The sequence below is a fragment of the Protopterus annectens genome, chromosome 3.part0 (assembly GCF_019279795.1).
Source record: "Protopterus annectens isolate FY-2018-M chromosome 3.part0, PAN1.0, whole genome shotgun sequence".
Classification (NCBI taxonomy): Eukaryota; Metazoa; Chordata; order Ceratodontiformes; family Protopteridae; genus Protopterus; species Protopterus annectens.
In genome coordinates this window covers 1,263,230,442-1,263,302,530 of record NC_056731.1, presented here as the reverse complement: position 1 = coordinate 1,263,302,530, position 72,089 = coordinate 1,263,230,442, and positions in this window count along the sequence as shown.

The following is a 72,089-nucleotide window of genomic DNA, read 5'->3' as shown; positions in this document are numbered from 1 at the left end:
GCCTGTGCCGCCATTACAGTGTGGAACATGTGTCTGGTGATACCAGCTGCTGCGCTCTGTCCTGCAGGTGCATGTCTGCCAAAGGTCCTCCTATGAGCAGCACCGGCCACATGCCTGTGTGGCACATCTGCAGTCATTACAATGACACTATGGTGTGTAGACACACATTCTGTAGCCACCACACATTCCTGTTCCACGCCAACAGACGCTGACTGTCCTTCCTCTATGGCCACCGGTGATGCGGTATGTGTTGGCAGCAGAACTGTGTGCGGGGAAGAGGGGGACATAGCTGGGATGGTAACCATTGGCACAGATTCAGCCCCTGACAACCTTGCCTGTACCTCATGCATATGTTCATCACCGCTAGTATCTGTGGGGACACTAACATCAGATGGACCGCAGGAGGGTAACGCACCTACATCACCTGTGAATGCAAAGAAATACTGTAAAGTACAATAGACACAGACACACACACACACACACACACACACACACACACACACACACACACACACACAGACACACACACACAGACACACACAGACACACAGACACACCATGCATGTGATTTGTCAGATGGCATGCAGCATGCCTGCGATAGAGCAGAGGGCATGCAGCTCAGACATTAATAGTGTTAGTAAGCATACCTCCCTGGGGTGCACACTACAGCAAGCAGGTGTCATATCAGTAGCCATGCAGTTCACACAATCATGGTAGTATGCATGCATCCCCGTGATACACCATGTGGCCCAGAACAGGATAACAGTACACATGGCTAACGTGACCTTGACATGTAATTTGCTGACATGTGCATTAACATGCATACATGTTTGACACAATGGTGTCCTGACACATGTACAGCATCATAATGGGCTTCACATTGCAGTGTTGTGTGTATGCCCTACAGATAGAATGCATGTTTAGCAAATGTGCATGAGCACGGGAGGGTAGTGTGAGCCATCTACATTGCTATACAGTGTGATGTACAGACACTGTGCCATTGCATGGCAACATGAGGCATGTATGTTGCTGTAGAATGCATAATATGTACACATTGCATAGCCATAACTGCAACACAGTCGTGATGTTCAACAGATCGTATATGGTAGACTTCAGTGACACCTCCAGTAGCTGTGCACAGGCTTTTAGGTTGTCCACTGTACCACATCAACTGTATAATCGGTCAACTAAGGCTATAATTGGACCATGTGTGGACAATGTGCAACAGGGTGTATACACATCCCATGTACTGTGTGGCTACATGTCTCTGGCCATCCCCATGGCCATGTGTGCACATGTGGTGGCCAATTGTGTGTGATGGGCATCTTCTCCACATGTCTGTGTGGTCCCATATGACTTACACCCATACATGTCAGATATGTCACATTCCACAGGTCTATGCAGACAACGGGTTGTATGTTTGGTATGTGGGGTATAGGTCATGTGATAGTGTGACAATATTGCAGACAGAGCACTACATGTCTGGGACATGTCAGGTGGCACATCACAATGTGTGCACCCGATGCAGGAGCATATGACACAATGGTGACACTTGTGGGCTGCCCATATCACAGCTCACTGTGTGGTACTGTGTGCATACTACACATGTTGTTCCAATGCATACTACATATGCCTCCATTGTAGAACACCTCCACCGTTGTATGCACAGCTGACCACACATGTCGCAATGATAAGTACTGTGGTTTCAAGTCTGTGTATCATTACATGTGAATATATTGCACATGGGTGGCGTGTGTGAATGCATGGTGGTGCAACCTGCATATCGTGACTGGAACAAACATCAGGTGTGGAAGTGTTAACTGGCCACATGGCAAATAGATCTACACTGTAACATGCCTGATACTGATGACAGTCTCACCTGCAACGGACCCATGTCTGTGCGGCACGCCAGAGGTATCTGTATAGGGGTGACACACCAGTATGAACATTATCCATGACTGTATGACAGCCACAGGTTGCACTGTGCATGTGCACACATTCACCTGTGTAATAGCATATAGTATGCACATGTGTGCATACACAACGTAGCATACTGTAGTATGCAGCATGTGTGTCCACATACCTGGCATATGTTGTTACTTTACATTATGTACAGTGACACATGCAACTACATGGGATATAATAGCCATATGTGCATTACTGACTTACCAGGCAACTCCAGGCCCATTGGTTGGGAGACACCCACCTCCACGATGGCAGCTAGTGTTTCTGGATGCTGTTCCCTGGGTGTCCCCAGACTGGCCAGTAGCTCCTCGGTGTGTGTGAGTGGGGGCTGGGTTGGTGGCCCACCACCTGTTCCACCTTGTTCCCTGGCAATTGCAGTGGCACACAGTTTTACATGTCGTATCAGGTCCATGCAGTGTCTGCGCACCTGCTGGTAGGTGCAGTTATGGCCACCCACATCGTTCACCCTCCTGCGTAGATCCTGCCACAGGTCATCCCGCTGCTGGGCATGCTGTGGCACATGGCTGAACAACAAGTCATAGTTGTCATGGAGCTGTGGGATGAGGACATCATCCTCCTGGCGGGTGTATGCTGGGAGGCGTGTACGGGGCATTATCTGTAAAACATAATGATGGTGACAGGTCACAGTTTCAGAGATGTACAGAGATACTGCTGCACATACATTTCTATGACATCTACTGCATCTGCACAGTTATCTTTGCAAAGCACCATGACACTGACATGACTGATGTGTTTGTGTCACACATGTCACACCCATTATGCATTGGATATCATCACCATATATGTGTGTCACCTCATTACAGTGTACATACTCCATGTAAATGCTGTCTTGCTGTGGGCATGTCTATTTGCCTGCACTTGTGTTCTTACCTATCTGCACATGCCTTGATGTGTCCACGGTACTACTGTTGACCTGGATGCTGTGTATATGTCACATATCAACACAGACACAGCCGGAATGGACTTAAGCAGTGACAATGCACACATACGCATGGACACCTGTACATGCATGTGTTTTGCCATATACATCTACACAGCACTGTACAACTGTTCAACATCCTGACACGGATCGCCTGTATTACACATGTGATAGACATGGGACAATGGATAGTCAGATGACATTTGCAGGGATGGTCATCAACCATAGCATGTACGGGCATGGTTTCCACACTGTTACAGATGGCCATTGTGCCACCGCAAGCTGCATCAGTGCCACATTACTGATCCAGTCAGTTGATAGTACATCTACCATACGGCCATCACACCATGTATGACTGGGATGACATCTGCAGCTTTGATGGACAGGGTTGCATGGTATGGTGGGAGTATGTCACATATATGGCACAGGGATCTGTCCAGCCTGTGGTGATCCTAGTATTAGGATGGTGGCTGTCCATGACATATGTCATATAGATCAGGATATGGACATGTAGCATGTCCATCATCATGGTGTAGCAAATGTCCTTCTGCAAGGTAGACGGCATGCTGCATAGTGGAGGTGTGGATTTTGAAGGCTGTTATCGCACATCCATGCATAGCCATTACCCCTTACAGGTGGCATGTGATCCAATATTGGTCACCACAGTGCTGTATATGCCTGGCCACTGATCTCCGTGCTCATGGATGGCACCCTGACATGACATGGGTATCTCAGATGACTACTTAAGGGGCCTGGAGACGTCACCATGTCGGGGGTGCACTGCACAGCACCATCCCTTACACAGTGTCCATAATGTTGACCACAGCCTAGGTAGCAGTTTATGGGTACAGGGATGTTCACCTAGCGGTGACACTGCTGGTATCATCCATCAGACTGTGCACATATGTCACACACCTCACACACACAGCCCATTCTGTATGTTGTTCACAACACTGACACAGCTAAACTGATAGGTCATGGCCATTCACAGCCTGACATACACAGATGCCTAACATTTGTGTGTGTGGAATGGGCTACAATGAGGGTGGGGTACAACACATTAACCCTGTTCTACTGTATCTGGCATAGATGTGCTGTACACATGTCACTCTTGCACCTTTTTTAGTTGTGGGTCTGTCAACAGGCCACTGGTGGAACACACCTGTGACATGCAAAGGTATTTGTAATCAAATATCCATGCTATCTTGTACATCTGTACTGCTAACATCTACAGTGCTAATGGTTCATGGACATGCACACCATACTCAGCAGGGTTATAGTGCAGTGCCACCCTAAATGACTGTCATCACCACTTGTGGGTTGATATTATCCAACACCCTATCTGTATTGTATGGTCATGCTAGGCACTTGTTCAGAACATGTGAGCATGTCATGAGCTAATGATTACTATAGCGCCCATTCCACACCATTTCCCACAGGTACACTGGCTGTCCTACACTTCCCAGCTTGCTTAAGGTACGACAGCGGTTGTACACATGTAACGCACATATCCTGTGAGACATGGTTGTATATGCAGGCATGTCCAACTGTCACGTACCAGTGCTTCTGCCTGTCTATATGAGGGATATGTCGTACATGTGGCAATAGAGCAATTGTCTCGTGTACACATTCAATGCTCACTTCCCAACATACGGCACTACAGCCTGTGGGGGATGCATGTCTGCAGCCGTGCTGGGCCCATAGCTCTCAGGTGTACCTCATTACGGGGAACGTACCTCATTTGGGGTTCTAAAAGGTGCATGTTCCTCAAGGTTCCACATTGGAAGGGTCTGTCACACATTCATTGTTGTACATAGTTTACCTGCTAGCCATGGCTAGATAGATGAGAATCATAGTAATTCATTGGAATATCTGTTTTATACGTAAGACCAGCCTATTTTAGCCATCATATGCCCTTCCTAGTTGACACTGTTAGTAAGCCAGTTGTAAGTGTTCCACGTTTCGCCCATTTGTCACACTGTATGAGGGCTAATGTTCCTCATTTTCGGGACAGGAGGCTGACACAGCTATGGCTGGGGGTAATGCTGTCGTCAACCCTGACTGCACCTGACAGTCATTTGGGGATGCGTAACATTCGCAACACACCCCACCCATCACATAGTCTCACATAATCTACACCACTGGCCACACCTACGAGGACAACCTGTGCAGTATGTCTCCATACTCACTGTAGGCACCAGAGGTAGCCCCATCATGGAAGACAACATCACCAGCTTATAGCCCACAGACTCATGTGTGCCCACCACATACAGCCAATAGTGTGTTATAACATTCACAACACACCAGTCATAGCTGACTCTGTAGGGTGCCACACTACAGTTCCACACAGCAGGCTACACAAGGCATTAGTCGCTTACATCTTGCTGTCGGGTAACTGCTTCTGCAACATAACCTATGCACCCATGCCACACCTCACCAGGTACGATATGTCTGTCATTCGCCATGTTAGTGTGACTGCCCTGTGATGCCACTTCACAGACTACGTGTGCAGGGACATGCAATAGCTCACCAGTCTTATAGCCCTGAGGGTGTGGGCCTAGCCCTGGGGAGCATTTTGCATTCATCCAGACACGATACCACTGTACAATGACCGACTGTGTCACTTCAACAGTTGCCTATGCTCCTATTGTCATTCCACAGGCATGTGGTATCTGTCCGCTATGACTGTCCTGGTCAAGCACAATGCTGTGGCACAGATGACTTGCACCTGTCGGCCCTGGGAGTACAGCTCACATGCTAGGCTCTTGCTGCTGCTATACTGCCTGTCCTGCACAGTTTCCAATAACTGTCACCGGCAGGGCGGTAACTGGCATGCGCGACATGGGGTCATGTGACACATTGCTTGCATCTTCCCCTGTGACGCACGCAGGCAAGGCACACCTTATAATGCACCACTACAACATCTCTGCAGTGACTGGGACCTGCCTGTAGGCTCTGCAGAGCACACCTGCAATGACAGGTTATAGACGGACCATACCTTCCAGGCACATAACTGGACCGGCACACCCACAGCTGAGGGGTTCCCATATCCCACTATGTTTTGCACACATCCTGGCAAGTTGCTTAGCACAATGCATCAGAGGTTCTCCACGTGCAACTAACTGTGTCCGGGACCACTATACACATTGTAACAAGCGACAGAGTCAACATCATACCCCACGGGTAACATACCTTCTATGGTGGTATAGTGGACAGTGGGCCTCAGCTACTACTGATGTGTGACTGACACTACTCCACACTTCACTGGGATAGCCACTCATGTACCGACACATCCATGAGTCATGCCCTCCACTCTGCTGGATCAACACATACACACCACCTCCAAGACCTACATTACCCTTGGCATGAACACTACCACCATGTGACTGGTGTTACACACCTGGGGTTATTCCCTCATTGGTGGATTCTGAACATATGCTAATCTACCTTGTTAGCCACATCCCGGAAACACACCCATCACAGCATACACAGTACATGTGTACTACTACACCTACTACAGATGTCTGCTGACAGCGGTTGTTAACATCATGACACCCGTGCAGATGGACAATGCACATACAAATGCTGACACATACCCCAGTGCACTTAATTAGCATGTACACAACTGCATGGATCATGCTATTCCACACAGAGCCATGATGGTACACACCAGATAACAGACGCCACTCTGGTGGTCATGTTCCATGGACATATGATGTACAACAACAGGTGTAGGCTGTTGCACAGTGGTGTACATTCCCATGTGTGGGTGGCTCACTGGTCAGCCGTGGTGGGGCCACAGGGTCCCTCATCACATACTCCAAGACTAGCTACGTAAACATGACTGCCACACATTCCGGGGTATACCACCAGGCATTATGGTGGTATGTCAGTATTCGATGGCAACACCCACATCTGCTGTCACATACAACAGTCACTCAGGAACATTGCAGACCCAGGTATTGTTGGCAACATGCTGGAGGATGGATTCAATGCTGACAGTACACCCTCTCACTCACTACAGGGCCGCAATCCATACATGAACATTGTGGTGTCCCTGTGGTCACACCTACACAGAACTGATCTACACTCTATGTGTCCTGGGACACTGGCCCCATGTCACCTTCCAACATCCCAGGCTGTAATGTCCATCAACCTCTGAATTACTTGTCTCCCCACTAGGCCACCATATTCAGTAATAGCCTTGTTTCAGACATTGTAGACCCTGAATGGCACACAGCAGCATTTATCACACTACACACAGGTGGCACCGCATTGCACGAGTGGGACTATAGTCCTACACACCTGACTGGACTGTTCTGCGTGGCTATGGGGCACATCGTCAAGAACGTCATTCTCAGAGACATTGTTGGTCTCCCGTCCTCTGCTGCCACCCGGGTTGGGCTTGTTAAGGCCAGAGCATGGCCCCTACACATGGTGGACTCCTTTCATACAGTTACCAGGGCAGTTGCTGATGGTACGGGAGTCCACACATCCTACATTGTCCTCTCTTTGCCTTTCAGCACCATTCCCCATTCTGGTATTGACAACATACACATCCACCTGCACATCGTACCCTGTGTCTCAGGATGTTATGCTATGTGGCTCACGGACAGGACACACAGTGAGGCCAGCATACCATAGTACCTACTACATGTCAGGTACTTTGGCATACCACAGTCCTCAGTCATAGGGCCCCTCATGTTAAGTATATGCTTCCCTGTGGAACAGGCTGGCACAGGGGACTTTCCCTGCCTAGCTTTAGAACCCCTACATACCGAGCGCCATGATTGCTCCACCAGCTGATACTGACTCCAACCATACGGGTGTCGCTGTGACAGATACATAATATGACTATCATGGAATCAAGCTGCATGACACAAGGTGCATGCACATCACCTTTGCATTACACCATTCACCCACTGATTATCACATGGATGGTAGTCCCCTACATACATATCACATTGTACATGTTTGCAGTACACACATATGTCGCACCCACTCCTGTGGTTACCGTATTGCCACTGTGGCATGGATATCCTCCTACGTGGCCACACCTATCTGTACTGGGTGTGTAACTGGTACATAGGCACCCATTGTACCTCTGAACTCAAGACATCTACACACATTCAAGGGTACACCACCCCATTTAGGGTGTACCTTACACAACAGCTACAGCTTTACATGCCACAACATTAACACGCCATGACGTTTACTGAGCTCCGACAGTTTAAATATGCGGCTGCACTACGGACACCACATCTGTACACATTTGCATACTACATACTCAGGGGTGACCTCTGCTGATCAGACAGGGCCCATGTCCACAACATTATTGATGGATATACTCCTCATACGCAACATAAGCAGAGGCCACTGTGAGCAACATGCTCATGGTTATGTGCACACACGCCACAATGAGTGGGATGTGCTTCTGGGTTACATTCCCAAACAGGACACTCACCATGCTGTGGAACATAAGTCCTCTGTACATCACGCAGGGACACTCAGTAGCACTGTTCATGTGATACCTCCCTTGGTGGTTGGGAGACACATGTAGGCCTGGGATCACTGCAGTGGCTGTACTGTGCAGTGGTGCAGGTGACACCTGGCTCTGCTCTTCACAGGACAGTACCCTGGAGAGGTGCCACTAGTGTGAACACTGTAGTTGTGCTTACACATGGACTTGACAGACTGCATAGTACCCCACTATGCACCTGTACAGCTATTACATGTCCTTTGTGCATGGTTACTTGGTAGCCCTTCCATTTAGATTAGCTATCATGCTATTACTATGTCCCATACCTACAGGCCATATGTATCCTGTTATTGTACATACCAATGGATGATACCTGTGGTATGCATGATATGCCTGTTATGCTGTGTAGAATATCTGTCATATCTACCTATAATACTATACATTACACATATTTCACATAGTATCCCATAATGTAAAGCATACTTGCTCAGCGGGACCACCTTACATATGTCATTAACGTTATTTACCCATACACATGCGTGCTGTGACAGTATATCAACATATACTATCCCCTGCTATGGCACGTCCTTGTTGGACATACCCTACCACTGACGGCAGGTTGTATGGCATTGTTCTGTTTAATGGCCTCATGTAGCATCTCTTCTGGTGTCTGTGCTGTGTACCTTGTGTCCCACTGCTGAACGCACAGATTCTACAAGCGTTAGTATGCTCAGAAAGACATCACTACATCAATACCTTTCCCCACTTTATGCATTGCGGACATGTTTAATTAATGCAAACCAGGCTATACATACAGTAAAACTAATTAATACAGATCATGCTATACATAACCTTACATATCGGGCGTTCTACATACCTTGTTGTCGTTACGGCGTTTCGTTTCTATTTCTCTCACAGTGTTTCAACTGTTTTTCGGTATGAGCATATGGTTTGAATGTCTGGCAAGTCATCCTTCTATACGTCGATACCTGAAACATGTGGATTCTTCCCGCCAATTCGTGTTCCTGAGTGACTAATTACTTGCATATCAGCTGTGCAGCTACTCCATTCGCCATTTACATGGCAACAGTGGGGTATAATTGGATTCTTCACTTGGGCGTTGCCTATTTGCCCTACCTTCGTGGAGACGGTCTGTATTGTGTTTTGTTATGAGTAACTGCAACTGCTATGCATGGAGACAAGTATAGTTTGGATTCCTGTCCCCCGTGGATTGTGTGTGACAGGTAGAGTATTTGGTTCAACATGTGGGTGTACCTGTCATCCCGACGTCTGTTAACGGAGTATTGCAATCAATACCTGTAACATGGCTGTTTGTTCCATTATACAACGCCTGCAATTTTGCATGTCGCCTTTAATTGTGTCTCTCACATGGTATGTTGAGGGTTCTGCAGATGTAATTGACTGACTGGATGTTTGTGCTGCTATTACAGTTTGTATTGCTTTAGTTTCTAGTGTGGGGGATGTCGGTGGTTGTACGTAACATATACGGTTTGTGGGCCTTGCATTTCTACATAATCCGTATATATGTGTGTGGGCTCCATCCCTGATTAGAGAGCTAACAGTTAGTAGACTTATGTTACGGGATTGTACGTTGGGCCATTGTTAATTGGTTTCTATATCGTCTGCAGGTGAGCTTGCTACTTGTATACCTCCATAATTGCAGTGATATATCAGGGGATATGTGTAGGTGACAGCTATCCCTTGTATTTCTGTCCCAGATATTTGCAGTCATTGTGGTTGTGTTGTTAAAAGAGCCTGTTTGCCATGGGTTGCCACCTTATCATATGGTCATTGTTGGACACTTGCGGGACACAAAGCAGTGTTTACAGGACAACACGTAGCCACGGTCAGTACACAGGTAGCACATACTTTTATCCTCACTACATACCTATTGTGACTTTGGATACTTATCATATTGCATGTAACATTTAAGTTTCTTACATACAGGCATAACTATTAAATACGACTGTTACATTATATATTGTACATATTTATGTCCTACCATCTCGGACATTTGCCCTTTGTACTGTTTTATGTCAGAACACACCTGCCCAGGGTGGGGATGTCCCTCCTACTGTGGTACAGGTAGTAACCGTATGCCTACGGCTAGCTATACCCACACCTACCATACTGGTCTGCCTCTGACTTGGCACCAACATACACATGTTGCGGACACACATTACAGTCACACAGAAACGCACACGGCACCCTCAACGCACACTTACACAGACTACGGCACTCACAGACACAGTTGAACACAGTACCTACGTGGACCGTGACACCGTCAGCGGTGACTAACCGTCCCTTCATATCATCATACTATTACTCGCGGATGTACTCTTCCGGTACTGTGTTCTATCGGTCTTTCAGCCTCGTGGTTACGCATGTCGGTATGTTACACATTCCATGGTTGGCGGTATCCTATTTATTTGTACCTCCAAAATGTTATGAATGTTGTTGAACTATCTATCACATTTGCAGATATCGCTGAATCCATCTATATCACCATATATCCCTCTATTGCCCTTTCTATCTGTATTATATATATGCATATGTGTACATATATATATATATATATATCTATATATAAATATATATATATATATATATATATATATATATATATATATATATATATATATATATATATATATATATCTATATATATATATATATATATATATATATATATATATATATATATATCTGGCGGGGAACGTGACAAGCACACAGCACCACCATATGCTGTAAGACTCATGTACTGTTCAGGTGTTGGCATTCCGTGTTGCACTGGCTGTCGTGTTTACAATGTTTGAAGGCTGCCTATGTAGGAGACACACATTGGGCCACCTATACATTACAATTTACAGGTGGTCATGTTTGTGTGCCATCCATTTTACTGTGTGTGCAGGTGGAGTGGTGTCAGTCCATAGGGGCCTACATGGTCAGTGTATGTGCTATACCTTCCCTCTTTGCCAAGGCATAGGCATATTGGGCATGCCTCCGTCTGCCTACTGGGGCTGGCACAGTGTGTTCATGGTCTGAATCCCTCTGTGCCTGTACTGGCCTTGGCAACTGTGGTGGGCTATGAGGGCCTTCACCATTTTGTCCCTGCTGCAGCTGCTTCCGCAGGATCATATTATGTAGCATGGCACATACTATGACGATGTGGGCAGACGTGCCTGGAGAGTACTGCAAGGCTCCATCAGATGTATCCAAGCACCGGAACCGTGATTTCAGCATCCTGAACACACGCTCTATGATGATTCTGGTTTGTGCGTGTGCCTCATTATGGCGTTTTTGCATGGGTGTGTGTGCATTTCTGATGGGAGTCATCATCCACGGCTCCAGTGCATAGCCAGCATCCCCCATGAGATGGCCATGTGGGATGTCCCCCCTGACAAATACCTGATACAGCTGTGAGGCATGCCAGATATGGGAGTCATGGTAGCTTCCAGGGCTGCCAGCACACACATCCATGATAATGCCCTGGGCATTGCACATGACCTGGCAGTTGATGGAGTGGAATCCCTTGTGGTTTATGTAGCGCATACCCTGCTCACCGGGTGGTGACTTGATTTGTATGTGCGTGCAGTCTATCGCACCCAGTACCTCTGGGTATTGTGCCACACAGTGGAAGTGATGCATATTGCTGGCCAACTCCTCCTGAGTTCTGGGGAAGTATATCTGCTCATTGACATGTGGTAACATGGCATCCAGGAACTGGTGTAGTACCCTGGATGCTGATGCCTGTGAGATACCCATTATATCTCCAGTTGGCCTTTGAAAGGTACCTGTGGTCAGTATTCACAGGCTTACACATACCTTCGTGTCCACTGGTATGGGTTCCCCTCTGTTGTTTCTGGTTCTCAGGCGTGGCCGGCACAGCTCCACTATTTGCTGTAAGATGTCCCTGTCCACCCTGTAACGCTCTACTATCTCCAGGTCATGTAGCCCCTGGTAGGTTACCCTTGGTCTGAACACTCTCCTTCTCCTCCGTGGCCTGCGGTGGTTGTCGGCATCATCCTCCACAACACCGTCAGTCTCTAACACATGCTGATGAATCACAGCTATGGCAGCTCCCAACATGTACATTTTAAAAGTTCCCCGTGTATTTACACCTATGGTGCGGTGTTTGGGAATACACAGGTGTGTGTTGGGTGCTTACACACTTTATACTATTGTGCTGTGAACACCGATGATGTCATAGGGTGTGTATGTATGTTCGTAGCTACAGGTTATGTTATGTGTTTTACTGCCGGAACTACTATTGTGGTGCCTTTGGTGTTGAATTACATTTGCCTGCCGTGGATTACCTCTTGACCTTCCCTTTACATTTCTGCGCGTTGCACCTACCATTTTCTGGCATGCATCCTGCAGCCTACTTTCATTTGTGCTTTCCTGGACCTGGCGTATCTTGCGTTATGTGTGCTACTGCCGGTCTGCTGTCGGTTTGCTTTGCTCTGCTGTGTCAGGTCTCCTATCTTTGCAATCCAATATCTCCCCTCCTTTCTTTGCATTCACATGCCTCCCCTATCCTGTTTTGCAGGTTTCTGCAAGCGGACTTGTCAGCTGCCATCGATTGGCCTTCGTGGGTTGATTGGTGTTGATTGCTCATTAGTACTCCAATTATCCTACTTCCGCATTTCCTTTCCTTCCCCTGACCTTCCTGTTTCTGCTATTGTTTGTGGTGCATGCGTCCGATTACTGGGTTTCGGGCACGTTTTCATCCTCGTACACATGCGCTTTTGGCCACCATGTGTGCTCTCAGCTAAACGATTCCTCCCCACCCCTATCCTGCAGCTTTGCTTAGCAACGGACAGGCCAGATTTGCAATGCTCCAATGTGCTTAGTGCTACAGTGGCACACCCCTCTGCTGATGTCATGTATCTCCTCTGAGCCACTCCTCGGTGTTATACCGCTGTGCCGTATGGTACAACCTTCCTCCGGCGGGACATTTGCGATTCAGTATTATCTGCCTCATTTGCATGGCATTGACTACTAATTCATAGTTACCGCCGAACACTATCGCAAGCCCTTAGCAACCCTTGCACCTTGGTTGTGGTGTTCCATGCCTACCATTGTGTGTTATGCTGTAAACCTGATTTCTATTACGTTGCGATTTTATGACATTTTTATATTATTTCTTTAGGTTACAGCTTCCGCACACGTGCCCTGCGGTTCTGCTGTGCGTTACTGTGGACATGACATTAAATGTTGTTATTTACATGTTGTGCATCTTTTCTTATGCCATTGGCTGTGTATTTCGCCATTGGCATATGTTCACATTGTGATACCTGGGTCTGGCCCTCTTCCATAGCTCCGATGTTATGTTTGGGAAAATGTAAACCGTGTTTTTTGGTTTACATTTCCGTGGGCTTATGCTACGCCTGCACCACTTCATGAATCGCTATATGCCTTCATTTGCATGGTGCAACACTGCACATGGGGTGATTTGCATACCTACGCCGGGGGCTGCACAGATCTGGTGTACGCCGGTAGTGCACGTGCAATTAGATCGTACCTGAATCGCTCGGCGGCCATATTTGGCATTATAACGCCTACGCTATACATGCGCCTGGCGCAAGCTTCATGAATCCCGGGGTCTGTGTCTGGTTTCAAGCCTTTAGACATTAAAATGTAGTGCAACTATGTGTGGTCTGTAAATTGAGTTTTACACTTTGATTCAAGTTTGGGTTCTGCCTCAGCGTTTTCAGTAACTCACTGTTAGCTCATGCTGTTTTCTGGCCTAACCATATACTAGTGTGTACCTCAATAATATTAGTCTCATCTCTGCAACACTTCAAGCACTGATGAGGTACCAAATGATGTCTTCTTGAAGATGAATGAAATTTACAGTACTTGTTTTCCTCTTCAAGTCTTATTTGCCCAAATCTGTAATTTACATCAAGCACAGAAAAATACTTTGTTTTCAGCAAGGCAGAAACTACTTATTCAATTTTATGAAACTGGTAACTCCCCCTTTATATAATATTACTAAGATTTTGTGAACATATGAAGACACATGGTTTCACTATGGGTATCATGCTATTGACAAATTAAAAGTAGCAGACGCTTTGGGCACAGATTGAGAAAGGCATAGGTTGTACTATGTGCACAAACCAGTTAGTAGACTTAATTTGTTTCTTAATTACATCCAGTTTCTCTAAGCAGTTTTTCAAAGTTCTACCTTACATAGCTACTGGAATTTTCATCCAAGCATGTACTTCTGGTAATACATTAAGATCTGTCTGAATATTAAAAACTCCTAACAAGTAGCCCAAGACAGTAAAAAAAAAAATCTTTGTGGTCTTTAAGTAAATTATCTAACTGAACTTATAAATAATATACAGAGGATTAATATTATGAGCTGTTAACAAGTTGCTTCCTGTGATCCAGGGTTTGAATCTTGCAGCAGCATCAGTTTGCATACTGTGTGACCTTCAGCAAATCACTTGACTAGACAGCACTTTGGACAATTGGAAAACTTGCCCAGGGGTTACAGTCAACTCATAATTAGGGTACATCATGAAACATGGCTATCAATATTTTCTATGTGCTACCTATTCTATAAATGAGGGGAATAGTGGCTATACCTCCTTACTCTAAAGTAATGGTCATAATGGTGGAGATTTGTTTGTATAGGAATGTAAGGTTAGATGATATAAGTTACTTCTGTTAGGCAATGTAGTAGAGGAGACCAGAGTGGGAAGGCTGGATTCTGGGAAGAATAGAAGTTTAATCTTAGGACTTGGAGATGTGAGCATAGGAGGGGAAAAGATTATAACTCCATATATAATTCTTCAAACTATCTATGGTAAAAACCCAGTTATTCTCATTAGAGGTAATATATAATTACTGACCATGGTTCATAGGTTCATAAGTGTTTAGTAGGTTAACGAACAAAAGAGACTTTTTAAGCCTAGCCCATATCTCTTACAAGTTCTGTTATCCTTGATAATTGTAAGCAGGGGCTTGGGAGATGAAACATTTACAAGTGGAGGCCCGAGAGATCACCCATTTGCATGCTGCCTGTGTCCATTAGGACATAATTGCCAAACTAGGGATGAATTTCTGGTTCCCCATCCAATTGTCCAAGTTACACTTGAATTGGGTTAGGTAGGAACTCTGCTGCACATTGATGGAAGGCTTGTTCCAGATAAGTGATAGTCTCTGGGATATATGTATATACCTGTCTCTCCAGCAGATCCTATTTATATTACAGGCAAGGTTTAAGTCTCTAGAAAGGGTAATTCTGGTGCTGTTTGTTCTGTGGAGCTACAGGTGGTCCATCAGTGTGGGGGTCTGACAATGACTTATATGCCAAGCATATATCTCCCCTCAACACCCTGTAGGAGACAGACTACAGGGACAGGGCCTTGAGGCGGTCTGCATAAGACATGTTACTTATGCCCTGTATTCCTTTAGTGTGGATCCTCTGAGGATGTTTCATTTGTTGGATATGTCTGGTTAAGAATGGGCAAGGCCAATCTATAACCAAATAGGATAGGTTATTTCAAGTGCAAAAAGGGAAATTGGCTAGGGTTGAAATGGCACACAAAGGTAACTAGCTTAGTATTTATTTATGAACCTATGAACCGATGTAGGATGCAGGCACACAAATGCTCAGTTTTCTGGGTATAGACCCAGGTAGGGTTAAAGAATCTGGATATATTCAGCCCTCGAGGAGGAGATGGTGGTGAGCCTCCAATCTAAGTTATGTTTGGTGGAGGAAACATGGGAGAGATTGTTGATAGTATATAAAAAGGGAAAATATAATTAGGAGACTGAAGAGAAAAAGAGGATACGATTTTGCTACATGAAACAAAGCTTAAACAAAGGGAAGAAAGACCAGACAATGGGGAAAGTCAATCCTTTGTTACTGGTTGTAGTACAGTTAAATGGGATTGAAAATGAGGGGTGATGATTCTGGTGAGGAAATGTTTAAGGGTGAAAATTTGCAATGTCTTGGAAGATTTATTTTAAAAATGGGTAGTGGAGTTACAGTGTTTTGAAAGAAACTGAAGATTAGCAAAATATATATGACATAATGAGGATTCCCCTAAATGTTTTAGGGACTTCTATGAGGTATGGTATAATATTGTTACAGGGGATATGTATGAAAGAATTGGAGGGGATTTTAATGTAACTGTACATAATGTGTTGGACAGAAAGAATGGAAGTTTGAAGAATAATAGGAAGGGTAGTTGGATATATGGAGGAGGAGAATGCATATGGAAAATAGGCTATATAAGTTTTTTAGAAGGGAAGACAAGCAGACAAGTAGGATTGGCAGGTTTTTAGTCAGAGGAGAAATAATTTGGGTGCTTGGAAAGGTAGAAATATGGTATAGGAATTTGTCAGATTGTGCAATAGTGATGTTATACATTAATGTGGATGAAGATGGAGAGATAGAAATATGGTGGGAATAGAAACCTTGGTTGTAGAAATCTGAAGAAACGAGACTAGAAGATGAAAGGATGTTGTGGAGGTTGTGGTGTCAAACCCAGTGCAAGGAACAGGCAGGATGGGCGAGTAGTGGGATGCCATAAACTGTGTCAGGAAAGGGCAGAGTAGGTCTAGGGACAGTTTTGTGGGCAGACAGAAGAATGCCGAAGTGAAACACATGAAATATCAATTGAATTTAATACATAAGAAGTTAGATGGGAGAAGAGAAGTGAGGCAGCTGGAAGTACTTATGAGGGAAGAAAGAATAAGGACTCTAATATTAGACAGAGAAACTACAGTGTTAGTAAAAGGAATAGTAGATAAGGCTAATATGTAGTGGGTGCATGGGCAGAATCGGAAGAATTATGACATGGAAATTACAGCAGAGTCAGATTACAGAAGGAATGAGAGGAGAAGATGGTGATGTGAGGTATGATAAGGAGAACATCAAGGAAACAAAGTGGAGATTTTACAATAAATTATACTGGGCAAAAGTTTTTTGGAAAGATGACAAAGAAGGAATGAAAGGCACCTGAAATACTGTCACTGTAAAAAGTTAGAGAAAGCGAGTAAGGTAGAGTTGGATAAGGAAATGCAGCTGTCAGGGATAGAAAGGGTATGTACACACTTGAACGTTAGAAAGGCTACAAAACAGAATGGATTACCTGAACACTATTGCATGCGATGGGAGGTGGAGGATGCTGGAAGGTGTAGAAATATCTGAAGGATAGACTGAGATACTCAGAAGCCATGATAAATTAAAAGCTTAATCTATAATTTGAGGCCACTAAGAGATGATTGCACAGATGGCTTAGACCACAGCTCTAGCTGCAAAGATATTGGACTTTGGGGGAAGGGAAATGTTGAAGATGTGGAGAGAATGAGGCAGAAAACATACATTTGTCCTGGGAATGCCAGGTAATTGAGCACATTTGGAATTGTACTAAAGAATGAGAAAAGTTGTATGGAAATCTGTTCCAAAAATGTTGGAGGGTTATATGTTTGGGCTTGGGTGGAGAAGAGGATGGGTCAAGGGAGCAAGAGAAAGTACAGCTACTTTACCTGGGAGGATGGCTAAGGAGTCTTACAGCTAAAGAATTGAAACAGCAAAAAGTGGGAGCCATGAACAAGCAAGTGCAGAGACAGTAAGAACATTTCCAGCTACATCCTGGAAATATGCACTAATCCACGACTAAAGATGACATGTTTGAGACAAATAATAAAGAAGTCAAATACAATGCATGTTAACCAACAATGCATAATAAAATTCGCCAACAGCCACTGAAACACTACAACAGGTTGTCTACAATCAAGCAATCAATGTCCAGACAAATGAGCAATTATCATTTTACATGACTCTATACTATATTAAATGATAATGCATCAAGTTAATTTTGTGTGCATCAGCATTCCTATAATGAGTTCTAGCCTGTGGTCATTATGGCACCATACCATCCAAGATTGTTGAAAGCCTACAAGGATATCCATCATTAGTGAAGGAGCTTGTCACACATATAATACACATTACTGTGCATTCTGTTATATAGAGCTCATTCTAACAACATCTGTAATTACAGATATGTGTACAGCAACACACTGTAATGTGTACCTATGAAGTGGGACAGAATGAAGCATGCATGCCCAGGGATTCTGTAGGTAACATACACATATGCAGATCTCTGCAGCTCTATTAGCTTGTACAACTTTGGATGCCTGTATGAAAATCAGCAGCATTTACATATGACATATGTGACCACAGAGTAATGCCTTAATGTGCCTTCTCTACCCATAGACCTAGAGACTGTAAGTCAGAAATGGGCAATAAACAGATAACATTCAAGACACCTTACCTGTGATTGTATTAAGTACAAAAATATGAAAATGCAAATAACTGTAGTGCCATGTCATATGTGTCATTCCTCTTACATGGGGATGTGAAGCATTCCACGTGTGCAAGTTATGATTTCTAAATCTCACTAAGCAAATACATTATGCTTTGAGTACTGTGTCATGTGCTGAAACTTGTAAAACTGGTCCGCTGAATATAGTATTTAAATATATGCAAATTAAATTAATCTATAAACTTAGGTTTCTTTGGGACCAGGGTGGAGAGGCACTGATGTGATGTCATGAGAACATGATTCATGCAGTACTCTATGTTCTGTGGTGACCAGTACAATAATGTGCTGATGATTCTCCTTGCTTCTTGTAGTTACCTTTTCAGGATGGTGTTGCTGACATGCAGTAATAAGTGACTATAATTCATACTCCACTTCTGTGTATCTTGGTGTGGCTGTTGTGCACAGTGTGGCATGCTCTTTTACCTACTCTTAATCATATTCTTTCTTAAAACAACTTGCCTTAAACATTTTAAATAAAGCATCATCTGCTGTAAAAGAAGGGATTCTTTACAGCTACAAACATACACATACGTTTTGCCATGAAGCAAAGAACAGTCCTCATTATCAAACAAGTGTGAGATGTGAGAAGCAGTCATATGTCCATAATCTCCAAAAATCTTATGTTAATGTTCCAAAGAAGTTGTGGGGAAAATATAACAATTGTCATATCTATCATTGCTGAAAATATTTTAGGACATCAGGATAAAAGGATTCACAAACAGATACTGGTTAACTTTAAATTCAAATTGTGAGTAATTGAGACAGGACTTCACTTTTCAGTGGAACTCTCATGCCTGCCAGTATAACAACACACCCTGGCATTTTTTCATCTTCACTACAAAATGCCCAGGATGTGGAAACAAATGGGCTGGACTAATGGGGGAAGACATGATGGTCAGTATGAAAGGTGGAAAAAAAAAACATAGAAAAAATAGTTGGCTTCTGCTACAGTGAACAGTCACAGGGACACACTGAGGCTTCTCTGTGGCATTCCCCATTTTTGATGTGCATAATCTGCACTGAACCAGAAGCAGAAATCACCATAATTTGACAAAGACCCAGAATCTTGAATCGACTGGTTGCAAACAATCTCAGTTGTGAACCATTACTGTTGCACAGCATTCTATTGGTAAAACCGAGTATTTCTGAAAAGAATGTGAGTATAGCTGCAAATAGTAACTGCTACTAAGAGTTTTATTTATTTTATTTATTTTATTTATTTTACATTTGTTGACTGGTCTAGGCCAACTGGATATATGTCCATTTTCAGTAGAGGCCCCGGAGAAAAGCTCCAACAATAGACATAGACTATACATTACATTTACACATGTAAGCTATAAGTAGTGAATTCATTAGAAAATACACACAATTAACATGTTGTTGTTGTTGTGTCTTTCGGCTTTTCCCAGTTAGGGGTTGCCACAGCGGAACTCCGGTCTGCTAATGATTGGCAGTGGATTTTTACGTGCCGAGTTGCCAGCCCTGATGCACAACCTTCAACGAAGGTACGCCCATTCACGCATGTCTCTACACAGAAGACACGCTAGCTGAGAATCGAACAGGATAACGACTTACTATGAGGTGACAATGCTACCACAGCACACTGTACAATGACATAATGTCTGACATTTTAAAACCTACACAGTTCATGGGCTATCAGAAACATTTAAACATAGTACAGCATAAAGTATACTTTTAACTTGAAATTTCCATGTTAGCTACTGATATAAAATGGGAAAACTACAAGCTTTGACTATGTTTTATTAATTTACCATGTTCCTTTAAATTAGGTCACTGGCACAATGTAGTTCTCTTTACTTCACAGTTCTAGCATGTTCAAAGTACTGTATATAAACCCAGTTTTGGGCTTTGACTTATGGAATTGTAAGCTGGCCAGTATTTGTGAAGCACTGTGCAGCAGATTTAAACCTGGTTGTAAATATGTAAATATAAATTTTTTTCTGTTAAAATATTGATTATTTCATTTATTTGCATGTACATGTTTTTCTAAATGCTCTTGTATAACCGATTTTTTGTATAACTGATTCTGATTTCAGTGTTTTTGCTACAATTGTATTGTCTTTCTGTAGACTGTATTTTTCTTGGAGCTTTTCTCCTCGGGTCTCCACTGAAAATGGGCCACAAGCCCAGCTGGACCAACCCAGTTAACAAATGTCAGTAAATAAAATAAATAAATCTGATTTTCTTTTGGGTCCCTAAATTTTACAGTGCAAAAAGGTAATGAAAGAAACCACTAAGCTTAAGCCCAAAGGATAATTAAAGGTCAACGGGAAAAAAACTGAAACTTCAAAAACAAAACTGAATTCTGTTCAAGACTTCCAGTTTTATGGAGCAAAATGTTATGTGTATAGAGAGCATCAGTCATCCATGCTGCCTAGGCAGGAAGTGTATTTATTATTCATAGGTTTAGGTTCATAGGTTCATAGGTTTATACTAGGCTATCTGCCCGAGGGCATTTACAAGCCTAGCCCATCGTTTTGTGGCTTACGCCACCCCTTTAGTATGGGGAACTATACCCATTATTTTGCTGTGCCTCTGTCGAGCAGTGACACTGAGGTAATCCCTGGGGTATATCTGCGATCTCCCATCCATTGGTCAAGATTTCTCTTGAACAAGGCCAGCGAGGTGCTCTGCCTCACATGTACCGGGATTTTGTTCCACAGCATAGGGAGTCTTTGGGTGATGAATCTATCCCTCCAGCACGTCCTATTAATAGCCGTGTCGAGGTTTAAGTCTCCGCCTTGTGGCTCTGATGGATCTAGATTTTTGAGGTGAAGCATATTCATCAAATCTGGGTTTGACATGGCCTTGTATGTTAGGCAAAGGTCACCTCTGAGCAAGATGGCGACTGAATAGAGCTGGAGTTCTTTCAGTCGGGCAGCATAGGACAGATTTTGAGACCCTTTATCCTTTTGGTGAGGAACTTTTGTGGCCTCTCCAGCTGCTGCAAGTGTCGGGTCAGATACATTCCGAATGGGGCATTGTACTCAATCATTGGTCTGATCAGTGATGAGTAAAGGGAGACTATGACCTCCCTTGATATAGATGAGAATCCCTTCATGATAAGGTGGGCAATGTAGAAGGTCTTCCTAACTACTTTAGCTACATGGGTGTCGAATGACAGACTACTATCAACCTGGGTCCCCGGGTCCCTGATAACTTCTTCTGTGCTCAGTGGATTGCCACCTATTTGGTAGCTAGGGGTAACCTTGTTTTTCCCGAAGGGTATGACTATGCATTTTTTGGCATTTAACTTTAGGCCGTGGCTCTGGCACCAGTTATCCATTTCTGTGAGACCCTTCTGAAGGATATCTGTATCAGATGTGTTTTCTACTATGGCCCAGTTTGCAGTCATCTGCAAACTTTGTCAGCCATAACCCTCCTGTGTTTGCTTGTACCGGAAAAGTAGATGCCAAACAAGAGTGGGCCCAGGACTGAGCCCTGTGGGACACCACTTGTGACAGGCTTTGAGTCTGACATGGCGCCAGCAACTCTGACCCTGTGGGTTCTGTCACTCAGCCAGTTTGCAACCCGTCTTGTGATGTATGGGTTAACATTTAAGCTGATGAGTTTTTCAATGATACCCGAGTGGGGTATTGTATCGAAGGCCTTAGCCAGATCGAGGTAGGCTGTATGGACTGCCTTTCCCTCATCAATGGCTTTGGTGACTGTTTCAAAAAGTCAACCAAGTTTAAAAGGCATGATCTGCCTTTGACAAAGCCAAACTGGGTTGGATCCAAAGTCTGCAAATTCCTATGTCTTTATTTATGAGGTCCATTATAATCCTCTCCATGGCTTTGCAGATAAGGCTTGTCAAGCTAATGGGCGGTAATTTCCAGGGTCGGTGGAGGCACCGCCTTTGTGAAGTGGGACCACAGTTGCAGTGCGCCACTCCTGGGTACGTATCCAGAGGTAAGACTTTGATTAAACAGCTGTCCTAGCTGTGGGTTTAATTCCTCATTGAGTTCATGGAGCACACAGCCGGGGACACCATCAGGTCCCATGGATGCTGTGTTTTTGCTTTGGGAGAGCAGTTCTCACTTGGGCTGGAGATGTTTGGGGGCTGCAATCGTTTGGTATAGATATCTCTCCTTTGAGGGGAGTTTGCACTAAACCTGTCAGCCAGTATGTTGGCAATGTCTGTAGGATCAGTAATCTTCACATCATTTTGAACTAGTTCTGAGCATATCTGGGAGTTTCCTCCCAGGTTTCTAACATAGCTAAAGAAGGCCTTATGATTGTCTTTTGAGTCTTTAGCTATTTTTCTCTCGAAATTTGCTTTGGATGATTTTATGAGAGCTCTTAGTTTTTTACTTATAGTGATCAAGGGTGTCTTACCTTTTAAGGATTTTGCTCTATCTTGTAGTAGCTTCCTCCTTTTGTTGTAGAGTTTGTTTATGGCTGGGGTCCACCAGACTGGACGCTTGCCTTTGGTGCAAAGAGTCTTTGTTTTGCTTGGGATTGCCTTATCCATGCAGTCCTGCAGGTGCTGGTAGAAGGCATTTGTAAGTGATTCAACGGCTTGAGTACTGTTTTCCGCTCGGGGCCTTAAAGGAGACCACACTAGTCTTTAGAAGTGTGAAGTCGGCTTTTGAGAAGTTCTTTACTGTGGTCTTTTATTTCAGGTGGGGTGGGATGAGGACCTCCAGCGAGATTAGTTTGTGATCTGATCTCACCAGTGAGAGGTATACTTCGGTGTTGAAGATTGTGCTCCCATGTTCGTGATGATGAGATCAAGTATGTTATCTCCTCTTGTGGGGATGGTGACTAGTTGTTCCATGGCATTTGAGTTTATGAATTCCAGGAACTTTTGGGCTAGGGTGTTTGGGCTTGAGTAGTGTTCCCAGTCTATATTAGGGTAATTGAAGTCACCTAGTATGATGGTGTTTGGTGATACATTTATCCCCTCTAGTGTTTTCAGGAAGGCCATGTGAGGTTCCTGAGTTTGTGAGGGTGGCCTGTAACATGCTACAATTTGCAGAGCAGTCTTGCCTATGATTAATTGCACCTGGATGGTCTCCGATGCATCGTGCATTGCCACCAGTCTTGAGGTGTGGGTGTCCTTGATGAATATGGATACGCCCCCTCCTTTCTTGGTATTGTCCGGATTTTGGGGCCGGAACGCATGATATGAGGTAAAACCTGATAGCGTTGGGTGCTCTCAGGAGCCTTGAACCAGGTTTCTGTCACAGCACAGACATCGATGTTCTCCATACTGAGAAGGGCCTCGAGTGCGTGCATTTTGAGATTTAGACTTCTGGCATTGAGCAGCATTACCCTTAGATTTTTCCTTTTTGTGTTCTAGGGTGGTAGGTTTAGAATTTGAGCCTTGCCTAAAAAGGCACTATGGGGTGGCAAGAGCCTTTGCCAATATCCGTAATCCCAGGGTGACAGGTGCAAGCCGTCCCTTGCGGCAGCGTGGCTTGTCCAGCATGTCATCCCAGGCAGACAGACACTGGATCCCCTTTGAATGACACCAGTGTTTAAGCCAATTGTTAAAGCTGATCATCTTATCTCTGTATTGTGGCATCATTCTTGGTGAAGGTAGGATACTGCTCAAGGTCAGGGTCATACCTGCCTGGGCTACATAATCAGAGAGCTCCTCAATGTCTCTTTTCATGTAGTCCAAGGAGGTGCCTCAGGTCGTTTACACCAGCGTGGACAATGACTGAGTCATATTTGTACCTGCTGTTGAGAGACCTGAGTGCTTGCGTTATGTGGCGGATTCTAGCGCCCGACAGGCAGCTTACTGTGACCTTCTCCTTACTCAGTCCGGTGAGCGGGACGTCAGTGTGTCTGACTATGGAGTCACCAATGACTAGTGTGTCTGGCACTGTGTTTGGCCTTAAGGGCTGTGACTGTTTGACACTCTGACTGTGAGGTCTATGTGTTGCAGGTGTTGTGTTGTGAGGTGGTGGTTGTTTGGGTGTCTGCTTTGGTGGCCTCTGCTGTTTTGGTAGATTTTTGATCAGAGCCTCCGAGTATGTCTTTGTGTGTTTATGTGTATGATTTGAGGTTGTAATGGTACTATGTGAGACTGGGTCTATAGTGTGTGTGGTAACCTTCTCCTCCTGACTGGTCTTGCCAGTCCTATGTTGAGAGAGCTCAGCCTCCAGTTTGGCCGTATAGTTGCATCTCTCGCATGTATTTGTGTTTTGTGGGAGGAGGAGAGGGTTGTCTGTGTACATGAGGCAATTGTAACATTGCCTCAATATTCCCAGGTTCACCAGCTGAGCAGGAGAGGACACTAGCAACTGATCCCTCGACATGCTAGAAGGATAGACAAAAAAAACTTTAAAAAAGATTCCGGGGGACGTGGGTGACCGAGAAATGGGGGGTTGCCTTTTTGGGGTACTATCTATGACAAGAGTGCCGTATCAAGGTAATAAGTACTGTAGGAGCAAGTGCTAGGTTTAACAGATAGAGAATAGTCTACTTGGAGTCAAGTAGAGAGGATCTTTTTAGTTATAGGATACGCTGATTAGATCAGTAGTATAGTTCGAGGGAGGTAGTTTTAAGGGAAAATTTGAAGAGTGGACTTTAGGTAGCCCGAATAGTTTAAACCTGCTTAACCGGCGCTGCCCTAGTGTGCAACAGTGGCAACTCCGCGCTAAATCGTGCTAAATCGCGCGCCAAAGCGTGCTTTATAGCAGGGGGCTGGAAAAGACAGGAAATGACCCAAAATGGCCAATAAACTACAAGTTACTGCCTTAAACCACTCCTCTGAGGACAAACAGGCAGCTCAGTACTCCCTACTCCCACTAGTGAGTAAAGAAACTACCTCCTGACCAAACAAGGAAAATGGAGAAAACAGGAACTAAGACAAAGCCCAGGGATCAGCAAAATCTGATCACTGGAACAAACTATTAGAAAAGTATGGAAAACAAGAGTATTTTTTTTTGTTTTTTTTTCAGATAGGCAGAAAATACAATAAATGCTGTGTTTTTCGACTAAATGCTATCAAAAGCTAGTACACTTGAGTGTATTAGCCTGTTGTTTAACTTTTAAACAAAACTTAAACAAGCAAGTGCAATAAACAATTCAAGCTATTAAAAACTGTAAAAACAGGTAATAGCAGAATAAAACAGGCAGATATAGCAATCAAAAGGCTTAAAAAGTCGAAAATGCAGAAAAAATACTTAGAATCTGGAAAGTTTGTCTTTTCTGGTCTCTGCTGCTCTAGGAACTCTGCTGGACACCACGAGGAGCTGTGTTGAGTTCTCTATAGCCAGAAAAGCCCGCCAAAGCGTGCTTTATAGCAGGGGGCTGGAAAAGACAGGAAATGACCCAAAATGGCCAATAAACTACAAGTTACTGCCTTAAACCACTCCTCTGAGGACAAACAGGCAGCTCAGTGCTCCCTACTCCCACTAGTGAGTAAAGAAACTACCCCTTGACCAAACAAGGAAAATGGAGAAAACAGGAACCAAGACAAAGCCCAGGGATCAGCAAAATCTGATCACTGGAACAAACTATTAGAAAAGTATGGAAAACAAGAGTATTTTTTTTTGTTTTTTTTCAAGTTTTTTTCAGATAGGCAGAAAATACAATAAATGCTGTGTTTTTCGACTAAATACTATTTTACCAGGATAGTCTGACTGGGTGCGAGACCTATTTTCAGTGGAGGTCTTGAGGAAAAGCCTGCAAGTTATACAGAATAATCACAGTTGAAATTGTTAAAAACATATGTTAGGATAGGATGATAAAAAAATACATATTTGGCTATTATATTAGTTGCAATTGTCAAATAAAAAGAAAAATATGTATAGCTATAATAACAGTTACAATTTTCTATAAGAAAAAAATGTATATTTATACACACGCACACACACACACACACACACACACACACACACACACGCACACACACACACACACATACATATTTAGATGAAACATAACCACATTTGAGAAAAAACATGTAATTTAGCTAAACATAGCTTGGGTTTTATATATGAATAGATAAGCGTATGTGTTAGTGGTTAAGTGTAGAAGTAGGAGATGAAAGGTTTACCTGGTCAGTGTGAGTATGTTAACAGGAATGCATGCTGGAGTGTACGGTGTAGACAGTGAACTATTTTAGTCTGCCTTTTGGAAAAAGTAGAGCATGTACTACATAATTTTCACCTCAGAAGCACTAGTAATATAAAGAGCACTTGTTCCAAAACTCTTAACTTACAGTGTAACATAAGTAGGATTTGTGAGAGGCTCGGTTCATTACCAAAGAATTCCCTAGCTGTGGAACAAACTTTCATTGCACCGTGAACAGCATCGCACTTTAGTCTCCTTCAAGTTAAGTCCATATGACTAGATGAGCTCTGATAAATTTACTCCAGGGATTACCAGCATGGTTCTTATTAAGAAGGGAGGTAAAGCTACTCATGATGCTTCCCTGGGTACATGATTAGCTCTGTGTGATTGCTCAAACTGCATGCCTACTACAAATTTATGAACCTGTCAAACTTCTGTAGCATATCACTGAAGCATAGCAAAGAGAATACAAACACATATCTGCTATAAAGATACAGAGGAAGTTACAGTCAAAAAAGTATATTTTACAGATGAGAACATTATTAGATCATCTAAAAAGAAACTATCAATGCAGTAACCATTATGTCTTGAACAAACTGTCTTGGTCCAAAGAAGGAAAAGTATGCACATCATTTTAAAACAAATACAATACATGTAACTGGGAAAAGAATATTTACAGCTTTGCCTTTCATGTGATAGGTAAAAATAATATAAAATAAATTATTCTTTCATAGGTGAAGCAAGTAACTCATGTTATAGCAAAGCTGACCTGTTATGCTTAGCTAAAGAAAAATACTCAATTTAAAAAGCATACATTTAAAGAAAAAGCATTCAGAAGGTGAAGTTAGGAATTTCAGTGTTACACACATTGATAATGAAATCAAAAAGTCAAATAATACAAAGCACCACATCTACTACAATATGAAGGAAAGCTCTCAAAGATCCCGCTCTTATATTACAAGACTTGTTATAATATGACAGGTCAGTACATATATCTAAAGACCAGGCCAAAAGTAATGAACAGAAACATAATAAAAGTCTTAATGTACTGATTCATATTCAGAGAAGCAGACCTTACAGAAAATAAGTACAGCATCCAAGATAAGATGACTTTAAAAAAGTCAGGAAATAACTGCATGTAGAAATTGTAGGTGCAAGTTTCTTCCTTGGAGTACACAACCGGCAAGAAGAAAGCAGTGTCTTTCCTATGGGAAAATATAATACTGATCAACCTCATAAAATAGTAAAACTTGCCAGAAAACCAATAAATAAATATATCAAAGTATAAAAGAAAACCTCAAACCAGTGAGGTGTCTCATTGCCAAAAATCCAAATGAACAAATGACGAAAGACATGCACAAACTATTTCTTATATACTTTCATTACTGCCTCAGAAAAAAAGACAACCAGAAAAAAGCAATTTAAATATGGAAAATATCGGGCTCATCTTTTGATTCAGGAATTGCACTTAAAGTTATAAATATAGCAGTTTTCCCCAGCATCAACCCAAAAACATGTAAAAAGACTGTAATAGTAAGATTTTCTCTAGATAAATCAAGCAACCTCTACCAATGAAGGGAAGATACAAAACCACCATTTCAGCCAAGAATGCTAACATCAAAACAAGCTATGTACTGTGGAAGCAGGTGAGATATCACTGTTAAGTTATATCACTGTAGAAAACTAGGCCTAATCAAGATGCTTTTTAAATAAAATGCAACCATTATTAGAAACAGCTGAAGTAAGAGGTATTATCTATAGTAATGCATGTTATATATGTATTAAGGTAAAAAAGTCAGAAAATTTTAATCAAAAGAAAAAGTCTAACAACTCTGTAACTATATACAGAATAAGTAACAGCATATAAACTAATTTGCAATTGCCAGCTTCATTCCACTGGCCACATCTGTGATGCAGATGATCCAGGATTTTCTTGAGCAGGTACTGGAGCAGCCAATGATAGATGGTAGGAATGACCTCTGAAGAATGAGACAATCTAATCTGCTGCAATGCCAGTCATTAATGGATAAAGAGCTTTATAGCATGCAGCACATGGACTGAGGACACGTTTGGTAATGCCAAACTGTGTCCATGTGGTAGCCTTTCAAGGATTTCAGTAAGCACACTCTAGGTACACTGCACTGTACATGAAATCAGCACTGGGGTAACAAGAGCATTGATCTAAAATGGAGATTTTAAATTTTTACTGTTTTGTACCAATCTACTCTTAGAAATACTGCCCATTGCTGGCTGCTATTCGAAGTACTAAAATCAAATTTCACACATCAAAGGTACCTGAACCATGATTAGTACTTCTATTCAAAATAATACTATGCTGTTGTTTAAGTAAATAATCTGATTGCTGGGGAGAGGGACTGAAGGAATCATACTAACCTAACTAATTTGATGAAATAAGGTGTGGGAGGGTAGCAACCAAAATACACACCGATGGTATGAAATGGCAAATTACATAGTTTATGTTGATGATCCAATGAAAGTTCTTTCTTTCTTTCTTTATTAGCTGCAGTGATTTAGAAGACTGCTGAAGACTAAAGTAAACTATTTTTACAGATGTACAGTAGGTGACTGTTACAAGGCTGTTTACAAGCCTGATTTTATATGCATGGTTATTAACTTTGCAGTAATAGTTCATGTCTTCTAAGTCATTTCACACAGCTGTGCTACACAGATACCTAATTTTAGCATTTTCACTTTGAGTAACTAAACTGTGGAAACAAAACAAGGACAACTTCATTAGACTTGGTAAGTAGTTGCACTGGGTCTTCAATACAGGTGCAACAGCAATCTCAAAATGACGATATATGTGTAACTGTAGAATGCTAATAAATAGTGTGAATAAATAAGAGCAGTACTAGACATTATAATTCTAGATTTCTGGTTCTTCAGAAAGTTTACCTTAGCTCAATACCTATAAATACATAACTATTCAAAGAGAAAAATGTAATTTTTAAAAACCAGTTCCTTTACCTCACCTATTTGCATACAATCCTTTACGGCTTTGAGCCACACACAGTAACCTGACAGTATAGTTGTTCTATATTGCTAAAAAAACTCTGAACAATATACTTCACTTGTTGACCAGTAAAATGAAGCTGTTAAGAAAGTAGGCTAAATAGCTGTGTCTTCATGAAGCATGCACAGTTTCAACACCACTCAAAACATAGGAAAACCTTGTGAAATACTGGAATTTAGATCTGGTACTGTGTATCATAAATGTGTATGTGTCACATAGATCTGCATAGACTTTTCCTATCTGATTTACTTTTCCTACATTTCAAGCATTCAACCGATGAATGCATTATTATTGTATGTACATACTTTCTGCAGTTATGTTTAACATGTTTTTACTTTTAATGCATGTGCAAGAAAGTTATGTCTTTGGTTATCATTGGATGGTAGTGTTCTTTTTCCTTTCTCTTTAATATTTTAGCTGCTTGAAATTAGTGAAATGATTTTATTTATTTTACATTTGGTTACTGGGAAAGTCAGACTGGACAGGAGTCCTTTTTCAGCAGAGGCCCGGGGAGAAATGCTCCACATATAACAAGAAAACACTACATTTACACATGAACAGCTGTATACATAAGGAGTGATTGGTAGAATGCAATTTCAAAAGTACAGTAAGACATTTAACATCTATGTATTGAGTACTGATTTAGTTAACAAGTCATTTAACAGAACTGCTTGAATGACAGTATGAGAAATTATACAAACATGGAATGTGGCATAAACAATAATTCCTAAGCAAGGAAAAACGTAATGGAGAAGCATACCTCGGTTATTTGATAAAAGAGCTAGGCATAAGTGAAGGGATGAAGAGAGAGGTGCTATAAGTTAGTAAAGGAAGAGATAACATATGGAAGTGAAATTACTGAAAGAGGGTCAGAGGAGGAGGAAGTAGAGTAACCAAGGAGGATCTTTGTTAGATGGTAGAGGGTGAACTAGCCAGGAGAGTCACAGTTACAGATCCAGGTAGATTGTAATATTTGTACATGAGCTTAAATTAACCCATATTACAGGCAATATGAATTGTATGTTTGCACATTTTTTGCTTAGAGTTTGCTGGACTAAGGGCATCTACATCTACCAGGATGAATGCCTGATTCAGGCTCTGAGTGGGAATTGCAGGAGGACAGTCTGTATTTATTTACATTTGATAGCTGGGTAGGTGAGTTGGTATATTAGCCCTTTGCAGTCATGACTTGTATGCAAGAGTAGATAAAAATCAGTGAAATGTAAAGTCCATAAAATAGTAACATACAGTACAGCAAATATAAAAAACTGAGTTAGAACTTCAATAAATTGTGGTAAAGTGAGTAACTTTCATTTGTAAAATTCATTTTCATTGGTAACATTTCTAAGATTATTGTTTACAATACAACAGTTTCTGTTGGGTGGCACAGTGAGATAGCAGACAGCATTGTCACCTCAAAGCAAAAGTTTTCTCAGTTCAGTTCTTGCCTGTGGAGCCTGCATCTCCTCCCTGTGTTTGCATGGGTATCTTTTGGCTGCTCCAGTTTCCTCTTACATTCCAAAGAAATGGAGTGGATTGGACACTCTAAACTGTCTGTAGATGTGAGAGTGCATGTGAGTGTGCGGTATGAAAGAACTACCATGGCAGGGCTAGTCACCTCTAAACCTTGACTCTAGATGATTGTCACTGTGGAAGTGACATCCTGACCCCATGTGGGTAAAAGGGGTTATGGATGGATTCTGTTTATAGTACAGAGTCAGTACTGTTGTATGGAAAACATTGCCATGCTTTTCATTTAGGTCAATTTGCATCTATCCTGTTTTGTTTTTATAGTGTGGTGATAAAATGTTCAGAAAGTATAAGAAATCAGACTGGGCCTCAGAAAATTATAAAAGATGAATATAGAAAAACTGCATATTTAAATGTAACAGACTGTGCTGCTTCTGAATAAGTCTTAAAACGTGTACCCAGCTAGTAATGCAGACTAAGACATATAGCATGATGTTTTATTTTCATATTGGCTGTGTGTGTGTGTGTGTGTGTGTGTGTGTGTGTGTGTGTGTGTGTGTGTGTGTGTGTGTGTGTGTGTGTGTGTGTGTGTGTATGTGTGCGCGCGCACGGGTGTTTAGGGAAAGCACTGGAGGGTTTGGATTGGGAATATCACATGTATTGGCATTGCTGTTGTGACAAGCCCTCTTTACCCTTTGGCAGTAACTAAGGAGCCTCAATCCTCACCACTGTCTCTGGTAAGGGAGTGTCACTAAAAGCAGGGATAGAAATATACAATTTCCCCTAAGAGTACACTGAGAACGGGCTCCAAACCTGGGACTGGACTTTATGCTTCACTCCAAGTCCCCAAATGAGTCTCCACATCAACCACTGCAGAGCATTGTGTCCCATTTCTATGTGTCTGACACACGCACTCTTAAACATCTGATATTCGCGCATACACACACTCTTGGGAAAGACTAACACAGATTTACCTGCTGTGTTTCTTTGCCCAAATTACATGGTAATGGCTACCACCAATCAATCAGCACAATACCCTTCAAAAGTGGTGTTCGATTATATTGGGTAAAATAGATATTGAAACAAATGGTAGCATGTAGCTTAAGCAGTAAGGCTTTTCAGAGTGGCCCCAGTGTTATCGCAATAGGCATAAACACTCTCAAGTTATTAAAAATATTAACTAAATAACCAGCCACAATGAGAGGTAGTAAAACATTAAATAATAAATGAAAGGAGTTAAAACATGTAGATACTGAATAACGGATTCCAATAAACAACAGATTTTCACACAAGGACATATGAAAACAACACTGTAGGATAGATTTCATACTGATTTAGTAAATCTCTAGCTAACTAGCTGTAGTTCCCTGACTATCTGAAGATTAACTGTCTCTGTCTAATCTAAACAACTCAGCCAGGCAAGATTATTTTATTTTATTTATTTTACATTTATTTACCGGGTAGTGTCTGACTGGACCGGGAGCCCATTTTCAGCAGAGACCCGGGGAGAAAAGCTCCAACATACATAACAAAATTGAACATAAATTAAACAAAATTAAACAGTTGACTAAAAAAACAAACATGAATACATATTAAACTGATTCAACAGTACAGGACAGCATTTACAATATTGGAGAGCACACTGGTGTGTAAGATATAATATTGAAGCTAGTTAATAAATTAAAATACATGTGTAAATTAAAGGATTATCAAAGAATAGAGATTGATTAATAAGTAAGAGAAGACAGACAGATGATTATTAGAATTATGAGAAAAAATATTGGTGAGTAGAAGAAGGTAAGACAAAGAAGAATGAAAAAGTGGAAGTAAAAGAAAGGATTTTTTAAGCAGGAGTAGAGTGACGCTGAAAGAAAAGAGAGAAAAAAAGCTAAATATTATAAGCTAAATTATAGTCTTACTTCTGCAAGGCAAGATGAAGAATTATGTCCACACTACAGGCTGTTGTCTGTCCTTGGTGACTGGAACAACTACTGTGGAAACAACTGGACTTCTATTGTCGAACAGCTCTGGAAACAAAAAAAAAGAAAGAAACTGAACAACTGACTCAGAACTTGCTTTTATAGCACATTTTTTTAAGTAATAGGAAGCTGCTATGAGAATTCTATTCTCTCACATCAGACTTTGAAAAGTAAACATCTTTTTCTTTCTTTTCCTCACTCTCTTTCCCATCCTACTGAACCTCACATAACTATTCTGCTTTTACTACTCTTCTGGACTTATATGTATCTTCTTCTGCATTTTCTTCTCTCTCCCTGCCATGGTTGTCATTTTATACGTTTCTGTGAATTTGTTAAAAAAAAGCTGTATTGTCATTGTATACTTTGTACTGTGGGGCTTTTCTCCCTGGGCCTCTGCTGAAAAAGGGCACATGCTCAGTTGGACTATCCTGGTCAACAAATGTTAAATAAATAAATAAATAAACAGCTGCAGTGAAGATTCTATTCTCCCAGCTCTAGTACACAATGACATCACATCTTGGTCAGCTGACTCTGACGTAACACATTCAGAATTCTCTTTACAAACAAAACATGTACATTTGGTCAGACAGAAGAAAACTGTTTGACATTCAAACATCTTGCATAAATCAGAGTGATAATCAAAAGACATAGTATGGGAATTGCAAAAGCTTCAGCCATACCTAAATGGAAGTAAATTCACTGTGGTTACAGTCCAGAACCCATGTTCTGACAAGTCAGCATTGGGTGCTGACTTGTCGGAACATGGGCTAAATTCTTGGCTAGGCTTGTAAGGGCCTCAGGGCCGATAGCCTAGTAACTTCCTATGATTCTATGATCCTAAGACGTTAAACTTATTTACAAAATTATAGCTAGTCATCCTGGCATATGTAACACGGGGTAATTTACAATTATTTACAATTATTTGCAAAACTTCAGCCAGTCATGTTAGCACAGATCTCACCCCTTTGAAGACTCAAGCTAGATTTTCAAGTGACTCCGGAAAATTTTCGCTTGAGAAAAATGTGGTTGACTGAAAATATATCAACCCATACCCCTTCTTGACAGACCATTTGCATTAGTCTTATTGACCCCTCTATGGTGTTGCAACGTCATGTCATATGCTTGTAACCCTATGCTCCACCTCAGTAACCTGGCATTTTGCTTACTGACTCTATTTAGCCATATTAAAGCATTATGGTCTGTAACTACAGTGAATTATCTTCATTTAGGTACGTCTGAAGCCCATACTAGGGCTAGGCATTCTTTCTCCACAAATGCATAACATTCCTCCCTGGGTTACAGTCTACGGTTGAGATACACCACATGATGCTCTTCTCCCCTGGAGAAAGCTTGGCAGAGTACAGCCCCCACCCCATAATTTGAAACATCCACCTGCACAACAAATTCCTTGCTGTAATCTGTATTGGCTAACATAGAGTGTCCTCCCAAAGCTTCTTTACGCTTTTGGAATGCCTGCTCACAATCTGTGGTCTACACTGCCTTATCAGGCTTGAGTTTCCTTGTTAAGTCAGTAAGGTGTGCAGCTATTGTACTATAGTTGGGCACAAATTTTCTGTGGTACCCTGCTGTCCCTAGGAATGCTCTCACCTGCTTTTTGGTAACAGGGACAGGCCATGCCTGAATAACCTCCACTTTGGAGATTTTTGGTCTAATCTTACCACTCCCTTCTTTATGTCCAAGGTAGGAGACCTCTGCCATACCCACCTGACACTTAGTAAGCTTAATGGCCAACCTTGCCCTTTTTAATCTACCTAAGACCTCCCTAACATGTTGAAGGTGATCTTGTCAGGAATGACTGCAAATGTCAATATCATCCATATAAGTGAGAGCATCCTACTCCTACTAAGATATGATCTACTAACCTCTAGAAGTTTGCTGGGGCATTCTTCATCCCAAAGGGCATCCTTGTAAACTAATATAATTCAAAAGGTGTTACAAAGGCTGACCTATCTCTAGCAATGGGTGTCAAGGGCACCTGCCAGTATCCCTTGGTCATTTCAATAGTGGTCAGAAACTTCGCCCCACCCAGCTGTTCTAAAGCTTCATCTATTCTAGGCATGGGGTATGCATCTGACTCTGTATAACTGTTTAACTTTCTGTAGGCTACACAGAATCTTACACTACCATCTTTCTTCAGTGCCAACACTAATGGGGAAAGTCCAGGGACTACTGGATTACCCCCATCTCCAACATCTCCTCCTTCAGAGTCTGTTTGACTTGCTCAGGCATCCTATAAGGAGCTTGCGTAATAGGACTTTGGAGTCCTGTATGCACATGCTGCTACACTAGGTGGGTGCACCCACATTTCTCAGTGAACATGCCCCCATATTCTTGCAACACTGTCCATATTTCTTTAACCTGAATAGGGGATAGCCACTGAGATATTGCTACCTTTCTGAAAGAAGTGTCAGTCCGAGCCTCAATAAGAAAATCAATCACCAGTTCCCCCTCAGACTTCTCCTGTCACCCACTACAAATACTCAAGCACCAGGTCTTCCCTATCATGAAATGGTTTCACCATGTTAACATGGTACAACTTATGGCCTTGCCTTCTGCCTACTAAGTCTACCATGTAGTTAATATCACTAATTTTCCTTACCACTTTGAAGGTTCCCCTCTCAAGCTGCCTACAGCTTATTCTGTCTGACAGGAATGAGCACCATAACCTGATGCCCCACAGTATATTCTTGAGCATGAGCTTTCCTTGTCATATTAAACCTTCTTCTGCTCTTGGGTTATGCTAAGTTCCTTTGGGCCAAACCCATGAGCTCCCTAAGCCTTGTCCTGCAGTGTAAGGGCATATACTACAACAGACTCCTTGTGGGGTTCACACTCACCCTCCCACTTATCGTGAATCAAATCTGAAGGCCCTCTTACCCTATGCACATGCAGCAACTCAAAGGGTGAAAAGCCTGTAGATTACTGAGGTACCTCTCTGTATACAAATAGTAAATGGTGAAATATTTGTCCCTCTCCCTTTTAAACTGGTCTGCAAATGGCAGTAGCATAGTCTTTAATGTAGAGTTTAATCTCTCCACAAGTCTATTAGTCTGAGGGGTGGTTTTTAGATGCTTCAGCCTACAACACTTCCACAGACAAGCCAGGAGGTCTGACATAAAGTTGGCACCTCTGTCAGTCAGTAACTCCCTCAGAAAGCCTATCCTGCTGAACATTTCTAACAAAGCATTTGCCACATTCTCTGTCTCAGTGGAGGACAGACCCACTGCCTCAGGGTATCTAGTAGCATAATCTACCACTACCAGGATATACTTCTTCCCTGTAGAACTTGGAGTACTCAGAGGCCCCAAAATATCCATAGCTGCCCTCTGAAATGGCTCTTCAATCACAAGCAAAGGCATCAATGGAGCCTTGACCTTGTCTCTTGCCTTGCCTACCTTTTGACACTGCTTATAGGTCCTGCAGTACACTGTTACATTCTTTGCAATCCCAGGCCAATAACAGTTTTGCAGAATGCATCTCTCAGTACACTTTATGCCTCTCTGACCTGGAAAAGGAATTTCATGGACTATGGCTAGAAGCGACAGATGGTAAGCTCTGGGCATTATCAACTGCTGTATTACCCCCCACCCCCACCCCACCCTCCCTCAGGGTCCACTCTCTGTACAGTAACGCTTTGTTCCAGTATACAGGCTACCTCTTTTCCTTGAGCATCAGATGCCTCCTTAGCTACTTCTCTCAAGCCTTGTAAAGTAGGATCAGAAAGCTGACCCTGTCTTAACTCTGTTTTTGTAACCTCTCCCCTTCCACAGCAGTGCATCACTGTCAGCCTGGGTACTACTACTCACCTCTGTCCTTGCAGTTGCCATGTCCACAGGAACACCAATACCTACCAACAGCTGTAGTTCACCTTCAGGCTCACTGCTACAAGGTAGCTCCCTCTCTGAAGTAACCACATCACCAGCCCCAGCTTCATGCATAGGATCTGTCTGGGTCTCCACCAGGCTACCAGACCTACATCCCTGTCTCCAGGCTTGACTGCATGTAACTGCATGCAAACAAGGTACTACATTATTAAACGCATTCCCTATTAAGACATCTGCATGGATATCCTCAAACACACCTACCTGCTTGTTCCCTTTTCCACCCTGCCAGTCAAGATGAACCCTAGCCAAAGGTATTTGGGATGGGGTCCCACCCAAAGCTCTGACTGGTGTGGACTGCCCAAGCAAGTACTGCTCCTCCTTAACCACTGCAGGCCTTACAATGATTATATCAGAAGTTGTGTCTCTTAGCAGTGGCCTGTCTTCCATCCACTAAGATAGTATACAATTTTTGGTGATGGTTTGGCACCTCTGCTGTTTCCAGACAACATACCACTGGCATTCTGGCATTCCCACTTGCTGTCTCTTTCACCTTTTATTTCCCCCCTTGCTTCAAGAGACATTTGTATACAACATGGCCACTCTGCTTACATTTGAAACATCTAATCCCTAATCCTGACCATCTGCTTGAATTAGTGGCTTCCCCTGTTACTGGTACACTCTCCTGGAGTGGTTTAGGCTGCCCCCATGGGTTCCCTTATGTCCATGTGCAGCACTGTGCATACCTTTCTTATGCAATGGTTCCCTACTTGCCAAGAAGTGATCCTGTTTTCTCCCCAACTCATCTGCAGAGTTACATTCTTGGTCTGCCAACCAGATCCTCATGTCCTCAGGCAAAGTGCTGACAGCTTGCTCCCTCACCAAAAGATCTGTCAGTCTTTTAAAAGTGGTGACCTGACAATCACTCACCCACCTATGAAAGTAAGTACTTAACTCAGCAATGTAATCACATACACTTTCATCTGCCTTGTGTCTATGTTCACAATTTTTTTTCTATACATTTCAGGGGTTAATTTGAAACAATCAAGTAAACATTGTTTTACACTATCATAACTCAAACAATGAATATCAGATAGTTTAGTAATTGCATTAACAGCTCTACCATGGAATAAGGGGTCAGGAACCTTACCCAGAGACCTTGGTCAATATTATACTGTTTACACATCCTCACAAATATATAAATACAACTATCAAAGTTATCTTCCTCCATGTACTGAGGAAAAAGTTTACTAACCTTTATGGCTTCAGGGGTTCAATCATTCCCTTCCCCATTACCTCCATAACCCTGTCGAAGGGTTAGAATCTCCTTTTCATGCTGTCTCTGCTTCTCATTTTCTTCCATTTCCAAATGTTGCAATCTCGCTTCAGTCTCCAAATGTTTGGCTTCCAGTTCAAGCTGACACTGCTTCTCCCTCTCTGCAGCCTCCAAACATCACAGTTCATACTGACCCTGCTTCTTTTCAGCCTTCAGTTCGAGTCTCTTTAACTCTAGATGGATTTTTAAGCCCTCTGATGAAAAGGTGAACTGTCTTGTCTCAGAAGGCTACTTATCCCTAATGCCAAACTGGATATCCACCGAGCTGCTGGTCTGCACTGCAGTTGCATCTAAGGCTGAGATCATTGCTTCCTTAGACAGGTTGGCATGCACCAGTCCTTTGGCTTTACTCACCTTAGTTAACTGGTTCATTGTCAGCTTGCTATAATCCTCTGCTGACATCTTTGCCTGCTGCTCCTGACTAAGCTGACTAATGTTTGTCTTGTGGCTGTCGATTGTGCGAACCTCTGGGATAACTACCTACAGACTAGTAAAGCTCAATTAAAATCACACACTGCTGCCACCAATATGTGACAAGCCCCCTTTACTCCAGGGCAGTAACTAAGGAGCCTCAATCCTGGCCATTGTCTCTGGTAAGAGAGTGTCACTAAAAGCAGGGATATAAATATACAATTTCCCCTAAGAGTACACAAGGAACAGGCTCCAAACCTGGGACTGGAATATATGTTTCACTCCAGGTCCCCAGATGAGTCTTCACATCAACTACTGCAGAGCACTGGGTCCCATTTCTAGGTATCTAACACACTCACTCTTAAATGTCCGATATTCACACATGCACCCACTCTTGGGAAAGACTGACACAGATTTACCTGCTGTGTTTCTTTGCCCAAATTACACAGTAAAGACTGCCACCAGTCATATACAACAATACCCTTCAGAAGGGGTATTCAGTTATATTGGGTAAAATAAATATTGAAACAAATGGAAGCATGTATCCCAAGCAGTAAGGCTTTTTAGAGTGGCCATGGTGTTATCACAATAAGCATAAACACTCTCAAGTTATTAAATATATTAACAAATAACCAGCCACAATGAGAGATAGTAAAACATTTAATAATAAATACAAGGACTGAAAACATGTAGATACTGATTAACTGATTCCAATAAACAGCAGAGTTTCACACACAGGAAGTATAAAAACAGCACTATAGGCTAGATTTCACACTGATTTTAGAAAACCTCTAACTAACTAGCTGTAGTTCCCTGACTATCTGAAGATTAACTGTCCCTATCTAATCTAAATAACTCAGCCAGGCAAGATTATAGTCTTACTTTTGCAAGATAAGATGAGGAATTATGTCCACACTCCAGGCTGTTGTCTGACCTCAGCAACTAGAACAACTACTCTGGAAACAACTGGACTAATACTGCTGAACAGCTCTGGAAACAAAGAAAAAAATGAAAAACAAACTCAGAACCCGCTTGTATAACAATTTTTTTAAAGTAACAAGAAGCTGCTATGAGAATTCTATTCTCTCATATTAGACTTTGAAAAGTAGACAAACAGCTGCAGTGAAGATTCTGTTCTCCTAGCTCTGGCACACAATGACACCACATCTAGGTCAGTTTACTCTAGCTTAACATACATTCAGAATTTTCTTTACAAAGAACATATACCACCGTAAGAAATTTCTCCAAAGCCAACTTCATGCTTCTTAAGACAGAAGTGGCAAACTTCACGACACCCATGCTGATGGACAATAGAGGTATGACTGCTGAATCCTACACAAATGCACTTTATAAGCACTTACACGAGTGCATGGATCATGCAATCCCTAACAGAACCAAGACGCTATCCTCCAAAAAAGGAAGCCAATCTGGTGGTCCCCTGCCATAAACAAACTCTACAACAGAAGAAAGAAACTGTTGCAAAAAAGAGTAAAATCCCATGACTGGAGGAACTCCCTGGTCAGCCTCAGTAAGAAGCTGAGACCCCTCATAAAATCCTCCAAAGCTAGTTGTGAAAACAAAATTGCCACTGACTCTAAAGACAACCACAAAGCATTCTATAGCTATGTCAAGAATCTCAATGGCAACACTCAGATCTGCTCTGAGATACAGCACAATGGCACTAAATATACAGAACCAAATGATATTGCCAACATCTTGGCAGATAGGTTCAGTGCTAGCTTTACCTCCCTCTCATCCCCTAAAGGGCCCATCTCTATACCAGAAGAATGCAAAGTTCCTCTAATCACGGCTGCACAGGTAAAAAACACACTCTCCAAAGCCAAGAACACAGTATCCATGGGACCTGACAACATCCCAGGCTGCGTTCTACATGAACTACAGAATGAACTGGCACCTCACCTACACCTAAGTACCATGTTCAATCATAGCCTCACCTCAGGATATGTGCCTACTGAATGGCGCACAGCAACGGTTATCCCACTCCACAAAGGGGGAGCCACCATGGACCCCAGAAACTACTGCCCCATTAGCCTGACGAGCCTGGTCTGCAAGGCTATGGAACGTATCATCATGAAACTTATAAACAATGACATTGGTAATCTCCAAACTCAGGACCCCACCCAGTTCGGGTTTGTAAAAGGCAGATCATGTCTCCTAAACCTGATAGTCATTTTTGAAGTGGTCACCAAAGCCGTAGATGAGGGTAAGGTGGTTCACACAGCCTATCTAGATCTCGCCGAGACTTTCGACACCATCCCCCACTCTGGAATTATAGATAAACTCACTAAATTAGGTATAAATCCCTATGTCACAAGATGGGTTGCCAACTAGCTCACTGACAGAACCCACACTGTGAAAGTAGCAGACTCCAAATCCAACTTCAGATCAGTGACAGGTGGAGTACCACAGCGTTCAGTCCTGGGTCCTCTCCTGTTTGGTATCTACTTCTCTGAAGTACAGGCTAACACAGAAGGTCTTTGGCTAATAAAGTTTGCAGATAACTGCAAACTAGGAGCCATAATCAAAACTCCAAAAGATATGCACATCCTACAAAAGGGCCTCGCTGAGACAGATGCCTGGTGTCAAAGCCATGGCCTCAAGCTCAATGCCAAAAAGGGCATTGTTATCCCTTTTGGTAAAAACTCTGTACCCATGAACTACCACATAGGCGATAGTCTACTTAACACCAAAAGTGTGATAAGAGACCTTGAGACACAGGTGGACAGTAGTCTCTCCTTTGATAATCACATCGCCACAGTAATCAGGAAATCCTTCTACGTGGCACACCTCATCACAAAATGTTTCTCATCCAGGAAAAAAGAGGTCATTGTTCCCCTCTTCTCGTCACTCATTAGGCCCATTATAGAGTACAACACCCCTTTTGGTATGTACCTCACAAGACATCTACAACAACTGGAAAGGCCACAGAAATACCTCACAAAGAGGATTGCCAGCCTCAAAGAGATGCCCTATGCAGACTGTCTCAAAAACTGCAGCTTTACTCCATTGCATATCGCCTACTCAGAGGCGATCTCTTCCTAACACACAAAGCTATGTCAAACCCAGAGCTTTTGGACATGCTCCACTTAAAGAAATCCCAATCCCTCCGAGCTACATGCTCTAGGGACCTAAACCTTGTCACCACAATAAACAGAACATGCTGGAGGGATAGATTCCTGTCCCAGAGACTTCCCATACTCTGGAGCAAACTAACTATCTATATCAAACAAAGCTCCTCATTAGCACTCTTCAAGAAAAATCTTGATGATTGGATGGGAGATAGGAAACTCACCCCGAGGATCACTTCTGTGGCTCTGCTCAACAGTGGCACAGGAAAATAATTTTCTTGGGTGACGAAAGCCAGGGTACCTTTTGGCTAGGCTTATACAGGTTTTAGAGCCAATAGCCTAGTACCTACCTATGAACCTATGAACCTATACATTTGGTCAGCCAGAAGAACACTGTTTGACACTCAAATATCTTGCATAAATCAGAGTGATAATCAAAAGACATATGGGGGAATTTAATAAAGCCTACATAGTCTTTTTGCCATGTAAGCATAGTGGCACACTGCTTACATGAAAGTAAGCAGGTTTGTGATCCAGTAAACAGAGGTAGGTGGCACGCATGCATGCATCTACACGGAGTGTCCATGGCATGCAAATCACCTGATAAGCAGGTGAATTATATGCAAATGAGGGAGGTAGAGTGATCCAGAAAGCAGATAGGCAATGCTGCAGACCCTGTGTTGGTGTTTGTAGTGTACACGGAAAAATTCTGTGTACAGGATTTTAAACAGACAACGGGATGTAAATGTATAGTGAGGTAGACAAAAATAGCATTGCAGACACAGATATGTACAAAATCATCCACCATGTGTCTGAAACTGTATGAGAAATGTTGTATAGGACCCTGTGTGGAGTAGCTACAATAGTGGAATTGTTCTGCTGCTAAGGAGGCAGGGTCTGGAACCATGTTGCTTCCAGGTTGTGTGCACGGATCCCTATGCGAATGAGCTGGGGTTACTGAATAGCACAAATGAGTATCTGTTTCTGCAGATCTCATCCTTGTAGGCCCAGAACCATGTTGGTGTCCATAGAAGATGTAGATGACATCAAAGGGGGTGTGTGTCTGAGGACTTGTAAGGTCATTGGAGCTCAGCGGTGCCTGTGTGCATGCCAAGGCATTTTGCTGAGCAGGGGTGTGTGTACAGTGTCAACGGACATGTAACTAACATCCCCTCCACGTATAAAAACACCAAACTAACAAACACAATTTTTACTACATTTCTGCAGGAGGGCAAGCCCCTCTGCATCCCCCATGTGGTGGGCTCTGCCCCCACACCGCCCATAAATTTAATATACCAACTCCAAGATTGCACTACAGTGGAAAAAAGTTAACTTCCTAACCCCACTGTACTGCAGTCACCATACAGAATGTAAACTTAATGTCTAAATCACTTACCTCTATGGCCTAAAAACACGTACAGATTGGCAAAATAAACACTTTTCCCCTACTCACTTCTCCCAGCACTTCTCAGAATGCTTAACTTCCATAAAAGCCACACATCCATATATTTAAATTCTGTATTGTTATCATGTTACAGTGTGGTTAGGAAATTAACTTTTTTCCACTGTAGTGTGATCCTGGAGTTGGTATATTTAATTAAGTGGGGTGGGGGGCAGAGCCCCCCACATGGTGGAAGCAGGGGGGGGCTTGTCCCCCCTGCAGAAATGTAGTAAAAGGTGTGTTTGTTAGTTTGATGGTGTTATAACTGGAGGGGATGTTCATGTGCATTGTAGTTTTCAATCTTATGAAGCAAAGTTTCAGTGTTCTGAGGTTTTGTTGTTTTGGGTTTTCAGTGTTTTGCATTTTCAATGTTATGATCTCAGTGTTTTGAATTTCAATGTTATAAAATTTCAATGTTTTAAAGTAGACCCATGCAACCTGTATGTGGTGTTACATTATGTACCCCAGTCATATATTAATTAAAGCACACAGCCAGGGAATGCCATTGACAATGTCAGAGAAGTGCTGTACTGTGGAAACAGGTGCAGCTGCCAATGTCTGCAGCACACAAAATCCCAGCCTGGAGTGCAGTTAGCTCTGGCCTGGAATAAACTTGTAAGTACTAACAGTTCTACTGGGCATGCTTCTACACTTGGCTAACTTGAGCAGAATTCTGTTGCTTCTACCTCACAAAGACCTGCTATGTGGAAATATGTTTGTATATACAGACAGCTACCTATACATGTCTGTCTGACCTTATCCCCCTCCCACATGCATAGTGAATCTATCAGTATGTACCCCATATATATATATATATATATATATATATATATATATATATATATATATATATATATATATATTTATTTATTTATTTATAGAGAGAGAGATATAGACATATATATTACAATGATACATAGAATCTTCACATATAGCTACATAACTGATATACATAATGTACACACACAGCAACATTTACAGAGACATCCCTGTTATACATATTTATATATATCTGTATATATATATATATATATATATATATATATATATATATATATATATATACACACACATACATGTGTGTGTGTGTGTGTGTGTGTGTGTGTGTGTGTGTGTGTGTGTGTGTGTGTGTGTGTATATATATATATATATATATATATATATACACACATATATATATATATATATATATATATATATATATATTTATAGATATATATATGTGTGTGTGTGTGTGTGTGTGGGAATGTATGGATCTCCCCACATACCCTCGGAATGCTGAGGTTACCTGCACTCACACATCAAAACAGTTGCCCAAAAGAACCAAACCAAGGCTGTGACAGTACATAATCCACTCAACCACAGACTCCTGTGCCTGTGGAATGTCACCTTGTAGACATACACAGGTGAGTAGGTAATGTACTGTATAATGGTTCAATGCATGCTTTGGACAGGCCATATGTCCCTGGCCACATTTTCCTGTCTAACTGCAGCCAGCCACATATGGCCATACTTCTAACTGTACTTACATAGCAGGGATAGTGACAGGTATCCCACTCCTAGGACACTAGATACAATAACAGTACCAAGCAATATCACTCTGGAGGCCACACATGCTGTCTAACACAAGGCTACTTTGTGTACTCCACAAGTACTGTGCCTGCAATCACATATACAACAGATGCAACCTGTGGCGCATGGGATGAGTACTGCAAGCTATAGTGTGCAACAGTAGATAGGTAGGGGTTCTAATCTCACAGCAGCTAACTGTGTGTTTGTAAATATATCACCATGCAGCACTACGGAGAAGCCCGTATGGGTTATTTCTGTGCAATGGTTATGCATTTTATGACCTTGTGACTAGCTGCTGGCATCTCCGGTGCCCTCCTCTACAAGGCCTATTGATGTCATCCACCTTAAGAGCACTAGCTGACAGTCTTATATCTGATAAATTCTATGGTATATGCGATAGGTACTGCAAGCTGTAGTCTGTAATAGTAGACAGGCAGGAGTTCTATACTCACAACATCCACCTCTGTTTGTGTTTACGTGTAAAGGATGTAATGGCTTTTACATAGGCAAGACAGAAAGAACTTTAAAACCGGTCTATATGAACATAAAAATGATATAAAAATTTAAAAAGAGACTAATGCCCTTTTTAAGCATTCCATTGTTTGCACCAATTTCACAAAGTTTAGATTTGTGATTTTGAAAACTATCAAATCAAACCCTAGGGGTAGTGACTGGAAAACTACACTAATGAAAAAAGAATTGGGCAGTTAAGGTTGAATTCTACCTTACCCCCTGGTCTTAATGATTATGTGCCCCTCAAACCCATTCTTAAAGAGAAAGCAGCTATGGTGTAATATGGGCTAGGATGTACTAAGTATTCCAAAGTAAACATTTTTTAATCATTATTTCTATTATTACCATTTATCTATTTTTATTTTTAGTTTCATGGTCCGAGGATATAAGAAATGTTATTACCTATACAGTATTTAAGTTAAAACTGTTTTTAATAAATGTATTTTTTTTACATAAAAAAAGTTAATTGATGGTTTAGAAAACCACTTTTCATGGGTAATGGTACATGAAAGGTTCAAAGTGCAAAGGACTGACCAATTGAAAAACTTTTAAGATGGTATGTACAGAGCAGATTTAATGTGTGTGGTTATCTGACGAAGTCTTCTGGTCAAGATGAAAGTGCTTATCATTGTGGTTTTGCTATATTTTAACTTGAATAAACAGTCAACCATTCTCTGCCAGTGCTGGATTTTATTACACTTTTTTTCCTTTTTTTTGTGGTCTGGTTTTTGGAAGTGTGTACATCTTTTAAATATTTAAACACTGTCACTGAGTTTGGGCCTTGGTCCCCCCATAAATTATGGCTTTGTCCTGCTTTCATGCTATAAGAGGTTCACAAGTATGTTAGGCATAGCCGTCAACCAAACAGGGACATATGTCAACAGAAATGGGGAGTTAGCCAGAGTACATTCTTTAAAGTATTCAATTGTATTTATTACTGCTTGGTAATAACTTGATTAAAGTGTAGCTATCATTCTAAGTCTTTTGGATTAAGCACTTGGGCTTCAGACCAGTTGTTTTACATTAGGAAGGTTTGTGGCCTGCGCTGTGGTGGCAGGACAGGTAGCTTACATCCTTCTAAGTTGGGAACTGCTGATTGAGGGCTCAGTGTCTTATTCTAAAAGTATATTAGTTCTGGTTTAAGCACTCGGGCTTCAGGCCAGTTATTTTACATTAAGAAGGTTCGTGGTCTGCACTCTTGTGGGAGGAGAGGCTGGACTCTGCCCTTCTGAGCTGGGAATTTCTGGTTAAAGGCTTATAGTGCCTGCATATTTGAACTGTTTCTTACTGAAATTGGTACACCTTGTTTGCTGTAGCATAGACTAGATCCAGGCCTGCTGAATCTAGCTTTGTTTGTATGCTTGTTGTTTGTTTGCTTGTTATTTCCCTGAAATGCTAATTCCACCTAAAACATGGCTTTTCAGTGCTTCTGCGGATCCCTAGTGATATCTGCATTGCTTACTGTACTTATTTCCTTGTTTCACTTGAAAGAAAGTTACTGTTTGTCATTTTTGCATTTAAGTTACCTGTAACACATTGCATTTAAGTTACCTGGCACTTGCCCACTAAAGCAATTATATAAGTCAGCACTAAAAAACTAAAAGCACTACACCCTCACAAACTCCCCTTGAGTACCTTGTTCCCCATTAGCCCTTTTTTTTCAATTATAAAGGAATTCCCAATACTATTCTAGCATGTCCAAAGGTCAGTTGTCAATCTCCTCTCTGGTCCAGCTGGTGAATCTGGGAATCTTGAGGCAATGTTACAACTGCCTCATGTACACAGACAACCCTCTCCTCCTCCCAACAAATTCCAACACATGTGAGAGATGCAACCATATAGCCTTACTGGAGGCTAAGCTCTCTCAACTCAGTACTGGCGTAACCAGTCAGGAGAAGGAAACCACATTCACTACAATTCCAGTCTCACATAGACATACCACAACAGCAAACCAAACACATAAACACACAAAAACATACTCGGAGGCTCTAAATAAAAATCCGCCTAAGCCGCAGAGACCTCCAAAGCAGACACCCAAGCAACCGCTTCCCCAAAACAAAACACGTACAACACATAGCTCACAAAGCCAGTGTGCCAAACAGTCACAGCCCTTAAGGCTAAACAACACACCTGATACACTTGTAATAGGTGACTCTATCGTCAGGCACACTGACATCCCGCTCACCAGGCTGAACAAGGAGCAGGTCACGGTGAGCTGCCTGCTGGGCGCTAGGATCCGCCACATAACACAAGCACTCAGGTCACTCCAAGGCAAGTACAAATATGACTCAGTCATTGTCCATGCTGGTGTGAATGACCTGAGACGTACCTCCCTGGACTACATGAAAAGAGACATAGAGGAGCTCTCTGAGCATGTAGCCCAGGCCGGTATTACCCTGACCTTGAGTAGCATCTTACCCTCACCATGAATGATGCCACAAGCCACGATGCTTCGCTAGGGACGGCTTGCACCTGTCACCCCTGGGCTTTCCGATATTGGCAAAGGCTCTTGCTACCCCCATAGTGCCTTTTTTAGGCAAGGCTCAAAAGACAAACCCACCTCCATAGGTATCACAAGGGATAAGAAACTAAGAGTAATGCTACTCAATGCCATAAGTCTAAACCTCAAGATGCATGCACTCAAAACTCTCCTTAGCATGGAGAACATCGATATCTGTGCAGTAACAGAAACCTGGTTCAAGGCTCCCGAGAGAATCCTAGCACTACCAGGTTATACCTCATACCATGCTTTTCGGCCCCAAAACTTGGACCGAACCACAAAAGGAGGGGGAGTATCAATATTCGTCAAAGATACCCACACCTCCAGGTTGGTGGCACAGCACGAAGCATCAGAGACTATCCATGTGCAACTAACAGTGGGTAAAATTGCCTTCCAGTTTATAGCCTGCTACAGACCACCCTCCCAAACCCAGGAACCCCACTCGGCCTTCCTGAGAACACTGGAAAATATGAAGTTCTCTCCAAACACCATTATATTGGGCGACTTCAACTACCCAAACATAGACTAGGAGCAGTACTCTAGCTATAACACACTAGCCCAATAGTTCCTAAAATTTATAAACTCAAATGCTATGGAACAACTTGTTACCACTCCCACAAGAGGGGAAAACATACTGGACCTGATCATCACAAACATGGGGACTCTATGCTCCAGACCAGAAGTGTATCCCTCATTGGTAAGATCAGACCATAAACTAATCTCACTGGATATTCACATCCCAACTTCACCCCCTGCCCTGAAAACCACAGTGAAAAACTTCTCTAATGCAAATTTCACACTCCTCAAAACCGAGGTGGAATCGTTCAAAGCCCCCAGGCCTGTGGAAAATACAGCCCAGACCGCAGAATCCTTTATAAATGCATTCTATGAACACCTTCAGGAATGCATGGATCATGCAATCCCAAATAAAACCAAGTCCCAATCCTCCAAAGGCAGATGTCCTGTCTGGTGGACCCCATACATAAACAAACTATACAATAGAAGGAGAAAGCTACTACATGATAGAGCAAAATCCCAAAAAGGGAAGGCATCTTTGATCAGTACTAGCAAAAAACTATGGGCACTCATAAAATCGTCTAAGGCCAGCTTCAAGAGAAAAATTGCACAGGACACTAAGGATAATCATAAGGCTTTCTTTAGTTATGTTAGGAACCTGGGTGGGAATTCCCAGATATGCTCAGAATTAGTCCAAAATGACAAAAAATACACCGAACCCACACACATTGCCAACATCCTAGCTGACAGGTTCAGCGCAAACCCCCCCCCTCCCCACCAAAAGGGCAAATATCTATCCCAGCAGAGTGCTGCCCCCCGACATCTCAGATGCTCAGGTAAGAGCTGCCCTCTCCAAAGCAAAAACACAGCATCAGTGGGACCAGACCGTGTCCTGGGCTGCGTCCTACATGAACTCCAAGAAGAGCTAAACCCAAACATAAAACTACTGTTCAATCTCAGCCTTACCACAGAATATGTACCCAAAGAGTGGCGTACAGAAACAGTGGTCCCTCTCCACAAAGTTGTGCTCAACGGATCCTGGAAACTATCGCCCCATAAGCCTGACTAGCTTGGTCTGCAAAGCTATGGAAAGGATCATCATGGACCTCATAAATAAAGATATTGGGGACCTACAGACACTGGATCCTACCCAGTTTGGCTTTGTTAAGGGCAGATCCTGCCTCTTAAACCTGGTTGATTTCTTTGAAACAGTCACTAAGGCCATTGATGAGGGGAAGGTGGTCCACACAGCCTACCTGGACCTCGCAAAAGCCTTCGATACAATACCCCACTCGGGCATTATGCTTAAATATAAACCCCTATGTCACTAGATGGGTTGCATACTGGCTCAAGGAGAGAACCCACATGGTTAGAATTGCTGGAGCCATGTCAGACTCCAAACCAGTTACAAGTGGCATCCCACAAGGCTCAGTCCTGGGACCTCTCTTGTTTGGTATATATTTCTCAGAGGTACAGGCCAACACAGAAGGACTGTGGCTGACCAAGTTTGCAGATGACTGCAAACTGGGCGCCATAATCGACACTCCAGCCGACACAAGCATCCTCCAAAAGGGCCTCATAGAAACAGACAACTGGTGCCAGAGCCATGGCCTCAAGCTAAATGCCAAAAAGTGTGTAGTCATCCCCTTTGGCAAAAACAAAGTGCCCACAAATTACCACATAGGTGGTAATCCATTAAGTACAGAAGTAATTAGGGACCTGGGGTCCCAAGTAGACAGCAATCTCTCATTTGACAACCACGTGGCCAAAGTGGTTAGAAAAACATTTTATATAGCCGACCTAATCATGAAGGGATTCACATCTAGATCAGGGGAGGTCATCGTGCCTCTTTATTCATCCCTCATCAGGCCCATAATTGAGTACAATGCCCCTTTTGGGATGTAAATTACCAGACACCTGCAGCAACTGGAAAGACCCCAAAAGTACCTCACCAAGAGGATCAAAGGGCTCAAACAGATGCCATATGCTGCCTGGTTAAAGAAACTCCAGCTCTACTCAGTGGCATACCGCCTGCTCAGAGGCGATCTGTGCCTGATGTATAAAGCCATGTCCAACCCGGAATTAATGGACATGCTGCACCTCAGAAAATCCAAATCCCTTCGAGCTACGTGCTCGAGAGGCTTGAACCTCAGCACTGAAATAAATAGGACATGCTGGAAGGACAGATTCATAACCCAGAGGCTCCCTTCACTTTGGAATAAAATCCCAGTCCAGGTTAGGCAGAGTCCCTCATTGACTATCTTCAAGAGGAATCTTGATGAGTGGATGGGAGATTGTAGGTTTACCCCGGGTATCACTTCTGTGTCACTGTTAGACAGAGGCACAGTATACTAACCTCGAAAAAGTGCATAGAAAAATTATTTTAAAATGGGCGGCGAAAGCCAAACACACTCTGGCTATGCTTATAAATGCCCTAGGGCAGATAGCCTAGTATGAACCTATGAACCTATGAACCTATGAACCTACATCATGGACATTCAGGGATACCTTTAAAATGATAGAACTATGTATGTCAGACAGTAACTGAATGAGGGAGGTGAATTAAAGTACATCGTTTGACGTTACAAGAGTGTACACCCTTACTCATTGTCACAATGTATTATATGTAATCCACTAGCTTTCCTACAGCAACCAATTTTTCTAGGAGGGATTTACAGGGACAGAGCTGAGATGTGACTGAAAATCAGGGACAGTTGAAAGGCATGCCTGTAAGTGTAGTACAGCAGAGTATTACTGATGTGTCATTACCATAGATCTAAGACAGACTTACCATTGTAATCTCTATTCCCCATACCTCTATCCTCCCATCTGCATCATCTTACATGGAAAAATCTATTACATACCTGGTGGAGTGCAATACTCCTTTTTTGGACTTTGCTTTTGGTAATCTTTTGGAAATACACTCTATGTATGAGTTAAGTCTCATGCAGACCTGTTCCCCATAAGCAGCTGCTTGCCTTTTTAAGGTACTGCTCATTAGCAGGTAATTGCCTCTGCACCAGTCTGTGGCTTAGAATTGTTATTTGTGGCCAAAACAGCTGAATTGCACTATCATTGGCCAATGACATGCCAACACAGTGCAATATATAAGGCCTTCATGAAGACCTAGGCCTCTTTCTTAGTTGTTCAGATTGATATTACTGAGGTGTGGAGAGTACAGCATCACAGAGTATAGGTACCATAACTGTCAACCGTAGAGATTTATGGAGTATGTCCACAGTTTCGCCTCATATGTGTGGTCAGTGTCCCATGATATTGTGGTCCTCTGGCAGTTCACTGGCAAACATCATGGGTTGAAATCAGTAAGGAAAGAGACACACTTGAGTGTCAGACTTCATACCTGTCTGAATATGCATGCTAATGCAATAGCTGTTATTTTATTGGCCTACTACGTCTGTAGGAGCAAACTGTTACACATGTCCCTATCTGTGGGCCTTAGCACCCTCCATTATATATGGCTGTGTCCAGATTCCTTGTTCTAGGGGGTTGTGAGGTATGGTATGTCTGTAGCAGCTACCTTTACATACTGCTGTGTATGCTGCAGCTGCAGCCTAGAGCACATAGGAGGAGTGTGCACATTTTTGTGGACAGCAAGCTGTATGTGTATCTGTGGCAGCTGTGGCAGCCTTGTCATTACAGCAGAGCCAGGGTAAGGGTACCCTGTACAGTCCAATCGAGACATGTGATTAAGGTATGTCTGTTATGCAACGGTGCCAATAATAGAGTAGTAGGCAACATATGGTTAGGCTATATGGATATGTGCAGTATGTCCCTATATGCAGGCCTCTGACTTTCAAAACTGGGTAGCAGTTCATTAACTAGCAGTAACTTGTGCAGATTAGGATTGGATGACTCAGTCATTACTTGCTGTATTTACAATAATGTAATTGAACTGCAACACAAAAGTGGATTTGAACCCAGGACTGCATGTGGCAAAATGTAATGCTTGCAAGGCATTTAACAGACTAAACAGTCACTGCAAAAACATATGTATTTGCAAGATATATGTGCACATATAGAGGCTGTGACAAATTTTTCTACATCCATCAGTATATGCATGGTTTTATATGGCTGTATTTATGATGTATTTTGCCATTGCTGCCTTAGCAGGTGTCTTTCTACAAGTTGCTGATAAAAGGGCACATATACCTGCTATTACAGGCCTCACTTACACCCACTATTATGTATTTGGCTGTTTACTGGTGTATTATTGTGCCAGAGTCCAAGGTCCACTGCCATTTTCCCATTAGTTTTTATTTCAGTTACATGCCTAATGACTGTAAGTGGCAATCAGTATGTTTTGCTGGAAACATCTGTTTTAAGTCAGATCTGTGTGGTGTGGTGGGTTAATGCAGTGGGCTGTAGGTGAGAGGATCCTGGGTTTGAAATTTGACAGAGGTGTTTCTTTTGTACATGTATCTAACAATGTAATAAACACATTTAATCTTAAAGCTCATTTAAGCTTAGTTAAGAGAAGCAGTGAGGCACGATGCACCTTGCTGCTTCGCTTAGCTCTGTGCAAATCCACACTAAAAAATATAAAGAAAACAAAAAGGGGGTGATAGGAACGTGGTTAAATGGGGGAAACCAGGGAGAAAACATAGTGAAAGGCAGTTAAGGATGTGCAGGAAGGGTGTAGGAAAGAACCACAGCTATCCATATCTTGCACAGCAATAGCTGGTATTGTTTCATGTTTTTATTGCACATTTGGCATTGTTCATTATTTCCAGTCCAGCTCTAATTCTACATTTATTGCACTACAGACTTTATTGTATATACTTTAATGCAGTTACTGGTATTGTTTCATGTTTCTGGCATGGTTTATTTCTTGCAATACATCTCTAATTACACATTTATTGCACTACAGACTTTATTGAATATACATTCATGCAGTCAATGCTTTGCCCTTTCTTACTTATTTCACTACAGTTAGCATAAAACATCCATACTCACCACACTCGTGGCACAACCTGACCAGCTGCCTGCTATCTTGCACAGCAATAGCTGGTATTGTTTCATGTTTTGATTGCACATTTGGCATTATTCATTATTTCCAGTCCAGCTCTAATTCTACATTTATTGCAATACAGACTTTATTGTATATACTTTAATGCAGTTACTGGTATTGTTTCATGTTTTTGGCATTGTTTATTTCTTGCAATACATTTCTAATTACACATTTATTGCACTACAGACTTTATTGAATATACATTCATGCAGTCAATGCTTTGCCCTTTCTTACTTATTTCACTACAGTTAGCATAAAACATCCGTACTCACCACACTCGTGGCACAACCTGGCCAGCTGCCTGGCGTACGACTTGACATTGTGAGCCTTCTCTTCTTCAGCTGTTGGGAAAGAAGCACACCATTATGCATACCAGTTTTTCAGACATTCAGATTAGATATTGGTGAAATAGGTAAAATTACTTACATACTTGTGGGGCATTCCCTGCCCGAGCTTCTTGGACCCAGGTGTCCAAGAGTTCCCCCTTTCATTGTTTCAGGTCATCATAGTGGTGATGACACTGCAGGATACTAGTAACAGTGGTGAGTTCTCTGAACAGCCAGTCCCAGGCCTCTGCCTTACTCTCTGAGCCCTGTAAACCTCCCTGCAGCAGCTGGTCATCATGGTTTTTAACTAAGAGTACAACCATGACACTGGACTCCAGAATGCCTCAACGCTGCATCTGAAAGCACGCATCTTCACCAACATCAGCCATAGCACCCATCAGAGGAAGAACTCCAATGTATTCTGCTGTATTCCTGCCTTTTGGGCTTAATATAGGCTGCTTTCCTGCCTTTACACATCATTGGGCAGCATTCAAAAAATTCCCACATCATTTAGCACCACAGAAGCCAGTGCAGCTGAGCTAAGATGTGCAAAAACTCACAGAACTGGAGTCTTAGTGGAGCTTAGTAGCAGACAAACCAGCCAAGCACAGCCAAGCAGTGCATAAACATTGTCAGTCATTATTATATTTATACGGTGCTTAGCAGGACTCACCAGGTCTCAGCAGAGCTTATCAAAGTGCAGTGGAGTTATATTTTAAATTAGTCTGCAAAATTTGTATATTAAAACTAAATTCAAACCCTGGACTTGGTGCACATGAAGATATCACTCTATCCATTTAGCTATGTAGATATTAAGAAACCTGGTATACCTTCACATATACCACTGAACTACTCATAAGCAGTGCTGTGCTCTGCACCATGCTGCGCAAACATACTTAGACACACTTAAACATCACATTTAAATAAATAATTAATGACATCCAGTTTCTATTTTTAAATGTCTGGCAGGTGTCTGCTTCCTTATCTGTGGGCACTACTTAGTATTGTTGAACTCCGTGCCGCGCCACGCAAACATGCTTTTTTATAATAAAAGAATTAATAAAACACTAGGACAGTGCAGAGAGTCTCTTACTCCTCTGCAGACATGGTTATCACTGCACCACTCCATGCACTGATTCAATAACTGTATTCATCAGCTCTCCCTCAGCAAAGCACCATCGTTAATATGCATGGTGCACTGCTGAGGGGGAACCGTATACACAGACATGGTAACATTTCATGTAGGCTCTACACTGTGCCTACACTGACTTTATTAAATTCTGGGGATAAACTTATTTAGGTTCATAGGTTCATAGATTGATACTAGGCTATCTGCCTTAGTGCATTTATAAGCCTAGCCAGAGTGTGTTTGGCTTTCGCCACACTTTTAGATTAGTTAACTGTGCCTCTGTATAGTAGGTCACAGAAGATAGCCCTTTTAATGTCAATTTACTGTGCCTCTGTTTAGTAGGGACACAGAAGAGATCCCAGGGGTAAACCTACGATCTCCCATCCACTCATCAAGATTTCTCTTGAAGAGGGTCATTGAGGGGCTCTGCCTAACATGGATTGGGATTTTGTTCCAGAATGAGGGGAGTCTCTGGGATATGAATCTGTCCCTCCAGCATATCCTATTTATTTCTGTGCTGAGGTTTAAGTCCCTGGAGTGTGTGGCTCTAAGGGATTTGGATTTCCTGAGGTGGAGCATGTCCATTAATTCTGGGTTGGACATGGATTTATACATCAGGCACAGATCGCCTCTGAGTAGGCGGTAAGCAACTGAGTAGAGCTGGAGTTTCTTTACCCTAACTGCGTAGGGCATCTGTTTGAGTCCCTTGATCCTCTTGGTGAGGTACTTTTGGGGTCTTCCCAGTTGCTGCAGGTGTCGGGTAAGGTACATCCCAAATGGGGCATTGTATTCAGTTATGGGCCTGATGAGTGATGAGTAGAGGGGCACAATGACCTCTCTTGATCTAGATGTGAACCCTTTCGTGATAAGGTGGGCTATATAGAAGGTCTTTCTAACCACTTTGGCAACGTGATTGTCAAAGGAGAGATTGCTATCTACTTGGGTCCCCAAATCCCTAATTACTTCTTCCATACTTAATGGATTACCACCTATGTGGTAATTTGTGGGCACTTTGTTTTTCCCAAAGGGGATGACTATGCACTTTTTGGCATTTAGCTTTAGGCCATGGCTCTGGCACTAGTTATCCATCTCTGTGAGACCCTTTTGGAGGATGCTTGTGTCAGTCGGCGAGTCAATTATGGCACCCAGTTTGCAGTCATCTGTGAACTTGGTCAGCCATAGTCCTCCCATGTTAGCCTGTACCTCAGAGAAATATATACCGAACAAGAGAGGTCCCAGGACTGAGCCTTGTGGGACACCACTTGTAACTGGTTTAGAGCCTGACATGGCACCTGCAATTCTGACCATGTGGGTTCTATCCCTGAGCCAGTTTGCAACCCATCTTGTGACATAGGGGTTGATATTTAAGCTGGTGAGCTTATTTATGATCCCCGAGTTGGGTATTGTGTCGAAGGCTTTTGTGAGGTCCAGGTAGGCTGTGTGGACTACTTTCCCTTCATCTATGGCCTTGGTGACTGTTTCAAAAAAGTTTACCAGGTTCAAGAGGCAAGATCTGCCCTTAACAAAGCCGAATTGGGTAGGATCCAGTGTTTGGAGGTTCCCACTGTCTTTGTTTATGAGTTCCATGATGATACGCTCCATAGCTTTGCAGACCAGGCTAGTCAGGCTTATAGGGCGATAATTTCCGGGGTCCGTTGTGGCACCACCTTTGTGGAGTGGGACCACTGTTGCTGTATGCCATTCCTTGGGTACATATCCTGTAGTAAGGCTGAGATTAAACAATGACTTTATGTGAGGGTTCAGTTCTTTTGAAGCTCATGTAAGACGCAGCCCAGGACACCGTCCGGTCCCATTGATGCTGTGTTTTTTGCTTTGGAGAGAGCAGCTCTCACCTGTGCATCTGTCATGTCAGGGAGGCTACACTCTGTTGGGATAAACATTTGCTCTTTTGGGAGGGAAGGGGGGGAGAAGTTTGCACTGAACCTGTCTGCCAGGATGTTGGCAATGCCTGTGGGTTCAGTGTATTTTTTGTCATTTTGCACTAACTCAGAGCATATCTGGGAGTTCCCACCCAGGTTCCTGACATAACTAAAGAAGGCCTTGTGATTATCTTTAGCGTCTTGTGCAATTTTTCTTTCGAAGCTGGCCTTAGATGATTTTATGAGGGATCGTAGTTTCTTGCTAGTACTGATCAGAGATGCCTTCCCTTTTTGGGATTTTGCTCTATCATGTAGTAGCTTCCTCCTTCTGTTGTATAGCTTATTTATGGCTGGGGTCCACCAGACAGGTCTCCTGCCATTGGAGGAGTGATTCTTTGTTTTATTTGGGATAGCACAATCCATACATTCCTGTAGGTGTCCATAGAATGCATTTGTAAAGGATTCTGCGGTTTGGGCCGTATTTTCCACTGGCCCGGGGGTTTTGAAGGATTCCACTTCGGTTTTGAGAAGTGAGAAGTTTGCTTTTGAGAAGTTCTTCACCGTGGTTTCCTTGGCTGGGGGTGGGGATGGGATATGGATGTCCAGTGAGATTAATTTATGGTCAGATCTTACCAATGAGGGGTATACCTCTGGTATGGAACATAGAGTCCCCATGTTGGTGATGATCAGGTCCAATATGTTTTCCCCTCTTGTGGGAGTGGTGACTAGTTGTTCCATAGCATTTCAGTTTATAAATTCTAGAAACCGTTGGGCGAGGGTGTTGGGTCTTGAGTAGTGCTCCCAGTCTATGTTTGGGTAGTTGAAGTCACCCAGTATGATGGTGTTTGGCGAGACCTTCATATTCTCCAGTGTTCTCAGGAAAGCTGAGTGGGGTTCCTGAGTTTGGGAAGGTGGTCTGTAGCAGGCTACAAACTGAAAGGCAGTTTTGCCCGCTGTTAGTTGCACATGGATGGTCTCCGATGCTTCGTGCAGTGCCACTAACCTGGAGGTGTGGGTATCTTTGATGAATATGGATACTCCCCCTCCTTTTGTGGTTCGATCCGAGTTTTGGGGCTGAAAAGCATGGTATGAGGTATAACCTGGTAGTGCTGGGGTGCTCTTGGGAGCCTTGAACCAGGTTTCTGTTACTGCACAGATATCGATATTCTCCATACTGAGGAGAGCCTTGAGTACATGCATCTTGAGGTTTAGACTTCTGGCATTGAGCAGCATTACCCTTAGTTTCTTTTTCCTTGTGTTGTCTATGGAGGTGGGTTTGTCTTTTGAGCCTTGCCTAAAAAAGGCACTATGGGGGTGGCAAGAGCCTTAGCCAGTATTTGAAAGCCCAGGGGTGACAGGTGCAAGCCGTCACTAGCGAAGCAATGTGGCAGGCTGGCAGACACGGGATCCCCTTTGAATGACACCAATACTTTAGCCAATTGTTAAAATTGATCATTTTGTCTTTATACTGTGAAATCATTCTTGGTGAGGGTAAGATGCTACTCAAGGTCAGGGTCATACCTGCCTGGGCTACATGATCAGAGAGCTCCTCTATGTCTCTTTTCATGTAGTCCAGGGAGGTACGTCTCAGGTCATTCACACCAGCATGGACAATGACGGAGTCATATTTGTACTTGCTTTGGAGTGACCTGAGTGCTTGTGTTATGTGGTGGATCCTGGCACCCGACAGGCAGCTTACAGTGACCTTCTCCTTGTTCAGCCTGGTGAGTGTGACGTCAGTGTATCTGACAATAGAGTCACCTATTACAAGTGTATTAGGTGTGTTGTTTAGCCTTAAGGGCTGTGACTGTGTGGCACACTGACTTTGTGAACTATGTGATACGTGGGTATTGTTGTGGGATAGTGGTTGCTTAGAAGTCTGCTTTGGAGGTCTCTGCTGCTTGGGCAGATTTTTATTTAGAGCCTCTGAGTATGTTTTTGTGTGTTTATGTGTTTGGTTTGCTGTTGAGATAGGTCTATGTGAGACTGGATTTGTGCTGTATGTGGTTACCTTCTCCTCCTGACTGACTGCGCCAGTACTGGGTTGAGATAGGTCAGCCTCCAGTTTGGCTATATAGTTGCATCTCTCACATATATTTGGGCTTGTTGGGAGAAGGAGAGGGTGGTCTGTGTACATAAGGCAGTTGTAACATTGCCTCAAGATTCCCAGATTCACCAGCTGGACTGGAGAGTAACCCCGAAACTGACTTTTGGATATGCCAGAATAGTATAAGGAACTACTTTTTGACTGATCAAAAAGGACCAAAAGGGAGCCAAGTACTTAAAGGGAGTATAAGAGGGTGTAGTGCTTTAGTTTATTAGTGCTTACTTATAAGATTACTTATACGAGCAACTGCAGGGCTTTAGAATGAAAATAGAGTGCTTACTTTGAGATTTAGAACAGTTCTAAGGGAAAAAGTGAAGAGCAGACTTTGTGGAGCCGGGAATAGTTTAAACCCGTTTCAAATTCATGCAAAATCACGCAAATGCAGGTTTTAAAGCAGGGAAACTGAAAGAGATAGGAATTGACCCAAAACGGCCAATAAGCTACTAGTTTCAGGGCTGAGACCACTCCTCCAGGGACAGATTTACAAAATTTACAAAATTATAGCTAGTCATGATGGCATATGTAACACAGGGTAATTTACAATTATTTACAAAATTTCAGCCAGTCATGCCGCACAGATAACAATATCTAATATCCTCACAGCTGTATACATGACATTATCACATTATTAGAAAATATTGCTGTTCATTTTTAAACATATCCAACAAGTGGTGGCTATTTTAATGTATTACACTTATGTATTGTGTATAAGCAATTCCAAGTCTAATGTCTAAAATATAATTGTATTTGTTACTTAAAGTATTGTTGACATGTAAATTAAATAAAGACTACCATGCAAAAATGGACCATTTACAACCTGAATTGTTAACTAGAATTAGAACCCAGATCCATCAGATCTTCCAGCACCAAAGGTAAGTGCACTACCTGTTGAGCTACTGAGATTGCATTAGGATATCATTAGGATAATGACTGGGGGGTTGAAGTAGAAGAAAAAATGGTGACAATGAGAGATATATCTAGATGGACATACTTCACATTTTAATTAGTGTACAGGCTAGAAAAGGATGAAAAAAAACTGAGAGCTATAGAAATATGATGGGATAATAAAGAATGTTCCATCACCTTGAAGATATAAAATATGGCAGTCCAGTAAAAATATACCCTTTATTTAATGTAGAGAGGCTGGAAAGAGATGACAGAATCAGTTTCTATCAAGCGCAGGTAGTAGTAATAAGGGACTGTCCCATACCTTAAGATATGATGACAGTCCAGTATCCTGGAAATATAAAGAATTATATGTAAATGGTGTAGCAGATATAAATAATGTATGAAAGTAAATTGATGGACTGTAGTACAAGCCTATGGACAGCTGTTGGGGAAATAGTGAGGAGTGAAGAGACGATGATAATGAAGGATGTAAACTAAGTAAGACCTGGTCCAATATGGTAAAGTCAGTCATTAAGATTGAGCTGCAAATTAGTAGAGTCAATATGGGTAGTGCAGACCTCTAATAATGTGATTTAATAGATGGCAATCACAACAATCACAAAGGCAATAGTGACCATGGGACAAATAAGGGCAGGGTGGCATTTCGAAACAGAGGGATTGTTTAGAAAGAAACAGAAAAAAAATCCAAAGGAGTAAAGAGCAGAACCTTTTACTAGCTGCTGCTTACTTTGGCAATGGCCACACCTGTACCATAGCTAAGCAAGAAAGAATATGGAAGAGGATGAAAGATAGTGGGGTGAGACCAGGGAGCATAATGTAGTAAAGAAGAACTGAAAGTTTTTGTTTTCTTACTGCTAGTAGATGGTAGACTTTGCTATAGTCTGTGTGGATAATACTAAAGCTTTCTAGAATGATCTTACCATGAATGACATACTATTTTGATCAGAGGCTGTTAAGCACCACTAACAAACAATTAATTTCTACTGCAGCTGTATTTCTATGAAGTTGGGGTTATGTGTGTGGTATTGAATTGGGAGGTTGCATTTTATTTGTTCATGGACATAATAAGAATGGCACTCAGCAACATGTATTAGTAATTGGCAAGACCCCACAGCCTTTCAGCTGGAGGTATTTTCCTCTAAAGTTGTGCAATCTCTGAATCAGCAAGTAAAGGATATGAGGACTTGCACCAGAAGAAATATATATGTTTTATATTATGCTTTCTGCTCAGCAACTTTGACTGGAAACATAAGAAAATGACCTTCCAATTTGCTAGGTCAAAAATCAAACCCAAAGTTGGGTATAATATGATACCTTTCTGCAGTGGTAAATAAAAGACTTCAACAATAATTTAGAAGTTCAAATGGTGGAATAAGCATTTAAAGATAGCTAAAGTAGGGCAGAAGGAGAGATAGTCAACAGAGCAAAGAAGTTAAATCCTGTTCCTTCAATCTATGGGCCATTTGCACACTAGTCCTAGATGCAGAGTTTAGCCAAGAAGTGAAGAATTCAGTAGAATCCACAAGAACAGATTTTTTGCAGAAGTAAGTTAAACAGCATTACTAGACAGTACTATAAATATTATGCAGAGTAATTAACTATGATGCAACAAGTGCTTTCTCTAAAAGGTACATTTCTGACAGCAGTTAGAGAAACCAAATTCTGTACCTAATGTCTCCCTTCTATTAAAATATGCAGTCTAACACACATTTAGGTAAGTAATGTGACAAAAGGATGTACTGCCAGCCTAGCTAGCTGGAATTTTGTAAATAATTATAAGTCAAATATGTGATTTCAAACTGATTTATACAAGATGCATGTGTTACAAATGTATTAGAACTGTATTCATGCAAGATGCTGGTGTTACAAATGTATTTGAACTGTATGGCATTTGTATATCAAACTGATTTATACAGACATTTGTGTTGAAAAGGTATTTGTAAAGTGCTTGTGTTTGAAATGTATCCACAGTGTGTCCCACTGGAGAGAAGAAAAATGTACGTGCACTATTGTAACTGTTTAAATGTATATGTTTTACCACAGAAAACTGGCAGCCAGGAGGGTAACCTCAGTCCAGCAAACTTTAAAAAAAATATCTGAAATTAAATCACTTTATAATCTAGGCCATAAAGATCCTATCTCAGAGATTTCAGTGCAGCCAAAGACACAAAGTGTGTAGTAGAAAACTTCTTCATTGTCTCTGGGTTGAAGCATGGAGGTATGAAATTGTTTTATGACTCAGCACTTACCACAGATCTGAGCAGAAGCCTTTGTGTGTGAATTTTTACAGGTAGGTGCTAAATCCTGCCAGCTGCCAGCAACAGGGATTTGCATGAGAAATAGAGGTCAGATTACCAGAAGTGATGTCATTCTGCAAGCTATCTCAGAAGTAATATTTTAGATATTATTTTGAGAAGTCTGTTAGTGAGATTGAGCATTCTGTATTTTGGCTTGGGCCTGACAACAAGAAGAACCATTGACCACATCATCTGCCTTGCTCTATTAAGTAAGTTATTAGGGAATAGTAACTCACTTAGATATAGTGAAGCTTAGTTTAGATATTGTTTTTATGTATTTGTCTGAGCCTGTCCTTCAATGTTATTTTAAATATTTCCTGTGATTTGAACTCTGATGTCACTGTGAATATATACTTATTATTTTCTTGTTCTTTCAATATTTATTATTAAATATATTTAAAGCTTTCATTGTGGCTGATCACTGTAGATATATTTAAGTTTTGAGAGCACTTGCATATTTATTTGGTGACACTGTGTGGACCACTGCTAATAGCCTTGCTCTTGGTCAGACTACCATTTGTATTAATATTAATTTCACTCAGTATATTGGGTACCCTTGGAAGAGCCTTATGGTACCTGGCAGGAGTGTTTGGTGGCAGTCATAACTACCTTACAGTTTGGACAAAAGGAGGCATAGCTAGTAATCCCATGCTAGCCTTTCCCAGGTGTGTGTGTGGGTGTAAATAAAACCTCAAAGACTGTGTGTGTCAGCTACTTGGACAGGAACACAAAGCAATGGTTGGACAGAGCGGGTGCTGGAGGTCTTGGCTTGGACACTCAGCTGAGATCCCAACTCTATAGCTGTGCCAGTGGAGAGTCTTATTTGGGATCTGGAGAAAGAGGGAGAAACTAGCCCCAGACAGACTGTGTTCCCCATGTGCTCTTAAGGGAAATTGTGCTTGATGCAGACAGCTGCCTCTGGAGATACTATTGTGTGTACCTGTCATCCTCCCAGTGAATGTCCCCCACTAGTGCCAGTAGTGAGAATTGAAGCCCCTTGATTACTGCCGTAGTGGAGAGTTGTCACAGTATAAACTACCACATGAAGTCTTGGAGACAGCTTGGAGACAGCTGTATCTATGACTGTAGCATCCTTGCTTGCTGCATAGTTGTGTACAGCTAAATTGTAATTCATTTGATTACCACACTGTAATATTCCTGCCTACTGCTCAGGCACTCCAGTTCTATTACTTTAGTGAATATTTCTTGGTTTATTGTGTGTAATCCATGCCTGCTACTGATTTGTACTGTACTGTTTGAACATTACCAAGTTGTACTGCATTAAGTCATACTGAGTTGTACCATATTGTGTGGTCTTATAACACACTGTCTTCTTTTATATTGTACAGGGTTGTACTACTTTATGCAATTTTGTAATTGTTCATTATATATCACATAGCTTCCGTTCCCTTCTGAACAGATGAAGGGTCATCAGATTCCATAATATAATGCATGCCACCTGACATTTCTAGATCAACCAATGATCTTTAATCTGTCTCTGCACCATGTGTTATCTGCCTTGTAGGACTAGACACCTTGAGACAATATACAAACTGCCACGTACTTACTAACAGCCATTTACTATTACTGGAGAATGAGGTCCATGTGAGATGTGAAAATACTTATTACAGCTTAAGGTAAACTTTGCACACAAATTGCTTATTAGTATCCATACAAACACCCAACTTGCATACTGCAAGACAAACAAAAAACATTCCACTCCATAAAATGCTTCCCAAAACTGCCAAAAACTCTTAGGCATGGCACTGTGTGTGTGTGCACTACAGCTAAACCTTAGCAATACACTAACACATATAGCTTCTTCCACCACCACAAACAAGAGGCAACAGAGTGGCTTGTCCAAGCCCTTCAAGCTACAAAATCAGTCGAATCTCCATGATAATGTACTCTTCACAGGTGACTGCATGGTTTGGCATACTAATGTACCACTCACAAGAATGAGCAAAGACAGGGTAACATTCAGCCTGTTGGGTATTAGAATCTACCACATCATTTGGTCACTCATCCCTTCACCCCAAGTATGAATATGACATGGTCATTGCTCATGTAGTTGTGGAAGACTTGCAAAGTATCCCTTTAGACTGTATGAAAATATGCATACTGGAGCTGGCTAAGCATGTCTCTAAGGCTGGATGGGAACCAGTCTTGAGAAGTATCCTACCATAACCAAGATTGATGGCAAAATATAAGCAAATTTGCTGTCATTCTGAGGGTATGTTTACTGATTGTCAACCTGGAGCAAGGTAACCAAAATAAAATGTAGTGGCAGGACTGTGATACTAGTAAAACAACCAAAACCACATCACAGCCAGTCTTCACAGATGGAGCAAACGTTGCATGTAGGATGCCCAGAGAAATCTCCACAAAGGAATAACCACTGAAAATAAAGGCAAAATGTATTCAATAGCAAGTAAAATGTTGAGCACTTTTGTCCTAATACCATATAGGACTCCTTTAGAATAATACATAAAGTAAAGAGCAAGGTAGAAAACAGTCCTTCCTGTTTCATCAAGGAAGGCCAGCACCCACCTCTGCAGGGCTTTTGCATATTGCCTAAGACATTCTCTACCAACATAGTGCCTTTTTTGGCAACATCATTCAGTTCAAGTTACGAAGCTAGTAAATTAAAATTTGATAGAAAAACCAAAACGCAGGAACACAATGCAGAAAAACAACAGCCACAGAAATCCACCAAAAGGTTTTATTGTAAAACTCTCTTTCTCTGACGTCTCGGCCAAAGCCTTCAAGGAGTATAACACACAAGAAAAACTATCCCAATAAAATTAAAATTTGAACCTGACAAATATCAATGCATCTCTTCTCAACACTAAAAACCTAAATAAGAAAATGCCCTCTTTTGAGGTCTTCTGTGATTATTTGTGTTTCAACTGAAACCTGTTTCCAGAGCAGTGACAGCACTCACTCCTTACCAGATTTTACTGTTTTCAGCTCATATGGGTCTGCAATTATAGATGTATATTATTGCTGGCATGTATGTCTTTATCTGAAGCACCGTCTCTAGACTAATCAAGCAGGGCAAAGAACGTAAACATCTTCATATTATATTATCTATAAAGAAGGCCTCATATCACATCCTGGTCAACAATAGATCCCTGCCCATGACACCTGCAGATCAAGAAGCATATATTAATGAACTAGATTTCCTCTATACTGACCTAAACACCACCATTCTAGGCAATGTGAACTCCACCCCATCCCATTAACTGGCATACCTACACCTCAACAAATTAATGTGCACAATGCCTTTTTGACTTTATCATTGCAAACTCTCTTAACTAAATTGTGTCCTACCCCTCTAGACGGAACAACACAATGAATCCTCCCCACAGCAACTTTGACTTTATCTGCTCCTCACTCCTTTGTCCAAATCACATTGGTCAATATTTCTGACATATTCACCAAAAAGTAGCTTTACAGGTCACACTGTACAACCCAAACATCATTAGAGATTTCACCAGGACCCATTCCTTTGCACTTGTTACTGACTTGAGATGGTTCAACAGCCTTTCACCTCTTGTTGACCCTATAACACATACTGCCCACGGGTACTGGAAACATAAGGCAAGTAGGGGGTGACAGCTCCCCAGTTTCAACAGTGGCCCAGTGTGCCCCAAAACCGCTGCCGGAGTAGTGATTATAGGGAAACATTTCATTGAGGTTCTGATGTTACTACAAGCTCAGGCAGCCAGAAAGAGATGACTTGAGTAATAAATCATCTTTTTGCGTCTGCCCAGGCTCACAGTTACCATGGAAATACCTATGCAAGCATTCTCAACTTCTTTCCTCAAGAATTTTGGAAAAAGACAAAAATAACAGGGGAATGAAGGGTCAAAACATAGGACAATTTTTAAACATTACTTATTCGTTTACAATTTTAATAGAACAGATTTTGCATCAAAATACATTTTATGAACCAATGGCTTACCTAGCTTATTTGACACCCAGAGCAGAATCTTTTTAGCACCCCCCCAACCGCAGATTTTTTCTAACACCTTCTCCTCTATGACAATTGCTTTTTATTAATAATCAATAAATGAAACAAAATAATGACCAGCAAGGAGCAAGCTAGAAGCAGTGATCAAATCTCCAAAAGACTCAGCCATGCTACAGGAAGGCTTGTGCCAAACAAATAACTAGTGCCAGGATCATGGACTAAAGTTAAAGTCAAAAATGCATTATCGACTCCTTTGGAAAGTTGAGTAAGACATTGACAACACACCCCTAAGAACTGACCATGTAGTTCAGCATTTAGTATCTTATGTGGGCAGTTGACCACAAATTCTATTAAAAACAGATCAAAATGAAACAAACGTAGGGACATTCTGCAAAATCAGCAACAGTTTCAACTTGGTTTTACAAATATAGCACCCAGACTGAGAGAGTAAAGACTTCAGCATTATTCCATACAAATGCACACTAAGTCATGTAAAGGCAGACTATAAGCTAAGCAAACAAAATGAGAGCAACTTGCTAAACAAACATATTAAGCAAATGCAAGAACATTCTATAAAACAGGGGACAGCTTCAGATGTATTTCATACAATATTCAAATTTATTTCATACAAATGCACACTAGATGTTAATTTCTGACTTTAAACTGAGTACCAGCTATTTCATCAATAACACAGCTAGCCATCCACTGCTAAAAAAGCATAAATATTCCAATATATTTTGGACAAATGTGTACTAACCAGCCCTTAATACCAGAATTTAAGCTGAGCAGATGAAGAGAATAAGTTCCCACAACACAGCTAGCCACCCCACCCAAAATATTCAGTTTTATTTCACACAAATGCACACTAGCAAGCTTTTAAAATAATATGAAAAGGACAAAGTTACTGTCACCCCCCCCCCCAGAAAAAAAAGCATACATATTCAGATTTATTCACACAAATGCACCTTAAAGGTGGAATTTAAACTGACCAAGTAAAAAGGACAAGTTACATTCATCCACAGCATAGCTGGCCAACTCCCCCACCCAAAAAAGGATAAAAATATTCCAGTTTATTATTACATATATTCACTTGCCAGCCTTAATGGCAGAATTTAAGCTGAGCAAATGAAAGGGCAAGTTAGTTTAATCCACAGCCCAGCTAGCTACCCCCCCACCCCACCAAAACTAAAAGAGGGCAGTAGAGTACAATGAAAAAAATCCAAAAGGACATAAATATCCAATTTCAAAATATTTAAACAAATGTGCACACAGACACACAAGCTAAACTTTAAAATATTTAAACAAATGCAAACACACACAAACACACTAGCCTAGCCACCATCCCCTCTCCCTCTTCAAAAAATAAGAAAGAAAACCTAGTTATAGTCACATTAAAAAAATGCTTACCTTTAGTTTAGAAGGTTGCTGTTAATTTTAAAAATAACCACAGGTCTCTCTGGTCTTGTCTGTAGTTTCTTCCAAGTTTCCTCCAAACCTATACCACATTTTCATACATAGATCCATGGACACACAGATGCACGCAAGAGGGAGAAGCAAAGCACTTACTTCAGAGCTGGATCATGGTCAAATGGGCACCAAGCAGGATAATGGATCAGCCCCCCCCCCCACACACACACAACTCCCCCCACAGCCATTCGAGTACGTAGCTATTTCTCCCCATTACCATAAACACTTTTCAAATCGTTCAGTCTGCATACTGTTCTCTTCTTTACTTCTACAATGATTACAGATATTTGGATTTAATTTAAAACTTTTATTTCAAATCTTATAACACCAACACTGATAGACATTTGCTAAACAAAACAGTACAATGTCACAATGAAAACAACATTAACAGTAAACTTCTCTGCCCTTGAAACTCACATACTTTGAAATGGCATTGATACCTGCATTCAAAGAAAATGCATCTGGCCAGTGGCAGATAAAATTTACATTTGGTCTGTTTTCAAACCATAGGCCCCTTGCACACATTGTTAACACCATGCATATATGCATGTGTTCTTCTATTCACCATCATTATTGTATTAAATTGTATTCCTTGTAAAATATGGCACCACTTAGAGTGTGTTTTAAATTTGTAGTTTTGAACATTTTTCCAGTAAGCAATGAAACAAAACATATTTGCCAATAATGACAAAACTGCCAATTTTAGAACATTTCAACCATAAAAGGGCACTAAAACTTCTGTTATTACAATACACCAATACCAGTCAATATATACAATCTCTGCAGAAGTAAAAGTCATCTGAATAATTCCCTATTAAATAGATCTGTAACCAATGAAGAGGTTGCAGCTAGCAATCACTTTATATTTAAGTATTCCATCTTCAGTGACTGCTGCCCTTGAAGAATAGATTGCTTATGTTATATAAAAAATGGTAAGTTGTTAATATTGCAGTATGGAATGGATGGCAAACCAACAACAGGCTCATAGTTACTAGGCATCTCATCCAAAGGAGGACATACTCAGTAATACAGCACCCTCACCACCCCCCTTAAAGTACAACACAGTATCAGCAATCCAGCTACATGTGTGAGAATAGTACCCACAGCTTTGTGCATTAAAAGTGAGCATGCTACTTGTTATGCTTGGGCCATTTGCTAAACAAAACAGATGCATATTGAAAACAGACTTGGCATGAGCAGCAGTAAATCTCTCTTCCCTTCAAGCTCACAATTCCTTGAAAATGCATTGATGCTTACAATTCCTTGCAAATGCGCTGAAACTCAGTTCCTTGAAAATGCACCAAAGCTCTTTTTTTGCTAATTTGTTAGTTGGTGTAGAGGATTCAGGCTCTAAATTCCTATAACTAAGGTAGAGGGTTTGAGCTTGAGGAAATTTACTAACCTGCATGGCTCTCAACTGTCCAGATTTTCGCACAATGTCCAGATTTTTTTCCTCACATTTTTGGTCTGTGTGGTTTTCTGATAAATTGCTGATGATAGAAGATGGCGGATATTTGAGTTTCAGACTTCACATTGTTCAGAAAAATGCATGCTAACACAAATTCCGTTATTCCAGTAACTTTCTAAGTTTATAAGAGCAGTATTTAAAATCTGTTCATATTTTTGGACTTTTGAACCCCCATATTATTTTAGGCTTTGCCAGATTTGAAATGTATGCCAAACAAACACACACACACACACACACACACACACACACACACACACACACATATATATATATATATATATATATATATATATATATATATATATATATATAAACATCTTGTATTTAAATTCCCCACTGAATGCATAAAAGGCATATGCAACAGATGCATCATGCAGAATGTGGAAAAGAGTCTCTCACACACACACACACACACACACACACACACACACACACATACACACACATGCACAGACAGAGGGCATTCTTAAAGAATACCCTTAAAGGATCCAGCTCTGGTTTTAGTTTAAGCTTTTCACTTTTAAAATGTGAAAAGATTTTTAAAGGCGAGTCTACACCCCCTTACTGTTTGCACCCGGAACAAAACACACCCTCCATCCCCGCATTAGTATGCCTCTGTTCTGAACATTAGAAACGTGAAACTTTAATGACTGACATTACTGACTGATTGTAATCCCCTGCATACATTTCAAATTTTGCTTAAGAATTCTGGAGAAAACCAAAATAATGAGGGGATAAAGGGACAAAATTAAGGATAGATTTTAAATATTGTTCTTATAAACTTAAATAGCTGGCAAAATAACAGGTTTTGCATTAACATACATTTTCTGAAGGATGTGAAGTCTCAGACTCAAATGTCTCTTTATTTAGGGAGGTGAATCCTCAGTGGTTTGTCAGAAAACCACAAATGTTATGAAGAATCGGCTGGGTTTATGAATGCCTAAACTAAGTGTACACTAAGTGCACACAATCTGTATTTAAGAACATCCCTACCACATTTTTGTGCTACTTATTCACTCAGAAAGATTATACTAAGTGTAGACGTAGTCTGTAAATTGTGGTAACCTTTATGAATTCCCCTCAATATTTAAGGTTACAAGAAAATCAGTAGGAAAATTAAAATTAGGAGGAAGAAGGTGAAAATTATGCTTGTGTTGTCTCTTGACTCAGAATGGTGTACACTTAGTGTAGGCATTATATATATAATATACCCCATGGTTCTGCAGAACAGCCTTGAAAGGCTGATAGGACTTTTACTACCCAGGTCAGTTGTAAGGCCACCCTTACAGAGGGGCATCACCATTGCTGTACACCACCCATCAGGGACAAATCCAGTAGCTAAACGTAAGTTAAACAGCTTGAGGAGTTTGTCTGCAACCAGATATTTGATATGTAGTAGCAAATAAAGATGCAATCAAAAGGGTTGTACACCAAAAATCTGACAAAACCAGGCATCTTGCATGTTTTTTTCTTTATCTAGATGTTATAGCATTGTAAAATGTTTTATGAAGAGTAACAAATCCTGTCAAAAGACTGTGTGATGCACATAAATGTGGCAGTCCCTGGCAGTACTGGATATTTTGACTATGGCCTTTAGTGAATGAAACCCTAGGAAAAGGATTCCATGGGCTGTCCATTGCCCAAGCTGCATATCCCCCATGTGTTACCTACTGCCTCCCACCATGGCATTGCTACATCATTCAGATTACTTTTTGTTTGTTTTCTTTTCTAATACTTTTTGTACTCTACAGATTTTTCCTGCATTCTCTCAATTTATTTTAACTGGTCAAGATTACACCATAATAAATAAAGAGGAAATAATCAAATTAATTCAGAGGTCTCAACTCCTCAGAAATGACAGGGTTCTAGGTCTTGCTGAGTTGAATTTTAAAGCTTTTTTTCCAACCTTTTTGAGCCAAAGACAGCTTGAACAAATGTTGTGGCTAAAGAAAGAAATTCATTCTTGCTTTTCATTTTCTTCCTGCATCCTTTCACCACTCCCTAAATGGCTAAGATTGCAGTTTAATAACTGTGGAGGAAATAATAAAATTCAGAACACCACTGGCTATTATTTTCAGTCATAGTCTAAGCACCAGCTCCATCCCAGCTGAATGGAAAATGGCCACCATTATCCCCTTGCACAAACATGGTGCTTCCACTGACCCTGGGAACTATAGACCTATTAACCTGACTAGACTTATCTGCAAGGCCATGGAGCATACCATCAGGGACCTTATCAACAAAGATATAGATAATCTCCAAACACTTGACCCTACTCAGTTTGGATTTGTCAAAGGGAGATCATGCCTGTTAAACCTGGTGGACGTCTTCGAGACAGTCACGAAGGCCCTTGATGAGGGGAAATCTGTGCATACAGCCTAACTAGACTTAGCCAAGGCTTTTGACACTATCCTACACTCAGGCATCAAAACCTCACCCAGCTGGGTAGCAACCCTTATATCATTAGATGAGTCACTAACTGGCTCACTGATAGAACCCATATAGTCAAAATAGGAGAATCCACCTCCAACAGCAGACCTGAACCAGTGGTGCTCCACAGGAATCAGTCCTGGGACCTCTACCTTTTGGAATCTATTTCTCCGAAGTATAAGCTAAAACTAAAGGTCTGTGGCTGACAAAGTTTGCTGATGATTGTAAACCAGAGGCAGTTATAGAATCTCCAAAAGATGTCAGTATTTTACAAGAGGGTCTTACACAAACAAATGATTGGTGCCAAAGTCATGGCCTTATACTCAATTAAAAAAATGTATTATCATCCCTTTCTGTAAGTGCGATGTTTCTGCTAACTACCACATCAATAACAACACCCTAAGTACACACTCGATGAGAGACCAGGGCACACAGGTTGAGAGCAGCCTTACCTTTGATCACCATATCTCACAGTGGTAAGAAGGGCATTCTGTATTGCTCATCTCATAAGTAAGGGCATTGCATAGAGAAAAAGAAGTTATAACATCTCTGTACTTTTCCC